This window comes from Gossypium hirsutum, chromosome A08 (genome assembly GCF_007990345.1).
Source record: "Gossypium hirsutum isolate 1008001.06 chromosome A08, Gossypium_hirsutum_v2.1, whole genome shotgun sequence".
NCBI classification, from domain to species: domain Eukaryota; kingdom Viridiplantae; phylum Streptophyta; class Magnoliopsida; order Malvales; family Malvaceae; genus Gossypium; species Gossypium hirsutum.
The window spans coordinates 95,263,798-95,335,886 of record NC_053431.1 but is presented as its reverse complement, the minus strand read 5'-3'; the positions used below and the strand labels follow the sequence as shown (position 1 = coordinate 95,335,886).

At 31.1% G+C, this 72,089-nt stretch overlaps 4 protein-coding genes across 5 annotated transcripts; 3 read left to right on the top strand and 1 right to left on the bottom strand.

Annotated features, from left to right (window-relative positions):
* Positions 1 to 13,062: 13,062 nt before the first annotated feature.
* LOC107926867 (transcription factor MYB78) lies at positions 13,063 to 14,208 on the top strand. The gene is made up of 3 exons (XM_016857805.2): positions 13,063 to 13,307; positions 13,403 to 13,532; positions 13,626 to 14,208. The coding sequence occupies exons 1-3, from the start codon at positions 13,178 to 13,180 to the stop codon at positions 14,125 to 14,127; spliced, it is 762 nt and encodes a 253-aa protein (XP_016713294.2). The 5' UTR covers positions 13,063 to 13,177; the 3' UTR covers positions 14,128 to 14,208.
* Positions 14,209 to 48,084: 33,876 nt separating this feature from the next.
* On the top strand, positions 48,085 to 50,148 carry LOC107926880 (Golgi apparatus membrane protein-like protein ECHIDNA). Of its 2 annotated transcripts, XM_016857818.2 has the most exons (6): positions 48,091 to 48,224; positions 48,349 to 48,405; positions 48,492 to 48,695; positions 48,788 to 48,847; positions 48,973 to 49,099; positions 49,840 to 50,148. In XM_016857818.2, the coding sequence occupies exons 1-6, from the start codon at positions 48,210 to 48,212 to the stop codon at positions 49,926 to 49,928; spliced, it is 552 nt and encodes a 183-aa protein (XP_016713307.1). In that variant the 5' UTR covers positions 48,091 to 48,209; the 3' UTR covers positions 49,929 to 50,148. The 2 variants fall into 2 exon arrangements, with proteins under 2 accessions (XP_040930516.1, XP_016713307.1); XM_041074582.1 differs by lacking the exon at positions 48,788 to 48,847 and having other exon boundaries at positions 48,085 to 48,224.
* Positions 50,149 to 51,154: 1,006 nt separating this feature from the next.
* Positions 51,155 to 52,544, top strand: LOC107926862 (transcription factor MYB78). The gene is made up of 3 exons (XM_016857801.2): positions 51,155 to 51,448; positions 51,545 to 51,674; positions 51,782 to 52,544. Exons 1-3 carry the CDS (start codon positions 51,289 to 51,291, stop codon positions 52,293 to 52,295), a joined length of 804 nt encoding a protein of 267 aa, XP_016713290.1. The 5' UTR covers positions 51,155 to 51,288; the 3' UTR covers positions 52,296 to 52,544.
* A 13,254-nt stretch (positions 52,545 to 65,798) lies between these two features.
* LOC121205041 (uncharacterized) lies at positions 65,799 to 66,351 on the bottom strand. Its single transcript, XM_041075969.1, has 3 exons — positions 66,328 to 66,351; positions 66,156 to 66,269; positions 65,799 to 66,065 (listed from the first exon to the last, which is right to left on the bottom strand). The coding sequence occupies exons 1-3, from the start codon at positions 66,349 to 66,351 to the stop codon at positions 65,799 to 65,801; spliced, it is 405 nt and encodes a 134-aa protein (XP_040931903.1).
* Positions 66,352 to 72,089: the final 5,738 nt, after the last annotated feature.

Here is a 72,089-nt window from a genome sequence, read left to right as displayed (position 1 = left end):
CTCTTGCATAGCAAACATCCACTTTTCTGAGTCTTCACAGCTAATCGCCTCAGAATAATTAAATGGCTCTTGATTCGCATCTATATCTTCAGCCACATTTAAAGCATAAGCAACTAGATCAGCCTCGGCATACTTCTTTGGAGGTTTAATTTCTCTTCTTGTTCTATTTTTGGCGATAGAGTATTGCGATGAAGAAGCAACTCCATTCTCAATTTTTGTACTGGCTTGAGGAGTTGATTCTGTATTAATCTGATGCTCCACCTGCTTTTGGTTTTCTTTATTGGAAGAGTCTTTAAGAGATAAGTTAGGTAGCATAGCAGTTTCATCAAAAACAACATCTCTGCTAATCACAACTTTTCTATTTTCAGGACACCATAACTTATAGCCTTTACACCAGCTTTATAACTAAGAAAAACGCATTTAATGGATCTCGGTTCCAATTTTTCATTATCAACATGAGCATACGCAGGACACCCAAAAATCTTTAAATCAGAATAATTAGCAGGATTACCAGACCATACCTCTTGTGGAGTCTTTTTCTCAATGGCAACGAATGGAGATTGGTTGATCAAAAAACATGCAGTAGAGGCTGCTTCTGCCCAAAATGACTTCGGTAAGTTGGCATTTGACAACATACATCGAACCTTCTCCATGATCGTTCTGTTCATTCGTTCTGCAACGCCGTTTTGCTGTGGAGTATGACGAACTGTCAAGTGTCTCATGATCCCTTCTGACTTGCACAATCTATTAAACTCATCAGAACAGAACTCTAAGCCATTGTCTGTACGGAGGTATTTTATCTGTTTTTCCATCTGTTTTTCAATCATAATTTTCTAAGACTTAAATTTGGAAAACACATCGCTTTTCTGCTTTAGGAAGAACGCCCAAACTTTTCTGGAAAAATCATCAATAAAGGTTAGCATATAATTAGCTCCACCTCTCGAAGGTACTCTAGATGGCCCCCACAGATCAGAATGAATATACTCCAATGTTTCCTTCGTGTTATGGATTCCTCTAGTGAATCGAACTCTCTTTTGCTTCCCAAAAACACAGTGCTCACAGAAATTCAGTTTGCAAATTCCTTGCCCATCAAGAAGTCCTCTTTTGCTCAATTCAGCCATTTCATTCTCACTCATATGCCCTAGGCGCATATGCCAAAGTTTAGTAATATCATCATCTAACAAGGAAGAGGAAGCGACAACTGCATCACCAGTAACAGTAGAACCCTGCAAAACATATAACTTGGCAATTTTTCTCTGCCCTTTTATCACAACAAGGGACCCTTTGAAAATCTTTAAAACCCCACTTTCAGCTGTGTATCTGTACCCTTTTGAATCAAGAGTACTTAACGAAATTAAATTTCTTTTCAATTCTGGAACATGCCGTACGTCGCTAAGTGTTTTGACAACTTCATCAAACATCTTAACTTTAATTGTTCCAATACCTGCGATTTTACACGAAGCATTATTTCCCATCAAAACAACACCTTCAGACACTGTTTCGTAAGTTGTAAACCAATCCCGATTGGGACTCATGTGGAAGGTGCAACCTGAATCAAATATCCACTCCTCACTTACTTTAGAATCATTGACAGAAGCGACTAGAAGTTCACCACCGCTGTAGTCTTCTACAACATCAGCTTCACCAGAATTTTCTGGTTGTTTTCCCTTTTGATTCGCAGCCTCTCTTTTAATCTTATTTTGTAGCTTATAACACTCAGATTTAATGTGCCCTTTCTTCTCGCAGAAGTTACAAGTTTTACTTCTATTTGAAGACTTCGATCTACCCTTAGATTTACCACGAGGATTCCGTTCCTGTGTCCTACCACGATCATTATCAGCATTTCGATCTTGTCTCTCACGAATAATGAGACCCTCTCCCTGAGAGTCGGGTTTAACCACAAGATGTTTCATCTTATCATACGAGGTTAAAGAATCATAAACCTCATCAACTGTGAGAGACTCGCGGCTATATAAAATCGTGTCTCTAAAGGTTGAATAAGACGGGGGCAACGAACAAAGTAGAATCAACCCTAAATCTTCCTTATCATACTGAACCTCCATGGCCTCCAAGTTTGAGAGAATTTCTTTAAACACTGTTAAGTGTTCGTGTACAGACGCACCTTCCTCCAAATGATGAGCATAAAGACACTGCTTCATATGCAACTTGCTTGTTAGAGTTTTCGACATACATATTTGTTCTAGCCTCTTCCATAATGCAGCGGCAGTCTTCTCTTTCATTACATCTTGCAAAATTTCGTTGGACAAATACAGATGTAATTGTGTTAACGCCTTTCGATCCTTACGCTTCTTCTCTTCATCTGTTAATATCGAAGGCATCTTATCTATCCCTAGCAGGGCATCCTCCAGATCCATCTGCGCAAGAACTGCTTACATCTTAATCTGCCACAATGCAAATCTGTTGTTGCGATCCAACAGTGGAATTTCATACTTCAAAGATGTCATTACTGTGATTGAGATGAACAACCCGAAAGCTCTAATACCAATTTGTGAAAAAAATAAAATAAAATAAAATAAATAAAAAATAAAATAACACACAAATTTTACGTGGAAACCCTTTCGGGGAAAAAACCACGAGCAGAGGAGAAGAAAATTCACTATGTCGAAAATTTGAATCAATACAAGAGGAATAGACTATGTCTATTTATAGGCTTGTAAAGCCATATTCTAGTAGGATTGAAACACCTTATCCTAATCAATATAAAATAGATGGAGTTTAATAAGGTTTAAAAAACCTTATTCTAAAATAAAATAAAAGAAGTCTAGTTCTATATGGATTTTACTTTTATTTTATTTTTCATCGTATTTTATTTAAATAAGAATTTGGGTCACTTAATTCTAACAATGAGTTTAGGAATTGAATCTATAGTGAAATAATGAACTTTATCCTAATGGTGTTAAGTGCAGAACACTTTGCAAGGAGAAGGTTCCAATAAAAATGTAGAAAATCTTGAAATTGGAAATTCAAGAGGCAAAATCCAGAAAGATGCCTCTGATTCTCTGGTGAGAGTTCATCTCTTTACTTTTCTTGTTAGTGTTTTTATGGACCATTTGCAATGTTGTAATAGTAGTGATCACTGCATGATGTGAAATAATAATTTTTGTTATAGCATTGTAGGTGTGGGGTTAGCATTTCATGGAATGTTGAGCAGGATTATTATGTATGTCAGATATGCAAACTTTTGGTATTTCGAAAATCAGTTAACAAATTACTTAAATACAAAAGGTACCACTTACCAATATTCCCTTACCGGTATACATAGTACCATTGTCTTTATTTCATTCTTAAAAGTACTATAATTCTTTTTCTTAATATTTTATAAGTATTCAATCTCATGATGTATTTAGAGAAAGGACAATAGATGATTTGAGGATATGCCAATGGTTGTCAAAAAGCCTAGAGTTTCTCTTAGAATATTCGGTCAGAGCATGCTTTTGTTTGATTTTATCCATGTTGTGGCTTTTTTCAAATGTTCCTTATCCTGACATTGTTTGTGCATTAGTTAATTTTTGTTTTTTCAAGCTAAAGGGTTCACTTACGTTCAATCCTGCAGGATAGGGGGGATGATTTAAATGTTATTTCGAGTGGTATAGAGTTCGTGAATGTTGATGGCAATGGATCAGTTAAAAAAGAGGTTTCTAATAATGATTACAGTAATGGTGAATTGATGGCCTGTAACATGAGTAATGTGAGTGTAGGACTATTTGTTTTATCATTTTTGGAATCTTTAGTAAACATGGATATCTTGTTGTTTTTGTGAGTTGTAGAATTCCTTAGAGGAGGAGGATGCCAACGAAAATGTTGAAAGCCTCAAGATTTCAGATGATGAACCAAAATCTATGGTCAAAAAGCAATGTTTGATCCAAGTCTAACAGTGGCTTTCAATGTATTTGATTGGAAAGGGGAAAGGATTGATCCTGCATTAGTGCAAAAACTGACTAATAGGAACAATATTTCATTGTGCATTGGGTGTTTACAACACATTCGGTTCAATGTTAAACATGAAGAACTGAAGGAAAAAGATGAGTTTCAGACTGGGATAGATGTTACAGGTACAATTAGGTTCCTCACTAGTTTTGAAGACATTTATAGGCTTTGGGTATGTATTTGTTTCAAGGTTCTTGGATGCTGATTTTTTAGAGAAAGAGAAATGGAGATATAAAGCTACTAACCAAAAAACAATTGAAATTTAGTCCAAGAACTTGTTAATTCTTTCATTTTTTGTATATAATTGTCAGGTATGAATTTTAGTCCAAAAATTATCATCTGGTATCAAAATTTGTAATATTAATTGTGGTTTGGAAGTTAATTTATTATTATTCAATCTTTGTTTTTTTTATTTTTTTATAATACAATTAAGAATCATCTAATATTTTACAAATCTCAAATGTATACTTATTTCATTTAAAATAGCTTTTATAAAATATTTTCAGAAAATTTGTCAAACACCAAAAAATATTTTACAAAGATCTATCCAAACACTAGAAAAGTAAGTCATTTTCCAGAAATTATTTTCCGGAAATCATTTTCAATTAAACAAACGGACCCTTAATTATTCTAATTGACAATGCAATCATTCTAAGCTATCAAATATTGGTCGACTATTTAACAAACATGAACAATTGTAATTAGAACAGAATATGCACAAATATTGAAGAACTAAGAAGGATTAAGCACAAATTAAGCCTCATGAATTTATTGATTCTAACTGTTGATAATCCTTTTACTAGGAAAAATGATTTAGAAATTCATAGAGAAAATAAAATGCAAAAATAAAATAGGACTAAGGTGGCTATCCCTAGGTCTAGGCAGTGGCGAAGCTAGAAGGCAGGCAGGTGCCCCGACCCCACTTAAAATGAAAAATTATTATTTAGCCCCTTTAAAATTGTTTAAAATTTTAAATTAGTAAAGGTAAAATTACACTTTGGCTCCCCTAAAATTTTAAAAATTCGATTTAAGCATTTTAAAATTATAAAGATATAGACTATAAAAAATTAAAATTTCATTCAGCCCCCAAAAAATTGTTCTAGCTTTGCTCCTGGGTCTAGGTATCTCCCAGTCTTAACCTAATGATGTCTATTTATGGGGAAAAAGATAATATAATGGGGAAAAAACACAAAAGTGCCATTAATATGAAGTAGAATTTTTCTAGATTTCTTGATAATTTTTGTGTCAAACTTTCAGGCCATTTTTAAGCACTTTGATGCTTTTTGGGCTTGAGTCATGAAATTAATTCAATTAAATCTTTTAATTTCTTTTGAATCAAAATATCATGAGCTTAAAATGGAATTTTGTATCTTAAGTTATGGTCAAAACATTAAAATTGTGTTGAAAGTCTAATTTGCAAAAATTTTACTAAAAAAATTTTGAAGCTCATTTTTCTATAATTATTCTTTAAACCAATAATAAATAAAATATAAGTATAAATAATATAACTCAAAGAAAAAAATATTACAAATAATTAAAAGATTACGTAGATATATTTTACCTCGAAAGTAATAAACTTCTCAAATTAACCAAATACTTCCCCTTTAACATGTATTGGATTCTAACAAATTGTTTTATAAATTTTAATATTACATTTAGTTTAATTTTGTTGCACTAATAAGTAGATAAAATTATCAAACAATTTATTGTCCCAATGACAAGAGCATTATGTTGTAGGCATAAAAGCTTGGATTCAATTCCAAGCAACTCGATTCTCTTCCTCCAATTATCAAAAAAAAATAAATAGATAAAATTTTCTAAAAAAAAAGTTAATATAACATAAAAGTTATTTATAGTGCTAGGTATTAAATTTTTTTAATAAAGTTAAATAAAAACATTAAATTGTCAACTTTATCCCTTAAACTGTAACTATTAGTAGTTTTTTCTTTCAAATCAGAAAATAATAATAATAATAATTAATATCTAATTCAATTACTAATTTTTATGTACTAAATGAGAGCACAATTTTTATTGTGAACTCGAACTAAAAGAATGTATTAAACTCCATCACTGTGCTTTAAAAAACTATTGTTTGGAAAGTTTTTCAGAGTCGTCGCTTATTCAAAGATACGGTCAGCTAAATGGATGCTCATGCTTTTTAGTTTCTTTAATATTAGTTGACTACCCTTCCAGATAGCCATCAAAACCCTTCCTTGTAAAATTTTTAGAAACTTTTTTTTTATGTATTTATATATATTAAATATTTATTTATAATTTGTAAATATTTTTTTAATTTTCTAATTTTTAAAAATAATTTTATTTTATTTTATAATTTTTATATAAATTAAGGTCAAATTAATAGAAAGTATAAAGTTAAAGACTAAATTTATTATTATACCAATTAAAACAAAAGTTTTCTATTAATTACGTAACTATTGAGTGAAAAGAATTTTGAAAATTTTAGTGACCAATTTATACAAATTTTTTAAAGGGAAAAACAAACCAATAAATGAGGCAAAGAAGGGAGAGGATAACAACGTAAAACATATAATTTTAGAATACTATATTCTTTTAATAGATTTTTACCTGTTGATTGGGTGTTGTATAATTTTTTTTTTTCAAGTTCAAGACTATCATATCACTGATAAAATATTTATCAATAAATAGTAATTCAGTTCAAATAATCCATGTTTAGACGTTAAAAGTTTTAAATTTAAGATAGAATGTAACGATACAAGGGGAAAAAAATAGTTTGGATAAGATTGAACTTTGTCTACTTTTTCAGGGCTAAAAAGCAATCGTGAGAACATTCTTGTCTAAATTAGAAAAAAAAAAATAATGCTTTTGATTATATGCTTGATCATTGGCACACTGTAACTTTCACCTTAACAAGATAAATTCTCTTCATTTTAGCCACGCAAGTATCTTTTGACCAAAAGGGAAGATACATATCTTTAGAGATACTGAGAAGCAGCTTGTAGTTGTGGAAGACCTTTCGTGAAAATTTAGTGTAGATTCCACATTCACTACATGTTAATAGTAGATAATGAGATACAATTTTCCATATCGCCTTAATTCATGCTTCTGTAGCCTACCCACAATCTAATGAGCAAGTGGGATTGGCAAACAAGAATATCTTAACAATCTTAAAAATGAAATTAGATAAAGCAAATGATTATGGGGAGAAGTGTCGGGGATCTTATGGCTATTAGAACCATAAAACCCCAAGCCACAAGACACATCATTCAGCTTGTTCTATGGTACATTGGTAGTAATACATCCAAAAATGGGCAAAAACACTTTACAAACAAAATATATCAATATCCACCAATAATAAGAGTTCTTTAAACAGCAATTTGGATTTATTCTAAGAAATACAATAGGGCGTTGTGGTAACTAACTTGGCACAGTTATATCAAGTCACAATATTACAATAAAAAAGTAAAATAAAGAAAATTTCAAGGAGATTTATTTTTATGGAGTAGTGGGGCAAGTAAGACTGCAGCCTGTAGGAAAACAGTAAAAGCTCTCACCTAAAGTGGAAAACCTATATGAAATATGTGTATGTTAATTAGGGGTCAAAAAAATCAATTCGATACGAAAAAATTAAAAAAAATTTAAATTTTGAGTTAATCGAATTGAGTCGTTTAAGTTATTCGAATTATTTGTGTCAACTCGAATAAAAAATTTCGAATTTTAAGTTTGAGTCGAGTTGAATTTTTACAATTCGAATAACTCGAATAATTTAAATAACATATTAGTATAAGTATCATTTGGTCCTTATCAATTTTGAAATTGAGCAAATTGCTCTTAACAAAAATTACAAAAAAATAAAAAAAATTAAAATTTTAAAATTGGTATTTTTAAAAAAATTATAATTTTTTTTAAAAAATCTAAAAATATATAAAAAAAAGTTGAAAATTTAAAAATTTTATAAAATAATAATTTTGGAATCTAAATAAGTGATTAATGATTCAAGTTTATCATACTAAAATATCTTATTATTATTATTATTATTATTATTATTATGCTTTAAAAAAGTTTTCAAATATATATAGTTTTAAATTTATGTGCTCTAACATGAAAATAGTTATATTGTAACAAGATTTTAATTTGACATTATTAACTTTTCTAATTTAACTCGAACAATTTCACTCGATTCGACCGAACGCTCACACTTAATTCAAGTAATTGAAAATCCAAAAAAAATAAAAATAAAACTACGTCATTTTGATAAATATTTACCTAGTAGCCTTACTTTCCTTCCCGAATTGCCCCACTTTCCCTTTTTCTTTACTCAAAATTTTTCTAAAAGTTTGCACTTCGTCTACTAGTTAAATAATTGGTCAATGTAAATGCAACATTAAGTATAAATAATAAGATTTGTTAACTCGACTCGACTTAACTCAAAATTTTTTGACTCGATTCGACTCGATTAAAAAAAATCAAATTGAGTTCAATTGGTAAAATAAGATTCGTCAACACGACTAACTCGAAATTTTTTTACTCGATTCGACTCGACTTGATCGAATACTCATCCCTAATGTTAATCATCTCAAGAAATATAGTCTTTAATAAACAAGAATTTTATTACGTACTTTTGTATTTCTAGTGATAAAAAAGGCAAATAATAATATTACAACTTCCCAATATCACAAAGAGTACTCAAAAATAAAAGCATAACAATAAAAAGTACTAAAATCTCAACAAGGTAACAATAAAAGGAGTTAGTTATCATTGACAAAAGCATTTGCGAGAGTAGAATTAGTAGCACCCACTACAAACAACATCAGCCATGACATTGACAACTCTAACATCTACAACCCCTTTACACCTTTTTAAATAGTGACGAACATCACAAATCCTCCATTGATGGATTCAGTAGATAAAAATTCTTAAGAATCAGACAAAGTAGTTCGAAAGGAATGTTGGAGAGGTTAAATGGCCCATATTTCAACTAAACCTTGTAGTAGGCCTAATTTTTATGATCAACATTGTTACTAGCAAGTTTTCATGAATTTCTCTTATTTCAATTCCTTCTAACTTTGCTATGTTAGCCTTCTTTGGTGCTAATTGGCCACAAAGAGTGGAAAAGTCCTTATCCTTGGACCACCTTATAGTGTCTAAATAATCCTTTACCTATACAAATATCACTCTCTAATTGTTGTTTTTGGCTCTTAAACCATCCTACACAATTTCCAACTCCCATCGTTGTATTTGCAAGGCCATTTCTAGATCTTGCTTTTCCTTAGGTAAGCTTCTAACATTCTTGTTAAATTCACTCAAATACATAAATATTAGTTAAAAATGGAAAATAAGAGTTACTCAAAATATTTAAACTAGCAAATTAGAAAAGAATACAAAGAGTATTTTCATCTATCATGTGTTGAGAATAGTCACTATCCAAATACCATATTCCATCCACAATTGAATTTAGAGAATAATGTGCTTCCAACATTTAGTCTCCTTCATCCACACTTGTTTTTGCTTTCTCACAACTAATGCCCCATGAGGAGTATGCACTTCCTTAGACATTGCGCACCTCCATCTTAAATTATGCAGCATTTTGAAGAAACAAAGTCTTATATAACCAAGAGCACCACAATAATGGAAAACCACTTTAGGGGAATAGACAATCTTCTTGGGCAATTTGAACAACATTGGCTTAGAGCTTTCACCTATTTCTTTCAAACTAAATGCTTTCACAAAGATTGTAGAACTTTTCACTATAGCTTTACCTTTACCAACAAAACCTAATCCTCATTTGCTTAGATCTCTCCTCTCAACTATTAGGATCTCATCAAGTGTTTTTTGTTGTTGGTATTAAACCTTTCAAGTGTAAGTTTCGTATCTACAAGTTCTTACTTTAACTTTACAACGATGTCAAGTTCCTCAACAATGAGTAGTTCTTTTTCTTCCACCTGTTTAACCAACTTTGCATTTTCATCCTTCAACTGATTATTTTCCTTAAGCAATTGAGTAATGATGTGAAATACTTGCCCCTATTTGTCTAACATCACTTTATATGTCTTCAAAACCGCCTAATCGAATCCAATATCTAAGACTCTCTAACACTCCTTACCCGATCCGATTGTCAAATTTGAGCTACTAGACCTCACATCTGTTGCCTGAGCAATTTCAGTTAAACAAACATAATTTTTCTATCAATACAACAATTTATTCTAAATATACGATTATTGAATCATTACATCATATCATATTTCAAACCGGGGTTTATACGAGCCTACGAAAGCTCTATTAATAACCTGAAACTATTTGAGGACTAAAATGTAATGTTTTTAAAAGCTTTCAAGCTGATGTTGCAACATCAATAGTTCAATGTCGCGAATTCCAGGACAATATACAAGTTTCCTTATTCAAGGACCTAATTGTAAAGTTTTTCCAAACTATACTAGATGGACATTGCGACCTTGGGTTTCGACGTCGAGACTTCAAAGGGTGGTGTCGCGATATCCAATGGGTAGTGTCACGACCTTGAAAGAAATAGCTAACTTTCCAGCCTAGGACCAATTTATAAAACTTTCAAATATTATAAAGTCGACGTCGCAACATCAAACAAGGGATGACGCAACGAGATAACCTAGTGTCGCAATATTCAAAATAGTCCACTAAGTTCCTATTTCCATACATTTTCAAGCTAACATAAGACTACAATGGTTGGTTATAAGGCCTCAACTTGACCATTTCCACACCTATAATAGATTAATATACAAACTCATTTCCAAAGCGATTCTAATTATTTTTTTATTATGTATCATTTATTAAATTGTTTGAACATTCAATTTTCGGTCTAATTGATTCAAATGTAATTCTAGTCCTAATATAATAAGAGGTTGTAAAGATTAGGGAATTTGTACTTTTTAATTAAGAAATATTATTCCGTGCACCATCAACACATGAGTCTCATATACCATCAATTGATAATAGCATGATATTTCATCATTGGATAAAATAAAAAATTAAAAAAAACTTATAAATAAGTACTAATAATTTTATTTAAACATAAATTAATTATTAACTAATTATAATTATTACAAATAAATAATAACCCTCGAATTAAGGATTTAGGGTCTCAAATTTATAGTTTAGTGTTACCAATATTTATTTATAATTAGTTATTATTTAACTATATTTAAATAAAATTATTAGTATTTATTTATAAGTCCTTTAATATTTTTATTCTATTCAATGACGAGTTATCATGTTATTAATCACTGGTTGTACATGAGATTTATGCTCTAACTGAAGATCAAATATTTTCTCTTTAATTAATTTATTTAGTCAAACATCAAGAAAAAATTAAAATATTTGTGTTAGAGGTCAAGATAAAAATATAAATTTTTGAATTAAAATTTAAAATTTAAAATTTCTAGTAAAAAGATTTAAATTGAATTATTTATTTTTAAAGAAGGACAACACAATTTATTGAGCCAACTTCTTCCCACGGTATGAGTGAATGAAAATGTTGTATTTAAAAGTAAATTTATAAATTATTTCAACAAATGATTACTAGTAGAGTGGCATGAGACTTCTATTTGAAATTGATAACGATTTTTCCAATAATATTTTTAGTTGTTTTATTTAAAATATTTTTTTATGTAAAAGTATTAAAAGATAAATTTATACTTATAATAATATTAATTATTCTTTAAAGTAAGAGTATTTTAATAATTTTACAACTAAATTGGTGACGAGTTGACTCCTAATATAACTTAATCAATCATTTTATATATAGTATAGATTAATTAAGAAACAATTTCAGTAGAATAAATAAAAATAACTTCAAAAATTCTAAATCAATTCGGCTTGAACTCAAATTTTGGTTTATTGGTCGGTGTTCACCTTCTTGGAGAACAATCTGAGTTCAAATCATTGTAAATCAAAAAAAAAAAAACTTCTTATCTAAGGACGTGTTTGACAAACCATAAAATTTTCAATTAAATGAAAATTATTGAAATCAAAATTTTTAACCAAATGTATTTGATAATAATTTTAATTTTTTACTTAATATAAATTTTTTAACAAAAAAAAGTGTTGAATAAGATAAGTAGGTAGATAACTATTTATCACTTAGTCTAAAAATATTAAGTTTATTTTATTTTATTAAACAATAAAATAAATTATCCATTTAAAAATAATTTAATAATTTAATAAGATTAAAATTAAAAATATATATATAATCTTTTAAAATCAAATTTTACTTCTATCAAACAATATAGTTATATTCAATACTTATATTTACTAATTTAGCAAACAATTTTTTAATAAAAATTGAACACTTAAAAAATTTAAGACTAAAAAATTAGTACTTAATTTTATGGCACTTATATTTTTAATTTATCAAACACATATTAAATATTTATTTTTAAAATTAATTTTTACTTAATTTAAGTATTAAACACATATAAAGAAAATTATTTGATATAGCGTCAGTAAAATTTTTTAGACTCCAAAAAAAAATTGATAATTTGACAAATATGTTATAAAATGTAATAAAAAATAAGATAATTATCTTACTCGCAACCCGGTTATATAAAATAAAAAACTTTACTACCCTACCCTTGATATAATATAAACTTGTTAGTGCAGTAATGCTTAGCCCGTGAAAAACGGATAGGATGAAGTGAAAATGAATTGAAATTTAAAGAAAAGAAAATGAAATTTGGAAGCTTTCCATTCAAGTTAGATTTAAATGTTTTATAATTAAATAAATTGGAAAATATGTGAGTGTAAATTCATCTAATCTAATTTTTGGATTAAGGTCAAATTGACCGATCCACTCTCTAATTTCATAATCCTCACATGTTGTAAACCGCAGCACAAACACATTGAAAACACTGCCCCACTAATAATAAACAAAGCCAACCCGTCATTATCCTTAACGAAACGTCTCTCCTCGTACATTCTACTCCTTCACCCTTAGTATTAAAATGTTCTTTTTCTGCCCAATTGTGCGTGTGAGAAAAGTCAAAAAGTCAAACTCAAGTCAAATAAAAATGAACCCACAAATGTGTCTTGCGCGTTCTAATTTTTCGTCTTTTTAATTTATTATGCTAAAAAAAAAGGATGCATTTTCCTCTATATAAATCCCCTCTATTCTTAATATCGTGTTGTAAGGTTAGATTGTTTACCCTCAGTTCTTCCCCACAGAAAGTAACCTATTTTCAGCTCACAAATCGAGGTTTACGAGAGCGGTTTCATATCTGAAATGACTCCACAAAGTAAAGAAGATATGGATGTAAGGAAAGGTCCATGGACTGAAGAAGAAGACTACATGCTCAAAACTTATGTCAATGTTCATGGTGAAGGTAGCTGGAACTCAGTTGCTCGCTTATCAGGTAATCCATATAAAGAAACCCAATATTTTCCAAGTTTTTAAGCATCTGTCTGCATACCATATATGATTTTTTTTTTATATACTCCAATGATATAGGATTGAAAAGAAGTGGAAAAAGCTGCAGATTAAGATGGCTGAACTACTTGAGACCAGAAGTGAAACGTGGGAACATAAGTCTCCAAGAGCAGCTTTTGATTCTTCAACTCCATTCTCGATGGGGCAACAGGTTTATTTTAATTTGAATCCCATTTTTTCTTCCATTAGTCCATAAATTTTGTGGATTGTTTGAGCTAACTGAGGTCTGGTTTTGATGGTGAAGATGGTCAAAAATTGCACAACAATTACCCGGGAGGACGGACAATGAGATAAAGAACTATTGGAGAACCAGGGTCCTAAAACAGGCAAAACAGCTTAAATGCGACGTTAACAGCCAAGAATTCAGGGACACCATGCGTTGCGTTTGGATTCCTCGTCTGATTGAACGGATCTGTGCTTCATCCGGATCCCCCTCGGCTCAACCCTCCACCGCCTATGAAAAGACGAGTCTCCTGCCCGCGTTATCAGGCACGTCATCAGACTCCCAGGACGCCGAACTCTCCTCCGTTTCAGACCTCACAGATTGTTACAACCCACCAAGCAATTCAAACAACCCGAATAGCTTACAGAACGGGAGGGGTTTATGGTCGGAAAATTTAGGCGGCACTTGGAATATAGAGGATGGGGTTGGGTTTCAAGCGACGGAGGGTGGAGAGTCGATGGAGAGTGTGTGGAACGAAGAGAATATTTGGTTCCTAAGACAGCAGCTTTATGATATGATATGAATTAGTTTACGTGTGAGGTATCAAGTTTTATATGTTGAACTAATCTGAAACAGTAGAATAAAATTCACCCTTCAAATTAAACTTATTGACCACTTAAATTTTCTTTTCTAAAAAGTAATGTTATAGATGTGGTAACCAAAGACTGATGCACAAATTTTAGTACCCTTAGACAGAGATTGTATTAATAATTGATGAAATTATATTTAACTTATTTTATCTACCACCCTTATGTCTTGTCTTTTGTAATCCAGTTTTGACTTATGAATATCACTGCCTTCAACGTACATGTTAATGATTTAAAATATTAAATTAGGATATCAGCCTGAAGTTAACTTAAGAAATTACATTAAGATGGTAAAAAGAATGAGATAATTATTTTTATTATTAAATGTTAAATATTAAAATTGAAATTAATTGCATTCTGTATACATACTAAATTACAGCTCCATAATTATTTAAATTATTCAATTTTGAATTACACTTTTATAAATATTTTAATAATATAAAATTAAGACTTAACGATGAATTAACCTTCAAAATTTGAGTATATTCATTCAATTAGTGACTAAAATTTCAAAATAAAGTTATCATTTAGGTTTTTTAATTATCAAAATAGTTATATACGTCAATCATGTTCAACAATTTAAATAGTATTACGTTACATTAATTATATAAATAAAAAAAATATTGTATACATGTATACATGCGGCACAAAATTATTATTGAAAGAAAATTTTAAGCTATTAGTTACAATTACTAAGCATATAAAAAAGTTAGCTTGTAAAATTAAGAGACTAGACTTACTTTATTTACAAAAATGCACTTTCAAACCCAAATTTCTAACAATTAGATTAAGTGCTAAAACTCTCTATACCTTAATTTATGCAAATCTCAAATATAAAATGATTTTTAGACTTACTAATATACGAACTGATTACAATCATAACCTTCACTAAAATAGCCTAAAAACCAACATTAACAATATCCTAATAAAATCTTGTATAATTTAAAAATATTCAAAACAAATCTTCAAATCCTTCAATCCAATCTCTTTAATTTAAAAGATTGGATACAATTTGCAATAATACAATGCTTCAAATGATGGTATCTTTAAAGCACAAAATCAAGGCAGAAAGGCAGAAGTGTTTTGTTTCAAAAAAAAAAATATTAATTTCAAATAACACAAATTATACAACCATACCACATCCAACTCTTTAGCGGTAATAAATATTTGTGATTGGTTATCAAAGGCCACAGAATTTGGTAACTTTTTGTATGTAAATTAACGCAACAAAGATCTATTCTGAGTACTGCCTTTTCTGCCAGTCTACCACAATTTTACCCAGAAAGATTTTATCTCAAGTAACTAAAATAAACAAAATACTTTTACAAGGAAAGTATCTAATTTCTTTAAAACATGCAAATTGCTATGTACTCATATTCGGTGGAAATTAAAAAAAAAAATTGAGAATAGGATAGACATAAAAATTAACTGCAGAATTTATGTTCTCCAATTTCGTCCTTTTTTTCCTTTTAACTTGTGAGTAATCTGTGAATTCCATGATAAAAGATTTTGTTGAAATTTGTTAAAGTGTAGAAAAATAATAAACATATTTAGCAGAATCTTAGATTCACTTGTAGAATTTTGTTTAAATAATTTTATAAATATATTTTTAATAAAAAATATTTTCATTCACCGGTTATTCTCTCCAATAAAATCTAGTAAGAATAATTATGTAATAATTAACAAAATTCTACACGAAACCAATAAATTCAATTAGAAATTTCTTTACCATTCCACCCACAAACATAATTACTCTTACTAGATTTTATTGGTTTCGTGTTGGATCTCTAAATAATGTTTGTAACACCCCGAGATTGAGGTTAGAAGAATTAAGGTTTGTTGGTTAGGATCAGTGGTTCAGATGAAACTTTAAGTTAGCTTTGCGTTTTAAGAATAGAGTTAGTTTGTTGGTTTGGTGGTAAGGTGTTTATTAGTTTATCCTCTAGTTTTGTGTTTGAATTTTTGCGTGAACAATCGGTCCTTTTTTTTATTTTTCTATTATGGATAGCTAGGTGGTTGAATTTAATTGAAATTGGATTTAGGAGTATCTGATGGGGAGTAAGTGAGGTTAAGAAGGAATTCTATTTTAGAAAGAAAAAAATCCCAAATTCTTTCACGTTAGTTTTCCCATTTTCTTTTTACGTCACTTTTGTTTTGCAAGTTCGGTTTTAACTCTTTGGTTTTTGGGTATTCTCTTTTCCCCAACGTCCTCAATTTCTTCCTGCTTGTTCTTCAATTTTTTTTTCTTTCCTCTTTTTTTTTCAATATCATTGTCGGTTGTTGTCTCTTTGAAGGTTCGTTTACTTCGACACATCATCGTTCAAATCGTTTTGAGTAGGAGAAGCATTGGTTTTGTGATGGCTCTTTGATCAACTCTTAGTGCTTTAGAAATGCGTTTCAGGTGTGTGTTCTTACCTATATGTAATTAGAGGTCAATTTGGTGTTGAATTCCATGATTTACAACCGATTTTGGAGTGATTTTGAGCCACACGGCCGTGTGACCTCTGCTTAGGGATTTATTAGTGCATATTAAAATTACGTGATTTCAGTTCTGTCGTTCATATAAATGAGTATGAGATGTGGTTTGATAAATTTGCAATATGAAATGGTTGGATGTGATAGTTGGAAAATCCTGCACTATCTATTATGATATTTTGTAATTGGATTGGAGAATGTTTAATTTGATATTATATATATATGTAAGTATATGTTTTGTGAGAATTTTGCATATGCATTGTGGTTGGCATTGACAATGAAGAGAAGGAAGTTTGATTCGATAGTTTCACTGTATTACTATATTTTAGCGATAAAACTACAATAATAAAAGTGGCATATGACCATATTAAGGTGTGTTCAATTGGATGGGTTCATCATAACCCAATTATTGGTCTGTAGAGGTTGGAAAGGGTTCAGTATACCCTTATTGGGGGTGTGTGTGTGAGATTTAAGGAGATGGTGTGTAGAGGTTGGATATGTGGGGTTTTGAGACATACTGCATTGGAATATGATATTTGCATATTTGTTAGTGTAATGTACGGTTATGCTTTATTCTGTTATGAAATTTGAATATGATCTAAATTTTGTCTCTGTAAGTTTAAGTTATGTGTATTCTGTAAGAGTATGCCCAAAGATCAATCATGAAATGGTTGTAATAACATACTTGGTTTACCATGTTTATTAATATAAGGCGTTTCCATTATTATTTCAGTTTCTTTTCTGTGTGTATAAATAAACTGTTTTATAATAATGTCCTGAGAAAAATATGATTGTTCTTAAAAGATCCTTAGTCAAGTATTATTGTTGACTAGGACAACAATAATGCATTAAGACTAACATGTAGTTGATTGATGATAAAGAGTTGTCATTGATATGGAGTGTCAAAATCAATGCATGAATATGTGTGTTAGAGAACAACATATTGGACTGACCCGCTATGAGTATGTTTCTTGGATTATTATGCAATTGTCACAACATTACTCATAGTGATTAATATGTACATGTATGTTTCTTGGATTATTATGCAATTGTCACAACATTACTCATAGTGATTAATATGTACATGATCCTCAGACTTGAGATCATCACTATCCCAACATCGTGAGTTGTATATTTTGATACAGTTAAATGTACACCGTAACTGGTTGTTCTATAAAGGCTGATGTTGGATATACCACAATCTATGTAGAGGGATATGGTTGATCAATATAGAATAAGTCCCTCCTACATAATGGGAGTAATATCTTAGGCCACTTGATTGAGTGAGACTAGAAATGCATGGCCATGCTCAAATAAGTTGATATGAGATGTCATACTTATTTGTATATCATAGTCTACTCAAGATATCAAGAAACATGAGATGGACTATGCAAGTGTGACTATTTCATGACTTGTGTTCATTCCAGAGATAAAGGACTTAAGGATTAATGCATGAAAGGTAAATCACAAAAGGTTATGTCGAATCATGACTTCTTGTAACTTGGGTAGCAATAATGCATTGCTAGATGCCACTCATTGTATGTAACATTAGAATCATTCTAGTATTACTGCTAACGTTACAAGAGCCTACAGGGTCACACCATATGGTTGAGATGATCGGAATAAAACATAGTTCGTATTGTGTTTGGTTGTCACATGAATTAAATTAATTATAGAATTAATTTAATTGGGCAATCAAATATCGAACATATTATATGTACAAGGATGTTGTACACATAATGAGAACAGAATTCTATTAATATATGAATTTGGTTTGTATATAAATATAAATAAATATAGTTTACCGAAATCTTTGTTATAATTAATGTAATTATAATTTTCGGTTAAAACATTATTATATTTATTTATTTTAAAATTTTGTGAATTAAGATTCGTTATAAATATACCAATTAAAAAGGGGAGTTATATATAAATAAAACCCAAAAACCTAGCTTGAGTGGTCTAGCAGCCGTCAAGCAAAGAAATCTCTAAAACAGTTTTGGGGACTTCTTCCGTTCATTGTCAATTGGGTGGATTACGTAGAGGTCGACATTTGAAAAAGTTGCGACTTAGTTCGATAATGGTTCTGAATTCTCGTTGTCGAGGCGTCGCTTTCTACTCAGATTGAAGTTTCGATAATTTCGAAACCATTATCATAATTTTTTTTCGATTCGTTCCTCACACATGGATTCATGGTTTGGATTGTCGGAATTTTATTTTTCCGCTGCGCCTTGAGGGCACCGACATTCCAGCATATTCTGCATATGACATTTGTACGGCTTTATTTAATTACATTTGTTTAGACTCACACTAAGTTTTTGTAGCTCATTCCCTTTAGTTTTCCCTTTTCAAGCAATCTATGAGGTTAGGCATGGACTTGGGGAACCGTTGGTTTCGGAGTTAATTACTTTGGTTTGATTTAATAAATTCTTTCTAAGTTTTATATAAATTATTTTTATTGGATTTGTAAGTAAGTTTATATGGACTGTGGCATGGGATTGATTTTGGACTTCTGCTAAGTTTGGGTTTTAGTTTCGACTTAAACTACGATTTCCATGCATGGTTTTTAGCTAATCAATCTGCTACCGTTTTTATGGTTTTAGTTTGGAAGTAAATGGTAGATTTTCCGTCATAAGAGTACACATATCTATAATACACATAATATGTTGCCTCATTAAAAACCCTACAAGGAAAACCCAATAGGACAAAACCTCAGTTAAAGGGGAAAGAGAACAGCACGTATTTACTCCCCCTCATGAAAACATCACATACTTTCTCATATTTTATGTATTCAATCTTAAATACTAATCTTTCAAATGACTATTTGAATGTATTTGCTAAGAATTTATATCACCTATCTTTTGAAAGTCATGATTGAGGAAAATTTTTTTAGGAAATATATTTTGATCTCTTCAGGAGTTTCAACAATAATCATAGCAAACTTCAATCATGATTCTTCTTTGACAATACAAGTAGGTATTTTGGATCATTTTATAATCCTCCTTCAACTATTATTTACCACAAATATTCAAATTATTTCAATTCATATAAATAAATAATTTCCTGAGAATTTCAGTATGCTTTTACCATCCTAAATCCTTCAAGGATTTTAATATAAACTGTACTATATATTGATTCATAAAAGGTTGTAACAACAACTATTAGATGCCAGTTAAATCTTTTATAAATTGTCAAAATAATATATCTCAAAAGAATATTATATCTTTTCATAATCAATGCTAGGATTTAGCGAAAAACTTCATATTTTTATTTCACTTTTGCAAAACTACTTTATTTTCACATTTACTAGCTTTATACCTTTAGATATTTGGACTACTGATCCAAAAAATCCACGATTTTAATTGTACTTGAGTTGCATCTTTCTATTTTGATCAATTTATTCCATATCTATATTTCTTAATAGATTTATTCAAGATCTCCTTTTATTTCATTATTTCAATAATAATATTGTATGCAAAATCATTGTCAAGCACTTTTATTATTTGGTTCCACATTTTCTCGAATTGGCATAACTTATCGAGATCTCTTATTTTTATTATTTTAAAACTCAGTTTCAAGTACCTGAATCTCTTCTAGAGTTTTACTTATTAGTTATACCTTGGGTCTCTTCTGGAGCACCCACCTCCACTATATAATTATTTAGAAGAATTTTCATCTTTGGACCGATCAATCTATTATTTATTTTAATAGATTGTCCTACTGGACTTTGATTCAAATTAAAATATTAACTTGATTATTCTCATTAAGTTTGTAAATACATCTGACAGTTAACTTGTAATGAGTTATCATTGTTGAACTTCTGGTTCAAATTACTCTCCCTTTAACTCATTACAAGTTACTATTTCTTTCCCCTGATGTTAGGAAAACTATCGAATCAAAATTGCAATCACAAATTAATTCTCCAATACATTCAAAACATCTAATAATACAAAGAAACTTGTAATTAATATATATTCCCAACTTTATATGTGATTCACCCATCTTTATGTGTTGTGGTGAAACAATAAGAACATATACGTATATACAATCATTCAAAGATGAGAAAAATTTAGCTCTTGATCAAAAACCAATTGTAATGGGGAGTATTTATAACTTATTGACTTGATGCGTATAACAAGTAAATCAACATAATCTCATATTGAAATAGGAAGTTTAGTTCTCATAAGTAATGGTTTAGACATTAATCAGAGGCATTCGATTCAATAATTTCTCTAAACCATTATGCTCATAAATAACTAACTTTTACAAAAGTTTTTCAAACTCTATCAATAAAAGACTGAGATATAAACTCATCAGTATTAGCAAGATGAATTGTCTTAATTGCATGATCTGAAATTAATTATTTAAACAACCAATCTTGCAAATAACAGGTTGCAAGTTGATAACACATATGTGATTATTTTGTACATGCATTGTAACACCCCTTACCCGTATTCAATGCCGGAATAGGGTTACAGGGTATTACCGGACTTACAACTTAAACAACCATCCAATTTGAATAAAAAATCATCAACCAAATGTAATTCCAATCAAAGACAATAAAAGACAATCACATTATCCCTAATACAAGCCTTCGAGGCCCTAAACATTATCCCTAATTCAAGCCTTCGAGGCCCTAAACATACTTTGGAAGTGGTTCGGGACTAAACCAATAGCTCAAGAAATTTTTATGAAACTTATAAAATTTTCTAAACTGCAGGGGTCACATGTTCGTATGCCCCAGCTGTGTATCTCACACGGCCAAAGACACGCCCATGTCTCAGGCTGTGCGAACATTCGAAATGGGATCACATGGCCATGTCCCAGCCCGTGTCTAACCCTGTGTAAATCTCTAACTACCTCACACGACCAAACCACACTCCCGTGTGTCTAGCCCATGTACTACTCGAAATGGCCACACACGCCCGAGTGCTAGGCCGTGCGAAAATTGGAGGGTATACTGACTTGTACCAGACGACCATTCACATACTCGTGTGTTAGCCCGTGTGGAGCATACTTACTTGGTTTCTAAATCCACACCAGGGGACACACAATGCAACATAACCGTGTGTCACACACGACTGAGACGTACGCCCGTGTCACTGCCCGTGTAGACAAAAAAAGGTTATTTACCAAGCCAATTTACCACCCAAATTTGCATGTACCTACACAACCCAAATGGTACAAATTCATAGCATAATGAACATCTAACATAACCACAATCAAGGCTAAATCATACTATTTCCAATACTAGCAACCAACATGCTTATAAACTCATGTTTTACTTATTCAACACATACCAAAAACACATATACAAATTAACTAACTAACCTTTCCCAAACATACATCATTTTGCACTAATTCATAAGCACAATTCATATGTAATATCAACCATTTATAACCATATTATCTATCACAAGCAATTATGAACTCATCAATAAATAGTATTAACACATGTATATATATATACATCATCTTAGACAAAATAAGCCAACTCTAATGGCTAAACACAAAACCAAACTTAATATCTACAAGCCAACACAAATGGCCAAAATACATATACCAAAAAGACCAAGTCTTTATACATGCCATGTACTTAAAATACCAAATTTCATACGTACCAAGTGATAGGTGGATAGTGTGAAGCGATCTGCAACAATCCCTGAATCCAAGCTAGCTTGATAACACTATAAAACACGGGAAAATAAACAAAGTAAGTTATAATGCTTAGTAAGCTCGTATAAAATAAACTCAATTCAATCTCAAGATTATAATTCAACAATTTGATTATATCAACATTTAGCATACATTAGCTAACAAACCTTTCGTATACACAATTATGATATTAATCACGTTCTTCACAAGTTTCTTCGAACCAAAGCTTATATATGCCATGTACGTACCTGTACCATTTCATATCATTCTCATACTCAACCACATTTTCGTTTACCCATTGAACCATTCAGAATAGAAGTCGGATACTCAAGAGTCTGGCACACTAAGTACCTATACCATGGCCCGAAGCCAAATCAAGGTAGCTTATATCCGAAATACTGATATCATGGCCCGAAGCCAAATCAGCCGATATTCATGGCCTGAATCCAAATCGGTATAACTCGCACCCGAAGTGCTAATATCATGGCCTAAAGCCAACTCAATGTATCCCCTAATGACATGTCACTAGTATCCTAAACTATTCCTAAGGTTTAACCGAGATTTTGAATGTCAAATCGTCGTCGAATCACTATCGATCATATCCATAGTCTCGTATTCATAATTTATGCAATAAAAAAGTATATGAAACACATTTTTATTAAAACTTATAATATACGAACTTACTTCGGGCTCAAAAACGATGAAATTGGTCGATTAATCGAGTACTTTGTCTTTTCCCCGATCTAATTCCAAATTCCGCTTTTCTTGATCTATATAATATCAAATTCAGCTCATTTAATTATCCCTCTATTCAATTGAGTCCCAAAAACTCTTTAAATAACATTTACACTTTTGCCCCTAATATTTTGACATTTTTACAATTTAATCCTTATTTCACAAAAACACAAATTCATGCAGTTTAATCACAACCCATACTAGCCAAATTACTATTATACCCTTAGAAGCCCATATTTTTCATTTATTTCACATTTTAACCACTAAATTTACACATTTCACAATTTAGCCCCTAATTTGTATTTTCACTAAAAATCACTTAACAAAACTTGTATATCTATCAACAAGCATTCATAATTTATCAAGAAACTCAAAAATACATGCTCATTCATCAATGAAAACATTCAAAATCTTTAACATTTTTGCAAATTAGTCCCTATACTAGCTAGACCTAGTTGCAACGATCACAAAAACATAGAAATCATTAAAAATGGGACGAAATTCACTTACATGCAAGCATGAGAATGAGCCGAATGCTTCAAGATATGTTAATGGCTTCCTTAGGTATATTTTCGATGAATGAATGATAATGGAAGATGATAGGAACTATTGTTTTATTTTAATTAATCTTTATTTACTAATTTACTATATTAACCTTTGTTATAAATCATTAAATTCACCTAACACATGTCCAATAATGTCCAATAACATTATAAATGGACTAAATACAACATAAGAACCTTAATTGTAAGGTTCTATAGCTATTTAACACCCTTAGCTAATAGAATACAAGTTTTACACTTTACGTGATTTAGTCCTTTTTATCAATTTGACCATTCAAACAACAAAATTTCTTAATGAAATTTTCACACCAACATAATATCATACTATAGACATTATAATAATAAAATAATTATTTTGACTTCAGATTTATGGTCCCGAAACCACTATTCTGATTTGACTAAAAACGAGTTGTTACATGCATCTACCAAAATCATATAATATCAAAACCATCCACATGGTGGATGAAATAAACCATTTTCATTTTAGAAGTGTAAGAAATTAAATCTCAACTTTAGCTAGTGAGTTTCTAACAATCAATTTCATTGAGAACAAGCAACAAATGAGAGTTCTTTAAATTAAAGAATCTTTTGGTTTTTTAATGAATGTCTATATGAATTCTCAATTAATTTTCGCATCATATATGATCCAAGATGATCTAACTGGTCATGCCAAGTAGTAAATGAATTTGTATCAATAAACTTTTGGTTTACTTTTAACATGTGTTTCAATTGTACTAAATTGTAACAAATTGATAATTTTACTATCATTCCTTTTACTTTGTATCCACATATAAATACTATTGTGACATTTACTACTGGAAATGTCTAAATCAATGTGAAGTCTATAATTTCATAAGTCAATAAATATAATTTCCAAATAATTATATGCAATATTCGCTTAAGGGAATATGTCACAATCTTTAAATATAAGACATTTGATCTAGTGGTATGATTCTTGCTTTGGATGCGGGAAGTTCTAAGTTTGATTTAAAATACTTTTAAAATCCTTTTAACAAGAGTTTTGCATAATCAGTTAACTACCAAGAATAACTACCTAGGTCATGTATAGAAACAAAACTATACTAAATATATCAATAAACATCAAATCTCAAATATAAAAATATGACACAATGAAAAACTAGCATTTTTTTTCATAACCATCATCATAAACATGCATGAAATTTAATTCAAAATCCAAACATTCAAGCTCATAGAACTTTTCATTTACAATTGCTCATGTCATTTCTTTAAATAATTAACAAATGGCATAATATAAAACGTATGAACTACTACCTTTAACAATTCTTTGAACTAAATCAAATCTAAATAACCATAAAATTCGTTGATTTGTTAACATAAATTTGCATACTAGATATATTTTAATCAAATATATAATTTAATTATAAAACCTACTATAGCGATATAAATAAATTAGTTAATATTCATTTTTATGAATAAATAAGATGCTTAAAACAATATGTAACACATGTAATCAAAGCTTAAAAAGAAGACCATCTCAAAATATTTAAATCATATATCAAGTTGATTTAATATTTAAAGACATACCTTTTTTTTGTTCTACATTGAGTCTTGACGATAAAAAGTAAGCAAATTAAACTTCAGTAGTAGACTTTGAATCCAATCAAAATCTATTAACAGCAAACTTTGAAAGTGAATCTTATTTTTCAAGTGCACAATAGGTACACAACCAATGACTCTTCATAAATAAATTCACTCTCTTCTTAAAAAGTTCTTGGAAATCATTGTTCTTTTCTTGCTTTCTTCATTTTTCCACTTCTGGTGGTGAGAAAATTTATTACGACAATCTCCCATGACTATTATTATAATCCAACTTACTACATCCACGTTAAAGATTATGTTTTTCGAATTTATTACATATTGTTACATTCTCTTGAAAGAATGATTAGGTTTTGTTGTTAAAAGTTTTTTTTAATCATAAGTAAATTATTTTTCATGATATTGCTACTATAGGAGCACACTTGAATCATGAAAAGTTGAATAAGTTTTCTCTTGCAAGGTTCTTATCAGAAATATTTTTTCACGTAATTTTAATTGAGAACTTATTCTGAATACTGTAGAGTTACACTCACAATTTTTAAAAACTTGCAACTTCAGGTGTATCTAACCATAATGAGCTTTAGATAGATTTACAATATTCTATTGCTCATAAGTAGATCTTTCACAGTCAAATATTTTGCTTTCAACCCCTTAACAGGGATGATGATAAAAGAAGATCACAAAGATAGTCATGATCAATTCAATTTATAACAAGAGTAATAAATATAAATCAATAACCCAATCTTCTTTTGTTTGATTTATATGAAATATAATTTTTCTCCATTGACAATCCAAATATGATATCCATTATAATGAATATCTTTTAAAACTAATGCATTAACCATCACAAATTTTGTGCTTTTTAGATATTTGATATATTAGCTCTTTTGGAGCTTTCAACTAATTTTGTACTATCAAATATTGAAATAATATTTGTTTGTTTCAATACCAAATAAGATAAATACTTTCTATATGTAATGATAGAATTCATTACTACATTCTTATATCATTCCTCAAAGAATATTAACAAAAACAAAAACAAAATTTTTAGGAATAAGCCACAAATATGGCCAATAATCTTTAATAACAATAATTTAATCATAAAAAAATTTAATCATCTAAATATCATACATATTATAATTTAATTAAGGAATCTTAGTTTAAAAGAAACCTTAAAGTAATAATATTTTTCATAAAATAATTTTACCAAAAATCAATTAACAAAGGATAAAAACATACTACGTAAGGATTATATAAATTTCTTTGCATATTGATTACTCATAATGCGCATGCATCAATTGAAGACTGAAATAACAGTAGCTCTAGAAGGCAATTGACAACAGCTTGAGTAGCAAATTTGAGTGATCGGCTATTACCTTGGTTGTTGTTTGAAAGGGGTAAGGCTTGATGAAAGGGAAATTTTTTTGTGACTTGCAGGGAAAAACAATTAAAAGAGAATTGTACTGATAATGTATTATAAAATAAATAGACAAAGTGTAAAAAACAAAAAAAAAAATATGGGAAGCAATAGATAATTGTTTTATTTATCAATGGGGATATTTACAAATCTTCCCAAAAGTCTCTATTTATAGGCATATAAAGTATAAATGAAGTACAGATCTACCTCTAATGACTATTAAAATTTAAAATATATCAAAACTTATTCTGATATTGATAGATATCCACTTAATAAGATATTCATAACACTAACAAAATAACTTTAAAATAAATTATTTGTATGCTTGCTTCAAAACCCTAAAATAGAAATCAATCTATTGCCTAATTCCTAATCCCATCTATTAAAAAAAAACCTTTTCCTTCCTTTCTCTACTCTCCTTTCTTTTGGCTTTCTTTCCCTTTAATATTCTCTACTAACTTTTTTGTTTCTTTTTTACCTTTCTTCTCATTCTCTTCTTCTCTACTGCTTTTTTTTAACTGGTTATCTCCCTATTTCTCTCTATACCACCGAACCAAAGGAGAACCATGGTTATAAGGTCTCCCAAACCATAAATTTGCTCTCCCTCTCCCTTTTCGTGATTGTAAAGTCTCTTTACGTCGAGCTAGCACGCCTTGCACCACTGCACCAATGAGACCTCTGGCTGACATCGGTGTCGCCTATCAAAGAGGCATGATTGGTGCCTATCGAAGAGGCTCCACTTGTTTGACCTTCATGAGTTATACTAAACCCATATTTTACCCGCGGGTATATACTAAATCTGTTGCCATTTTGGTGCCGCCAATCGACAAGGCACCACCAATATAATTTTTTTTTGTTTAATTGATTTCCGTCACCATCAGAAAAATGGGTGGTGCTGCCTTTGCACCACCTTCCACCCCCTAAACAACCCATTCTCATAATTAATCGGGGTGGGATACCATTTTTGAATTTCTTATTTTATTTTATAATATTTGGGTGAAAAAGCCTAATCTATTAGAAACATTAATTGAAAATATAAAAAACTTAAAACAAAATGAAATAAAAAAAATATAACTATGAGAGAGAGGAATCGAACTTGAGACTTAAAGACAAAACTACTAACATTTAATCATCTAACCAAATAAACTAATTATATTAAAATAGACAGAAAATATAACTTTTCCCACTCTCTCTTTAAAAACAATTTATATTTAAAAATTTTCAAAAAAAATCAACCTATTTAACCAATAAACTTTTATTTTTTACACATATAACTAGTTTAGCGAATTTATCAATCAAACCTTTTAATAATTATTTTCTTTAAGTGGTGACAGGAATACGACACCACCTTTACTATAGCATTCATGCTATTCTCGTATTTAATTTCAAAGCCATACCATTTCCGAAATTAAATCCTTTCCAAATAAATATATTTGCTCAGTACTGTCCTTTTTGCCATTTTACTGAAAAGGATTTTACCCAAGTAATTAAAATAAAGCTAAACTATCCACTTACTTAACTTTTACAAATTTTCATTTTAGGCTTTACAATATAGGCACCATTATTATATACTTTTATCATTTTAGTTATTTGTGTTAATTTTCATTACATAGACTTATTTTGATCACTCAACTTTAGTAAGTTTTCATTTTGGGTTTTCATTTTCTTTTTTAAAATTAATTTTTATTTTTTTATAAAAAAATCTAAATTTTTAGAAGGAATTGAGTTATTCGGCCCTGAGATGGAACCCAAGTTTTTCACCCGTAACTCCATCCCATTAGAAACTCATATTTTTCCTATAAAACCCTAGATAATTCTTGTAAACCCTGGGTTATTCCTTTTACTGTAAAAACTAAAATTAATTTCAAAAAAGAAAAAAAAAAGAAAAGAGATTAAAAAGATATAATAGTTTTTCATTGCAAAGATCCAAGACTTCCCTATAAAACCTAGGTAATTTCCTGTAAAATCTTAGGCTTTTCCCTTTAATAGAAAAAAAACTAAAATTAACTATAAAAAATAAAAAGGAAATAAAAAAAGATAAATTAGTTTTCTGTGTGAAAACTCAAGTTTTTCCCTTTCCTCTTTTGAGAAAAAACTAAAATTAATTCTAAAAATAAAAAGCTAGAGCAAATTTAAAAGATAAAATAATTTTTTTCACCCAGATTTTCCTTTGTAAAAATCCAAGTTTTTCCCTTTAATAGAAAAACTAAAATTAATTCTTAAAAAAAAGGAAATTAAAAAAAAATGTGTGACCAAAATGAAACTTACTAAAGTTGGGTGACTAAACGAGTTTATGTAACGGAAAATTAATGGCGAGTGACTAAAATGATAAAAATATGTAACGATAGTGTACATATTGCAAACATTTAATTTCCAGTGCCCAATGAAAATTTATGAAAATTGGGTGACCAACTATGAATTTACCCTTAAAATAAACAAATACTTTTCATTTGAGTGAACCTACCAAGCAAGTTCCTCTATTATAATGACCGGAATAAATTAGCCCCTCTACTATTAAATAGATCAATTTAGTTTTTACACTATTAAAAAGAATCATAAAGTCCAAATTTCAACAAAGTTAACATTTATTGTTTAAGAAATGTCATTTACTAGTCAATAGAGTTTTATTTTAAAATTTTTTTATGATTTTATCGATGAAATATTTGGAGTTGAAATATAAATAAAAATAAAAATTTTCATGTCATTTTTAAAACAATAAATATTAGCTTTGTTACAATTTAATTTTATTTAAATTTTTTTAATAGTACATGAGTTGAATTGATTCATTTAATAATAGAGAGGTTATCTAATTTTTTTTCTCGAAATAAAAAGAATTATGTCAACAGAATTAATAATAAATTTGTTGAAACAAAATCTTGAATTATATAATTTTAGGTTCAATACCTCAATAACTTTTACCCCATCTCCTCCTTACCTTCTCAATAATAAAAAAAAAAGTACGTGGGAATTGAAACCTTGTGAAAGGAAGAAATTTTTGTAATGCTTCTTCTATGTTTAATAAGTGTTTCCGTGATGAGCCCAAATCTGAAGTTTTTTTTCGTACAAGATTCTTCTCCACATAGTTGGGTCAAAGAGAATAAAATCTCACAAAGATTATATTTTAATTATTTTCTATTGCGACAGTAATTGCCTTATGTGGGTCGTGTGTATCATCTGGAAGGAACTTCTTGTGCTGCCACCGTATCACAAACCAAAAAAACCTTTACAACATCAGATGCCCAAAAACATAAGAACCTAAACCCATTCTCCACCAAGTCATTTCACAACCGCAGATATTAAGGAATTTCATGTACTACTCTCTGCTTTGTTGTCACTATTTTATTTCTTAACTTCACATATTCTGATATCCACTCAATGTAATCCCACTTCCCCCCTTTTTGACTAAAATAGTTATGTATTAGTATTTGAGTTAATCAACTTGATCAGTCTTATTTTACCATGCTAACTTAATTTGAATTTTTTTTAACAAAATCGAGTGGAATTGTTCGAGATCAATTAAAAAATTAAACATGACAAATTAAAATCTTAATACAATATAACTAATTCAATGTTAGAGCACATATATTTGAAATCATATATATTTGAAAACTTTTTCAAAGTAAAATAAGAGAAAAAATAAAATATTTTTGTATGATAAACTTAAATAGTTAATTTACTTATTTACGTCCAAAAATTATTATTTTAAATTCTTTTCAAATATATTCTTTAGAATTTTTATAATCTTTTAAAAATATAAAGTTTGAAATTTTTATAATATTTTGAACTCTAAAAATTATTTTAATTTTTTTGAAAATTATTTTAAATTTTTTTGTAATTTTAATTGAGAAACTAATTTGCTTACTTTCAAAATTGACAGAGACAAAAAGGTATTTACACCAATATGTTATTTGAGTCATTTGAATTGTAAAATTCAACTCGACTCGAACTCAAAACTCAAATTACATATTTGCGTTGACTCGAAAAAATTGAATAACTTAATTTAATTAACTCAAAATTCATTTTTTTAAAATTTTCGAGTCAAATTGAATTTAATCACTCCTAAAAATAGTTAACTTTAATTAAATCAATTGCTACAATTAGATAATGTCAATTTCAATTATTATATTCATCAAGCATTAGGTGTCATGGACACTTCCCATAGGATTTGCAATAATGTAAGTTTAAGCGTTTAGATGATAAAAGTGTAATTATATCTTTTAATTTCTTTGATGATGGTATAAATTGTAATCATACAATTACATAATTAAAAATAAAAATAAAAACAAGTTCGAAAGCTATTATGCTAATACTCTGCGTAAATCCTTCATTCTTAGCTTTTTATAAGTATGTTTCGACATCACAAAATAACTGGAAAAAAATATAATTATTAGAGTAGTAATTACAAAAAATTTTACATGGCTAACATAATGTAATTGGATTGTAATTCTTTATGTTATGTTTGGTATTATAAATTGTAATTGCAAAATTACATAATTTTAAATTCTAAAAAAGAATATTAATGATTATGATAACTCTTTTATTTAGAGTTGTTTTAGTATAATTTTTTACAATATTTTAGGAGATAATTTTAGTATTTAGATTAGTTCTTGGTGCATTTGATAGTTTTTTGGATTAATTGTATTTTATTTGAATTTTGTTTGATTTTTATCATTTTTAGATTTTGTTAGGGTTTACTTCTTATTTTCCTTTTTATATTGTAGGTTTCAAATGAAGAGTAAAAGATTGGGAGCCTAGGTTTCAGATGAAGAGTAAAAGATTGGGAGCCTAGCATAAAAAGTAGTGAAGAGAAATCTTTCGCTCCACTGGATTTAATCTAGTTGAGTGGAGCAGGCTTTTTAATTTAGAAATTGACAGCAAGCAGTCCACTCCACTGTAATTTTTGCGTCTGATAGAACAACGCAATTAAAACCCTAAAAATAATAAATGACATGATTTAAGAATAAAAAAAAGGAGGAAAAGAGGAATAAATCAAATTGGAGGCTAAGGAACAATTCTCACACACGAAGGGAAACTTCAAGCTTGCAAAGACAAGAAGAAAAAGAGATTTGAAGCACTCAGCATTAGTTCGATAATTATTTCTCTCTAGGTTATTTCTTTTACTTCTTATCAATGCAAGTTTGTTTTAAATCTTTCTTGTGTGGTTTTCTCAAATCATTATGAACTAAATTATATTTTCTTGGAACAATGATAGATCATATTTGTTAGTTAATTAATTATTTTATCTTCAATTGTTGTGATTTGTGTTAATTATTTATTTAGTCTTGTGCTTATGTAATATGTTTTCCTGATTACCAAGACGTATTAATTTGATAATCTTAATTTGTCTTGGAAGAGAAAAATAAGGTTAAGATCTTAACTAAATAGATTACAATTAACTTTAATAGCGTTGATGAGCAAGTTAATTTGCGGCTAGGATAGGAATATATCTAGTCTCTACTCAACCCAATAGGTTTTGTAGTGTCATTGTCCAACTTGCCAAGCATAGAATTATAACTAGTGAGGAAAGGGGATTAACTTAGTTAGGTACTAGAAGGGTCTAGTTAATGTTATTAAATACTAGATTAGTAATTACATAGGTTGAACAATTGAACAAGAGAAAATTGATTAACCAAAATAGGTGAAGTTAGAGTTCCAAAATCTTAAAATTGATTGAGAAACTTATAGATTTTCATTGTTTTAGTTCAGCAGAATTTCATAATCTCCTTAGTTTATTTTTAGTAGTAATTGTAATTTATTTTCTTGATCTGAATTAAACAAAAATTGAATAGTTGGTACTTAACAAGTTAAAATTTATTTCTTAGGAGAAAGGTATCTTCTTATTACTTCATTAGATGATTTGACACATGCATTTTTTTTGAACTTTCATTCATAAAATTATAAAAAAAATATAAACAACCAAAAAAACCTAAAACCAAATGATCAAATATAATACGTCAATCCAAAAACAATACATTACTAATAAAGTTAATATGAAAAATAAGCATCCCATGCATTTTTTTTCTTCTAATTACTCTAGTATTCCATACTTGTTAGGTTATTGTAACACCCCTTACCTATGTCAGATGACGGGACAGGGTACGAGGCATTACCGGACTTAAACATAAACATTCATAAAAAATCGGGTCATAAAATTTTATCCAATTTAAAACTATTCATACATATACATATTGTCCTTTATACGAGCCTACGAGGCCCAAAACATACATTGGGGGTGGTTCAGGACTAAATCGAGAACTTTCAGAACTTTTACAACACTTAGAAAAATTTTCATACTTTGGAGAGTCACACGTCCGTGTGGGTAGGCCGTGTGATCAACACGCCCATGTGGCTTGGGACACGCACGTGCCTTCAGCCTATGTAACTCTCTGTTTATGACGTCATGTTCAAAATAAGGTCACACGGCCAAGGCACATGCCCATGTGGGCAAACCATGTGTCACACACGGCCTAGACACACACCAGTGTGTCTACCCGTGTGGACAAATACAAGGCTATTTTTTTAGCCATTTTGCCACCGTCACTTGTACACATTCACACAACATCACATGACACAATTCATGGCAGATAAATGCCTTCAAAACAACTACCATCAAGCAATAACATATCATTTTCACACCATCATTTAGTATGCATTATAACATCATGCCTTACCAATTCACTTCATGCTAAATTCACATTCAGAAGGTACTAACATATGAATAAACTCATATATCAAGCAAATATAAACCATATCACAAAACATTGGCATATGCACATGCATAATTATATGGGCTTACAACCAATTAGCCAATATAAGCCAATTTGCTTGGCTACAAATTACATCCAACCTTTAGCCATCACAAGCTAATACATTTAGCCAAATCATAATGACTCATACACCAAATAACCAAGTCCCTATACATGCCATAAACTCAAAGGGGTTTGCATTCACTTATACCCAACATGATAGCTTGATAGTGTGATAGTATCTCCGGTGATCTCCAACTCGAGCTAGCATACACCTCTATAAACTATGGGAAAAGAAGTGGAGTAAACTACAAAGCTTAGTAAGTTAGCATGTAAATAATAAGCAACGTTAATCATACAATATCATACACATAACATAATGTAAAATTTATCACAATATCATCAAGTATCATAGAGATTTTGGAACAATTACGGATAATTGTGATATTTACTGTTCATGACAAAACTATCCACTTGAGTCAAAGTCACTAAATTATTTATATCTTGAGCTACAGAATTCTAAATTAAGATCTGCTTGATTTTTCCAAAACTAGACTCAAATATATTTCTACCATAAAATTTCCAGAATTTATGGATTAGCCAATAAGTACAGTTAACTCTTCAAATTCATCCCTATCCTACTATTTGACAGTTTCGACCTTTCTTCATTAAAAATTAATTCTCTTAGTACGGGATTTGAATGATGTTCCTGTTTGTTTCTCTTAAAAATAGACTTATTAAGAATTTATACATATAAATTTAAACCCCCAAGTATTTTTATACAATTTTTAATGGTTTTCCAAAGTCAGAACAGGGGAACCCGAAATCCTTCTAACCTTGTCTCATAAAATTTACAATATGTCATAATTTACAATCCCATTGCTTACACCATTTCTTCTGTGGAAAACTAGACTCAATAAAACTTAATTTCATATTTTATTCAACCTCTAATTCGATTCCACAATTTTTGGTAATTTTTCAATCTTATACTACAGCTGCTGTCTAAAACTGTTTTAATGCTAACTATACTCTTTCATAATCATTTTTAAATAGGCATTTATGCCGATCCATTTCTCCTTTCATATTCATTAGGCCACAAGATAAAGGGATAAACATATCATGTCTGAATTTAATTTGGCCTAAAAGCCTCACACATGATCATCAATCAAATTTACCACATATTTATACATCACAAGTATAGACCTATAATCACAAGGTCGTCACAAAACCATTCTCAGAGGTATGACTTACTCATTTACATTCTTACCAAATGTCCAATATACATCGAGTTCATTACACATGAATTTTTCGTACATACCTGTACCCTTTCAACATGATCATACATTTTCACATCTTTGATATAATCCTTGAATTACCCGTAAAACCACTTGGAATACTAAAGGATACTTGGGGAAACTCATACACATAGTAAGATGCCAATGCCATATCCCAGATATGGTCTTACATGGGATGTCATATTGATGCCAATGCCATGTCCCAGACATGGTCTTACATAGGATCTCATATCGATGCCAATGTCATGTCCCAGCCATGGTCTTACATGGGATCTCATATAACCCTAATGTCATGACATTTGTATCCTAGCTATTCCTAAGGTTCAACCGGGATTTCGAAGTATCAATTCTTCGTCGAAACGTCATCGAGTCATCATTAATCAAATCCATAAAAACAAATATAAATTTCATACAATATTAAAGCATTATATACATAACAATATAATGTTGAATTATTTACACACGAACTTACCTCGATACCAAAAATGGTGAAAAAGACCTAACCGTTTAATACCCGTTTTTCCCTCATTCTAGGCCCGAATATTGCTTTTTTTGATCTATAACAACACATTTAGCTCACTTATTGGTAACATTATTCATTTTGACCCAAAAATCATATTATGGAAAAATTACATTTTTACCCTAAACTTTATCATATTTACACTTTTGCCCCTAGGCTCATAAAATGAAATGTATTCAATTTCTTTACTACCCATGCATAGTCGAACCTCTTTTATACTTATAGCAGCCCACATTTTCATTAAATCACACTTTTATGACATTTTTTTATAACTTTTACAAATTAGTCCTTTTAGGCATTTTTACCGAAAATCACTTAGTAAAAGTCATTTCTCTAACCATAAACATGCATTTTCTACCATTAAACACAAAAATACACACATATTCATCATAGGTCAAAACCCTAGATTTTAACCATATCTCAATTAGTGGTAGAAATAGATAGATATTGTTACGATGATTTCAAAAACATGAAAATCATTAAAAACGGGGCTAGAACGGACTTACAATCGAGCTTGGAAGCTTGAAAAACCCTAGTCATGGTTTCCCCTTGTGAAATTCGGCCATGGGGTTGAATATGGATAAAAATTGACTTTTAATTTTGTTTTTAATTCATTTTAATTACTAAATGACCAAAATGCTCTTAAATTAAAAATATTCTATTTCACCTATTTCATGCCCATTATTGTCCAAAAAATTATCCAATGGTCTAATTACCATTTAAGGACCTTTAATTTAAAAATTCATAACAATTGGGCACCTCTAGCATATAGAACTCAACTTTTGCACTTTTTATAATTTAGTCCTTTTGACTAAATTGAGTGCCCAAACGTCAAAATTTTTGAATGAAATTTTTACAAAATAATTCCATAAAAATGTATACCATAAAAATATAATAAAAACATATTTTTCTATGTCGGATTTTTGGTTCCGAAACCACTATTCCAACTAGACCCAAAATGAGGTTGTTACAATTATTCACTTTCTAAGATTAAACATATAATTCTTGTTATCATTAATTGGTCCTTGAAAAATATAAATAAATATTTTTGAAGGGGTACAAGTACAATCATATTGAATGACTGATAAGTATAAATAATGAATAATAGATATTATTTAGTTTAATTAATATTAATTATTATAAATAATTTATAATAAATACTATGTAATTTAGCAAAATATTTAGTAGACTAGAATATATGGGAAAATATCTCTCGTTAATAAAAATTTTAGATTACTGAAACTAGATTAGTAAAATAACATATTTTAAAATTTACCAAAAAATAACATATTTTAAAAATAAAAATAATCCTAAAATTAAAATACAATTGTTATTGTCTAAAAATATTTTATTAAACTTAAATTATTTACAAGTGTACTTGGAAAATCATACAGTAATTGGTTGTAAATACCCATGTAATTATATCAACTCTCACTTGCAGATGTCGAATCCACCAAAATTAATATTCTTATACCTAAAAAGTAAATAAATAGCAATATAGGGAGTAGGGTCGACCCCACAGACACTGGGATATCTAAAATTGTCATTTCAATTTAACTAGGTTGCTAGCTATGCAACTGTCGTGCCCATTACGTGTAACGATTTGTTCAAAAGTAAAAAAGAATATTTAAATATGATAAAAGTAAAAATAATAGATATAATTGAAATCAAAATAACAATAAAATAAACAAAAAAATTTAAATTGAATAAATCAAGGTGATGAAATTCTAGTTTTAGGCTCAAATTTTACTCTAATTTCGAACCAATCCTTGATAACAAGTCTTCTCCTTCAACCGATAAGTTAGTTTAGTGTTCGAGGACACCTCAGACCACCAACCTTTTCGTGTATAAATTAATTACGAGAATGCTCAACAACTAAACCTTATCGAACAAACAACCACGAAACACGTGTCCACAATTTAGCTCTCTAGTAGTCCTGTGAACTAGAAAGGTCCAACTCGAACCAACAACCTCAATCACGTGGATCGTTTAGATCTGATTGTTATTTCCCTTCACAGGTCCAAATAAATACTTAATTGACATGCCAATGTGTTTTTTGGTAGACCGAATATGACAAACAATCGATTCGATACTTCCAACTATACACCCAGCTCTTTTTAACTTGGTGTCAATACAACTTTGTGAGACGACGGTGTCTATCTCTTAAACTGAAGAAACAATAAATATCGAAATGAAAGTTTTTAAATGCTATTTTGGATCTCAGGACTCTCCCGGATTGACTATTGAATTGACTATCAACCTAAATCTAGTGTTAGAATAGCAACAATGAAGAAGAAAGACTTGATTTCTGATTCAAGAACTTGATGAACAAATGAACACACATTGGCTATTTAATGTAGCCATGTTTATATAAATGAACTGTAACACCCCAAAAATTGGGTTAGAAGAAATTAGGTTTTGAAACCAAGTATGGTCATTCTCCGATTTTGAGTTTAGATTTTAAAAATTTTTGACAAGAAAATTGATACGGTTTAGTGGTTAAGTGTTCTGTGTATGTGTGTGAGGTTCTAGGTTCGAACCCTGTTTGTAACACCCCAAACCCAGCCTAGACGTTATGGCCGAATCTGGCACATGGAATAAAATTTGAAATCGAATTTATCAAGTTAAAACCATTTCCGTTTGTTAGCTCTTATTTATCTTTCATTAATTTCAAAACTATTTTCTCGTTAATTTAATTCGTTAAAACATATTCTATAGCGGAAGCTTTTAAAACCGTGATGTTTAAAGAAAATTATTTGTGTTTTAGGAAAAACGTTGTATTTAATAAAACCAAGTTTTCGTTGCAGTTCTAAAGTTTATGAAAATAGTAAAAATCCAAAACAAAGGCAAACAGTCCAAAAATCTCAAATTACATCAAAATACCCACACACAAAAAAAAGAAATAAATACCATAACTGAAATTAAAACAATTCAATAATCATGTGGTCACCGTTGAGCCCTCCGCCGCACCAATCCGTCTAAGTTTGGGGATTACTTGTACAGATAAACAAGAAACTTGTACAGATAAACAAGAAGGGGTAAGTTTACGTAAACTCAGTGTGTAATCCCCACAGAAAACAAACATACAGTCAAATGCAGTCTGGGCCTAATCCCATTACAGATTCAGATATAATTTAAGCCTTAGCCCATTCAGATGCAGTCTCAGATATGAATTAGGGCCTTAGCCCTTCTCAGATACAGTATACATTCAATAACAGAAATCAGTATCCTACCCACCAACCTTTACACATCATCTCTGACCATTCCTTACACATCATGTGGGTTTTAAAACACTCACCCAGCCCTACACACTAAGTTGTATCGAATGCGGTACATATCAGTAGTATTGCAGCTGAGCTGCCATATAATAGGCATAAAAGCCTTTCAGTACACCTCTAATAATCAATCATCCCGCCCCAATGCAGATGCAACTAAACATGCTCAATCCGGATATACAGAAGTACATGCTTACATGTTATTATTCAGTTATCAGTCATACATACAGATTAGTAATCATGCATAAATTTAACATGCTCAATCACACAATTTAGGGTCTAAATAGCGCTTACCGACTCTATAGTATGTTCACAATTGACTTGGGCGACCCGGGCAACCCTAATAAACATTTTAGTTAAATTGGCCCACACGCCTATGTGGTTTACCCGTGTGGGCCAACAAGCCTAGATGCCCCGTGTGGATCACATGGGTTGGCCTAAATTTCACATGCTCGTGTGGACTACCCGTGTGGGCCCACACACCCAGTTCAGTTCAGCCCGTGTGGCCCACACGGCCTCACTTCAGCCACCACTTGGTCTTGTACTGCACACGACCATGTCTTCATCAACCACACGACCGTGTTGTTACACACAGCCTACCACAGGGCCGTGTGGCATCAATAGTAAGGTTTTTAACTTTTACCGAAAACTCGTTTTCTTGTATTTCAAGTACATACCTGGTACGATTTTGATGCTACTACAACTACAAACACTCCAGAACCTAAAAATCAGTATACCGACCCTCAAAATCAAACCTATTTCACATTTGAATCGAAATTACAAAACCGATAACGACATCAATCCACCTTCAACACCTACCCCTAATACCCTTAAACGATTTGATCACATTTCCGCACAATGAGAGCCCCTTACATCCTAGTTTGTTGCTACCAAAATAGCAAATAAGATTCCAACCGGAAAGAATCAAAAATTCATGAATGAATTAAAAAGAACCCCTATTCGCAGAATAATCTATGCTTACTTACCGAAACACAAGCAACTGAAAAACCAAAATACTGGAGTGGGACAAAAGAATAGACAATAACAGAAGGAAGAGAAAAAGAGGGAGAAAAGCATAAACGTCAGAATTTTGAGGAGAAAAGAGAAAGAATCGAAATTTTGGAAAAAATAAAATAAAAATCTGATAACATCCCCCCAAATCCCTTAATTATCTCCACTACTCACAATTCATGTTTGATCGAAACTCACTCAGTCAAACGAGCAAAAATAAACTCTCACGCTCGCGCAGAGATTTGAACACAAGACCTTCAGTAATCTGACACTCAACTTAACCACCAGACCAGTAGGTCCATTTGATATGGTTTAGTAAATAATTTAATATAAGCTTACTGAACAAAGATAGGGCTTAATTTGAAAAATAACAAAATTTGCCAAAGCCAGGGCTTGAACTTGGGACCTCACACACACACCCAGAACACATAACCATTACAGCAGATATATAGTTGTGTCACTTTTAAACAGAAACAAAAAAAAAGAATTTTGGGGCGTTACACTATTCTTTGAAATTTTATTATTTTTATCAAACTCTTATTATTGATCTTCTGGCATAAGTTTTAATTCTTATCAATTAATGAGAAGAATGAGCTTGCTGGTTCAATGGTTAAGCGCTTGTATGTCATTTGGTCTTGTGTTCAAGTCTCTGTGTACGCAATAGGGAAATATTTTGCACCATTTCGTAATTTAGCTATTTTGTTTGATTTTAAAGAAAACAAGTTAATTAACTTCTAAAAAGGATATTCAAAAGTTTCTCTTCTCCTTCTATTTTTCTTTTTGTCTTTGCTCCTCACCGTTCAATATTATTTTTTTCGTTCTTTCTTTTACTCCGTTATTCTATTGTTGAATCCTTCTGTATTTGTTATGTCAAGTTCCTTTATACGATTAAGCTTCAATCAAATTGTAAATGCCCTTTGTCAAGTTTATTTGTTTGAGTTTGATATTAGTCGAAGTTACGTTTAGTTCTTTTAGTTTGGAATGGATACTGCATTATGTAAGTCTTTCTCAGGTGAAGTTCTCAAGAGTAATGTTCTTTCAACGTTCTAAGTTTGTATTTTTTATTTCATGCGAGGGCAAGCGTTAATTTTCATTTGAGACTTCTTATCAAAGTTTTTCAACCTCATTTTGGGTTTGAATGCTAGTTTTAAGTATTATTTTAAATAAGTTGTTTGATCTGTTGTTGTAATATCGTTTTAGGGGACAAGAGGTCATCCTGGTTGTTTCTGTATCAAATATGTATTAGGTGCATATCGAAAACCTCAATTTATGCGAATTTCGATCGCTGAAAAACGTGTCTTCGAAGCCACACAACCAAAGACATGGGCGTGTGCACAGGCCGTATGAGCCACATGACCGTGTAGGTGGCCGTGTAACTCACTATTTATTGAATTGGAGCCACATGGGTAAGGCATACAGGCGTGTGTCCAAGTTGTGTGTAGCCATGTTAGTGCAGGGTTTATACGGGCATGTGTCTAGGCCGTGTAACTCATTGTTTGTGATTTAGAACCACATGGCCAGGGACATGGGTGTGTGTCCGGGCTGTGTGGCATATAAATAAGGTCTGAATCTTGTTTTTAAGGTCGTGCATGCTCCTCAACACTAGCACTGACCTCCACAATGTATTTATGATCTGAATCTGATTGTATGAGGACTATCTGATAGTCTGACAATGAACTTTTTATGATCCATACATATGTCTGCTATGTTTGAATCTAAGTGAATAAGATTTATCAAAACGTAATGTGCTATTGTTTGATATGTGCGAATTATCCAATAGGATCTGTATTCTGTTAAGTTTGTTGGTATGCCTCTACACTACTCTGTTGACGAGGAATGTACGACATATGAACATGTTAGACTGATTGATACTAATTCTAATTTATAACCATACATATGACTTCATAACAAATTTGATATGGTCTGTTGAGGTTTGACAAGACTGTTTTACAACACATGGACCCCCGTATTTACTGATTCTGTTACTGAGAGATAGCATGACTTACATACTCATTACTCTGATTCTACATATACATGTCATGGCACATTGAACGAGACTTGGGTTGATGTGAAAGGAGGAAGTTTCTGTCAGTTTAATGATCTACATTATCTATTGGTTTATCTACAATTCTGTTCTGACAGTTTGATTGTACTATAGTGGCTTGACCACATGTATCCGATCTGGCAGTTTTAACTGTAAAATACTGGTGGCACCACCCACATATATCTGTTGGTGTGAATTGGTTGAATGAGTTTTTGGGGAACTCTATTTTGGTGTGTAACAGAGTTTAGGTAGGATATTTTTTGATAAATCTACATTTTGATCTATTTGAAAAATACAGCATCTGCATAACGCACATTATTGTTTAGTTCTGTTTTGCTATGCTCTGTTCGATTCAGTTCTACTTGATTCGTTATGTTCTGTTTCGTTCTGTTTTGTTCAGTTTGGTTGTACTATTGTTGTGGAAACCTTTATGATATTCTAAACCTATTCTGTACTAGTTATAAAATTGTCTTAAGTTCCTTGTGTGACTTTGATGTATATATCAAGATTTGTTATTTGTATCTGAGTTTGGTTATGTGATGCTTAGTAGCTCACCCTTGTCTTACCTTATTCTGTTCAAGTGGACATCTGACTTAGGATCGGATGGTGTTCGGGAGCTCAGATTGTCTTGCACTGTAATAACTGTGCTTTGATCCTTTCGATTTGTAAATGGTCTTTGGACTTTGCCTTGTTTTCCTTTTGATAATCTCATCCGTATCGGTTAATTTTCTAACACGAAATTATAAAATCACCTAAAATGAAAAAAGTAAATTTCTGGTTTTCAAAGTTAGAATTTCAAAAAGAAATCGGTTTTCAATGTGTTGGTGTAACTCATCCAAGTTCAGCTTAAACTTTCAGGCCGGGTTTGGGGTGTTACATGAACACATATTGGCTATTTAATGTAGCCATGTTTACATACCAAAAATACCAGAAATAACAATTTATTCTAACAACTAGATAACTACCTTAACCAAATAACTTCAATTGTTTAATATTTATAACATTCCTCGTGCTTGGTGACTCTTTTCTCTACCATTAATTTCATGACTACTGCTAACAACCTTAAGCTGACTTCTAAATTTTGTGAACAATACTGCTGATAATGACTCAAAGAGTATATTTGCAATTTGTTCTTAGCTAGAAACATGACCAACTTGAAGTGAACCAATTACAACTCTTTCCCTGAAAAATAATAGATCCAATTCTACATGTTTAAATTTGGAATGCAAAACAGAATTCCCTACAATTGCAATAGTTGTTGAACTATCATACCATACTAAAGCTTTGCTTATAACTAGTACATACAGACAGCAAATACTGTAGCCAAATTATTTCAACTGTGACATGTGCTAGGCTTCTATATTCAGCCTCAGCAGTAGATCTCAAAACAACTTGTTGTTTTCTTGAACTCCATGAAATTGGATTTCCTCCAAAAAACATACAATACCCTAAAGTAGACCTTTGATCATCAACATTTGTACCTTAATTTGCATATGAATATCTTTTAAGCAAAAGTTTTGAAGCTTAAGTGAAACACAACCCATGACCCAATGTATCCTGTAATTAGTGTAAGATCTTCTTAACAGCTTTAAAATGAGGGCCCAATAATTTGTGCGTGTTCCAACACACTTTATTCACAAAAAATGCAATGTCTGGCCTTGTTATCACAACATATTACAATGCACCTACTATACTCCTGCACAAGTACTCATCTTTAGTAAGAGTTCCTACTTGAGCTGACAAATTACATATAGTCACCATAGGTGTATGAGATCCTTGTAACTTGTCCATGGATGGCCTTCGAAGCAAATCAAGAATATATTTCCTCTGATTGAAAAATGGACCATTTAGAGTATAAGTAACCTCAATGCCCAAAAAGTAACTTAACCTTCCTAAGTCCTTTAAAGAAAACTAAATGTCTAGCTCCTTAACAAACCAATTTATTCCATGTGAGTCATTTCCACTAACAATAATGTCATCCACGTACACCAAAACATAAAGAAGTGTAGAGCCTTCTCGTCAAATAAAAAGAGAAGTATCAGACTTTGAAACCTCAAACTTAATAGCTGCAAGATAGTCTTTTAACTTATGAAACCAAACTCGAGGAGCTTACTTAAGGCTATATAAAGCCTTTTTTAACCTACACACCAATTGCTTTCTATCACTTCCTTGCTGTTCAAAGCCTGGTGGTTACACCATGTAAATCTCTTCATGTGGATCACCATTTAGAAACGCATTATTGAGATCCACTTGTCTAAGGGACCACTCCATCGAGACTGCAAGGGCAAGAACCACCCTAATTGTTGTTGGTTTAACCATAAGATTGAAAGTCTCTTGAAAATCAATACATGTTTCTTACAAATAACCTTTAACCACCAATCTGCCCTTTTATCTAGCCACCGAGCCATCAACATTCATTTTTAGTTTAAAGATCCACTTACAATCAGTTCCCTACGACTTTCAGGTAAATATATCAGTTCCCAAGTTTGGTTTTTGATCGATGCTTCATACTCCCTCTTTGTAGATTTTGTCCAAGCAACACTCTTAAAAGCTTCTTCAATGGACATTAGTTCCCTTTCAGTTAAGACTAATGAGAATACCTTAGGCTTGAATATTCCACTCTTCAATTTAGTTTGCATGAGATGTAAATTCAAAGAATTATACAGAGGTGGCATCTGCCTCTCAAAACCTCCAAGTGTAGTAGAGTCATTATTACTAGTACAGTCTCTTTCTTAATTCTTTCAAGCTGACCTTCAATGTGAGAGTCTGACACAATCTCCCTTGCCGAAGACACAATCTCCCTTGCCGAAGGATAGCTTGCTATAGAAGAAACTTGTGCTAGACTTGCCAAAGAAGAATCCCTAGTTAAAGTTGACAACGAACTTGATGAGAACATAGTATTCCTTGGCTTAGAAGTCACAACCTCAAGCACATAAGGCTATTAACGAGATTACTGTATAGAGTCCAGATTAGACTTTGATTGAAAATCACAACTAAAAGGAAACTTATACACATCAAATACAACATGTTGAGAGACAAACACTCGTCATTCAGTATCAAGACACTTTTACCCTTTTTTATTTATTCCAAGTCTAATGAAAACACATTACTTTGATAGAAACTAAAGCTTACGCTAATTGAAAGGTCTCAAGTAAGGAAAACAAGTACATCCAAACATTGTAAGTTGTTAATAATCAAGTTTGGCTCTATAAAGTTTCTCATATGAAGTAGAACCTTGAAAAACCATAGTAGGTAATCTATTCACCAAATGAATAACATGAGAGAAAGTATGTGACCAAAAATCCAAAGGCATAAAAGCCTGAGCCAGAAGAATGAGTCTCATGTCAACTACAGGTCTGTGTTTCCTTCCAGCTACCCCATTTTGCTCAAAAGTATGTCGACATGTGATTCTATGTTGAATGACAAATCAAGGGAGCTCCTTCAAGAAAGAACAATATTCGACTCCCCAATCACTTTGAAAAGTTTTGATAGAACACCAACAAACTTCTAGAAATAGAAGAAACAACTTGAAACTACAGAATTAGTCTTGAGAAAATACAACTAGGTATATTAACTATACATGTCAACAAACGAAACATGATAAAGAAAACCATCTAGTTGTGTTTATGCTAATCCCCAAACATCTGATACTACAAATTCAAAGGGAAAAGAATACATTGTTTGTGAAGAATCAAATGGTAACTTATGAGCTTTAACTAGTTGACAAGCTGAACAAACATGAGACAACTTATTATAACTAAAAATAACATTACAATCACGCAAAATACGACTAAGAGTGCTAATTCAAGGGTCATCGAGTCTTTAATGCCACAACTTAACAGGATTTTTTAGCTAAGCATTGCACACCACCTTCGATGTGACATACGTGTCCCAACAGTCACACCAGCAACTACATTGGAAGCTGTACGAGAAAAATCAAATCTATAGAGTCTATCAAGCATGCGACCCACTAATAGAGTTTTCCCTGTCTGAATATCTTCCACAAAATGAATGAAAGGATGAAACTCAAAGTAAACTCCATTATATCTTGCAAAATGACCTACTGATAGCAAATTCTTACAAACAGTTGGTACATGAAACACATTTCGGAGTTACAAGACCCTAGGACCAACCAGTAGAGTAGAAGACCCTATGTTAGTAATAGATACTGACTCACCATTGCCCATAGACACTCTACTTGTACCTGTATAAGATGACGCATTCATAAGAGTAGTCATGTCAAAAGTAATATAATTAGTTTCTCCTGAGTCAGAATACTAGGCTTGATCCATATTAGTAGAAGAAGAGCATCCAAGACTAACTGGATTTGACTGAGATTGAGTTTGGGAAGATAAAACAGTCAACTCACATCAATGTGACATAGACGAGCAATGAGGAACTTGAGTAGCACACCTTTGTCCATCAAAGTGATGATAGTTGATCAACATCGAAGAACTTTGATCAACACTGGAAAAATTCTCATCAAACCTGTAGTAACAAGTCTAAACCACATGACCAACCTTGCAACACAACTGACATTGAGGTCGAGAACAATACCAACCACAACCATTACCACGATGTCCTTGCTTGAACTCCTGAGTATTAACTCCTGGAGTAATCAATTTGTTTTGTTTGATGCTCCACATGTTTTTGGTGAGATGCCAAATTAGCCTGCATAAGAACCTCAGCAAGTAATGCTAACTGTCTTGATTCACAATCAGGAAGCATTTCAGTCAATAGATTAAGTAACATCAAAGTTATTGACGCAAATACATGAATAGATTCGTAATCCATAGAAACTCATGCCAAAATTATGCTTACTTGCTCTTGATCTGTCACCATAATATCGATTGCAATCAAATTATCACACATACTTGTCACCTTAAACAAGTATTCTTTAACAATCAGATTGCCTTTCTTTAAAGAATATAACGAATGATGCATACTGGAAATCTTAATGCTTGACTTCCCACCAAACCTTCTTTCAATAGTCATCCAAACTTCAAAACTAGTACTAGCCTTTGTGATATACACCAAAACATCATCTGAAGCTAAAAATTTATCCTTCTTCTTATGAACAAGAAATGCTAGATTTTCAACTAATCGACCTTCATTGCCAACTACAAATTGTAAAGGAACATTAATTGTGCCTAAAACATATCCCTTAAGATCATAACCTTCAAGAATCAAAAGAATTTGATGTTCCCACAGAAAAAAAAATTTCACCAAGTTTTATCATGTCATGCTTTGAAAAATATTGAACCTACTACAACAATAAAGAAGAAAGACTTGATTTTTGATTCAAGAACTTGATGAACAAATGAACACACATTGGCTATTTGATGTAGCCATGCTTACATACCATAAATAACAATTTAGTCTAACAACTAGATAACTACCTTAACCAACTATCTTCATATGTTTCATTCACATCAAGATAGTAAATTTATATTATATGTACTTAATCCTATTTGAATTCTTTACTTATATCTAATATTAAAGATAAAATAATAAAATCCTAAAAAATCAAAAAATTATTCTAAAGATAAAATACTAAAAAATCAAAATATTGTTCTAATGAAAAATTAGAAGTATGTTTTTTTACAAATAAATCTTAAAATAAAAGTTTTCAAAATAAATCATTATCTATCAATTTATTTTTATCCAAAACTTTTACGACAACCAAATTGAATTTTTAGGTTTGCTTTTGCACTGATCGAAAATTAAATAATAAACCCAAAATTAGTAGCATCTCATTTAAGAATTTATCAAAATTAAGCACAATAAATATGTTAATTGGGCACATTATTACTTACCATACCAACCTACTCCTAAAAATTGTATAATGTAATTAGGGTGCTCCAATTGCACTTAATTTTGTGAGATCCACTAATTATAATGATTACTCAAACATGTCGTACATGTGTAATTATAAAAAATACACTCAATCTCAAATTATTAGGTGACTTTTAGAATGCTACTTATAAAAATTGGTGAGAAGTATTTGAAGTGCACCAATTACACTAATTGTATCATACAAATATTTACAAATAATAGAACCCAAATTCAATTATAAAACTCAAATCGAAAATTCAATAAAATAAATATGGACCGAAATATCAATATGACAAAATAACATAAATATCGACCAAACTCACAAATACTAAAATTTTTAACTTAACATCTATTATTATTAAACCCCAAGATCTCAACCACAAAATAATTAAGTTATTTGCCGAAAGAAAAATAAGCCCCAAATTATAAGTTAAACTGTTATGATTATGATTCGATTTATACCTGAACTGAACTCTGTATAATTTAATGCAAAGCTGATTAGTAAAAGCCCCATCCCTACGGAATATAGGCAGGCCTGCATTTATCTGGTGTCAAAAAGTTAGACCCAATTTAGAACCAAATTCGCTATCTAAATCGCTACTCGACTCAGTCCAATGAACAACGTGACTGTCTCAAACCCCCATGCCCCCCCACCCCCAAAAAATAAAATAAAAATAAGGTCCATTTTGTTGAAAAATAAACAACGTTTCGTGCGAGAACGAGGGAAATTTTATAGGAGCGAAATGAGCCAAAGCACAGACCCACCCCCCTTCCCTACAAACTTGTTCTATCACAATCTCTGAATTCGTCTTTAATCCATACAAAAGAAAAGGACTATTATAGTTTACATTTGAATATTCATCTCATTCATGGATCTAAGCCAGGTAAAATTCCCCCCTAAACCCAAACTTATAAAGACTTTCATGCCATCTAATTTCTCAGATCATAACATTTTAGATTCGGGTTTCTTGTTATTTACGTATATGTTTTTCATCTATTACATCACAGCCCGAAGAAGAAAACTATGCCAATCCCAAAACATGCTTCTTTCACGTCCTCTTCAAGGTGATTGCTGTGATAATTTTGTGCTGTTTTTGAGAATTGCATGATTTCATTTCCCCCTGGTTGATGTATAGTGTCTTTTCGGACAGGCCTCGGCTTTGGCATTTTACATGCTTTCAACGCTGTTTGCGGATAGTTTTGTTATCATCTTTGTGATCACCGTCGTGCTTGCTGCACTTGATTTTTGGGTGGTCAAGAATGTTAGCGGCCGTATATTGGTAGGGCTTAGGTGGTGGAATGAAATAAATGAGCAAGGTGAGAGCATATGGAGATTTGAGTGCCTTGACCACGAGGTTTGTCCTTTACATTTTGGTTACCCCTATCTCTTCATTTGCAAATTCCATTGTTTGACATTATTTTTTACCCCCTCCCCCCCCCCATGCAGTCCTTAGCTCGTATTAACCAAAAGGATTCTTGGTTATTTTGGTGGACATTGTATCTTAATGTAAGTAATTATTGCGACAATGGATTGGAAGTGACTTGCTGATGAATTTGCAACGCTTTCACTCTAATATGCTTTCAAGTTTTAACATTTAATACTTTCTCTTGTCCTTTTTTTTTTCTATTCAGGCAATTGCTTGGACCATCTTTGGGATATTTTCATTGGTAAGACTTGAAGTTGATTATCTCCTAGTTGTGGGAGTTTGTTTGAGCCTTGCCATTGCCAACATCATCGGATTCACCAAATGTCGTAAAGGTATGAGATTCCGCCGTTTCAGATTTATAGTAATCCTTGTAGAACGATAAATCGTGTAGAAAAACAAGCTAAAGGGTGATAGTTTTAGATCACACACCGTGGCAGTCCATGTCATTAGCTTGGTTTAGGTGGATTTTGAAAGGCTCTTGAAGCCTATCTAGTCAGTTTTTTGTTAATGAAATAACCTACAACATGCCATCCAACCATTTGTGTTATTGTTTGATTTGATCATTACAAACCAAGGAGAGGAGCGCACAGGTGACCCAAGACTCGAACCCAGGTCTATGATGCCAAAGAACAACAACTTTTCCACTCTAACTGTGGCTTCATCGGCCCGTTCAAACTTTAGATCTTATACTACACAGGCTTGGAGCAAACTTGTAAATAGAAATGCAAGCCTAAAACAGAGAAAATGATACTAAGATCACCTTAAACCATGGGTTTGGTTAAAGTTGGATTTTATTGGCTTATTTGTTCATTTGGATTGAAGGTGAGCTGATTTTTTTTTTATACAAAATGGGATCGGAAGGAAGAAGGGTTTTCAAATATAGTTATCGAACCTTAGACTTCATGCTAATTAACTTGAAATCCACACAAATTTACCTTTGAGTGGATTGGTGGGATCTTTAATCCCTTAACCTTAATCTAACCTGAACCTGTGAAGCCAATTCTCAGATACAGTTTATATCATTTCTATTATCTTACAAGATTTTCTTTTTTCCTCTTTATAATAAATTCAGATGCCAAGAACAAGATTCAGGCGTTTGCCTCTAGGACCATTGCTTCTCGTTTTTCATCTACACTACAGTCAGCATTTAGCTTGGTGTAAGTTGTCTGAGCTGCAAACAGATTTTATCAAAATTTTATTGCCCAGCTTTCTTTAACTTCTAGGTACTGAAAAACAATGAATTCATTATGTAATTTTGTTTTTAATCGTAGAATGAAAAAAAGAAAAGAAAAGGAATTAGAAATATGTATTCTCCTAAACTTATTGTAATAAATTTTGTAACGAAAATCAGAATAACAGATACATGTAGTTGAAAGAGAAATTTGATTGACTTGGTGGGGATTATATCTTTTAATCACACCAAACTTCCTCACTACATTGATTGCTAAATTGGGTTTCTTCACATAATTCTATATTCTAAACCAAAACAATTTCTGTCAGCACACCATTTGCAGAAAAAGAATGAAAATTACATCAATGAGTCACAATCTGCAACAGCTACCAAATTGACTTTCCTCTGCTCACCAAACTCTCTTTCTTTTTCTTGAATCTAAAACCTAACAACACAATTAAAAATATGTCCCTTGACTCTTAAAAAATTTTCTAAAAATACCTCTAAATTGTTGACGAGTGAGAATCACCCCTTGACATGTAGTGGAAATTCATAACTAGTTAAAAATAAGAGTGCATGAAAAGTAGTTTGAATTGATGATGGTTAAATATTGAAGGGCAACCAGAATACCACATAATTCAAATGGTATCCTGATTGCGCATGAATCTAAGGTCATGCGTTTAAACATAATAAAATCTTAAAATGGGTTTTATCTTATCAGCGCCATATGCTCTTTTAACTGTTGATGAAATGGTAGTTTAAAACCCCACAAGAAAGAGAAGATCTACTTCTAGTTTTAGACACAAAGGAGGAGGAGAAATAGCATTACATGGTCGGTCACAAATAGTAAAAATTTTGATCCAAGCATTGACTATTTTCATCATCTTCACATGTTGCAACCACAGCAGAACACGTTGAAAATATTGGATCTATGTAATAATAAAACAACACACAACTTGTCCTCGTTTTGAAAAAAAAGAAACTAACCTTTTTATCCTCGTAGAATAGTGTTTGGTCTTCATAGTTCATATTCAAACATTTTGTCCAATTGTGCGTGTACGAGACCAATACATAAGACATGGAAAAGTCAGACAGTCAAAACCCAAATAGAAAATTCACAAATGGGTCGTTGCTATTTCTACTTTTTCATCACACACACATGCCCCTGTTTTCTCTTCTTCATCAAAAAAAAAAATCATTGTTTACTTTTTGGTAGTCAGTCCAAACTCCCCCTATATAAATGAATCCCCTTTGCTCGAATCAACCCAAAGTCACGAATCAAATCCCTCTCTATCCTTTTTGGTTTCTTCATCGGAAAAAAAACAAAGCCCGTTTCTTTTCAGCTCAGAAATGGATGTTTACGAGACTGGTTTCATATCTGAAACCCCACAAAGTGAAGAAGATATGGACGTAAAGAAAGGTCCATGGACTGAAGAAGAAGACTTCACGCTTAAAGCTTATGTTAATATCCATGGCGAAGGTCGCTGGAACTCAGTTGCTCGCTTATCAGGTATAAAACCCAAGAATTTTAAGCCTTCTATGCATCTCTTCTGCACATGATTTCTTTTTTGTGATACTGAAAACGAAACGAAATGAATTGGTCCAGGATTGAAAAGAACCGGCAAAAGCTGTAGATTAAGATGGCTGAACTATTTGAGACCGGAAGTGAGACGTGGGAACATTAGTCTCCAAGAACAGCTATTGATTCTTCAACTCCATTCTCGATGGGGCAACAGGTTTGTGTTTTTTACTTAAAAACCTCAATTTTGCTTTCATCATTCCTTAAATTTTCATATATGAATGGGTTTTTTGTGCTAACTTGGATCTGGTTTTGATCATGAAGATGGTCTAAAATTGCACAACATTTGCCTGGAAGGACAGACAATGAGATAAAGAACTATTGGAGAACCAGAGTCCAAAAACAGGCGAAACAGCTTAAATGCGACGTTAACAGCAAGCAATTCAGGGACGCCATGCGGTACGTTTGGATCCCTCGTCTGGTCGAACAAATCTGCGCTTCATCTGGATCCCACTCGGCTCAACAATCCTCCTCCACCACCACTACCTACGCAGATACGATCGGTTCGGTCCGAGTTGACCCGAGTCTCTTGCCCGAGTTATCAGGCACTTCATCAGATTCCCTGGACGCCCAAGTCTCTTCCGTTTCAGACCTGACAAATTCAAAATACCCGAATAGCTTACAAAACGGGTCGGGTTCAGGAAATACAATAGCGGGAACATGGGGTGGGGTTGAAATTGAGGCGACGGACGGTGGAGATTCGATGGAGAGTGTGTGGAACGAAGAGAATATTTGGTTCCTAAGACAGCAGCTTTATGATGACGATGATTTGAATTAGCTTACGTGACGTATAATATTAAAGTTTTATATATCTTAAAACATTTTCGCCATTAATTTGCTACTTATAGATCTAACAGTGAACACCACAAAATTTGAAGTAATGTAAATGAATCACCCAACAATATCTGGTTGATAGAGATTTATAGCATTACAATATGCTTCTATACCATTTCAATTGCTCAATTTTGTTCTTTCATTTTCCTTGTTAGAGCATTCAACCTAATGGAAAATGTTGCTTTTTCTTTTAGTAGAAAAGATGGTAATATTCGAAGCAAAATTAGGACCATGTCTTTTTGATACAATATTAGGGATAGAGGATGGTAATAATGCTGTTTGAATCCATATGAAACGGATATTTGACAAAAATTTTAATCACCGCTCTGATGTATTTTGATATATGATTATTTATATTCTTGAATCATACATAAATTTAATAATTACATTTTAGTTTTAATTTAATAAAAGTTAAAGTTGATTTAAATTATTAATATTTGTACGAGACGAGTTGTTATACACCAATATAAGTTGGTATTAATCAAAACAGACCAAATCATAGAATAATCAAAGCAAACCAAAATTTTAACAAATGAAATTAGCCAGCTCTCTCTATAATAGTCATTTGTTATAATAGTATTTCGCTATAATAGTAAACTTTTAAGTAGAATCGGTTTTTATACTTTATTTTAACTTTCTATAACAGTTTTTCACATCTATAACAAAATATTGTAAAAAATGTTAAGTAAAATTATAGTTATTTCATAAAAGTAAATCTATTAATTATAATTTATTAAATAAAAATACTTTTTATTAAAATATTATTTTGATAAAATGATTTAAATTTCAATTGAAAGAAAATCTATTAATCAATTTTTATTAAATAAAAATAATCTTAGATGAGTGAAATTAAAATATCAATTTAATAAACTATTAAATTCGCTAATTAAATATATTGCTATGAATTCGAAATATCATAAATTTATGAATCGATTACTTGAATTTAATAACGCATGATAAATTAATTGATTTGATAATTTATTATATTGATTGAACTTATTAAATTTATGTACATAAAAAGAATATAAAATAAAATATACATCTTTTAATTTTGTTGATTGATAAAAAAAATGGGACTGGTTATAAGAGAAATTACCATTTAAAATCCAATGGATTAATGAGTGGTAAGTAGGTTGGTATGAAAACTCCCCACTTGGGGGCTTCAAAGTCTTTTTATTCTTTTCCAAGCAAAGAATTAGCCCTCGTGACGACTTGGAAATTTTAGATAAGGCAAAAACAAAAGGAGAACAAATTCGAATGATTTGTTTAAAATTTGAGGGAAATTAAATTAATTAATTCTGCTGCATGACTAAAGCACTAACCGCCGCAACCGTTGAAAGTTTAAACCAAAGCTGGGTGCAAAAGTCTAACCACCCCATCACGTACCAAGTCAACTCCATAAACAAAATAAAACATTTTGTCAGCAACCGAACTGCAAAGGTCATCAAAAATGAAAATATTCTTTATCAATTATCCCACGAGTCTCCTCCATTGAAAATTGTAAACCTAAAGCTTTTTTTTCTTTTTTTTTTTTTATTTCTCAAAAGAAAAAACACGCACACATGCAACAGTAGTTCATTTTAAAACAAATTTAATATACAATTAAAATAAAATAATTATTGAATATTAGATATTAATATAGTTATTATGGTGTTCATCATTACCAACCCGCTACCCTACCCAGTTACCCAATTGAGTCTCGACCTGTAGCCTATGTGGTTCGCACCTTGAGTTCACACGTGAGGTGTTCGCGTCCTTTCATGAGCTCACATGATATAGGTTCACGCCACCATGCAGACGAACCCACACTTAGGGAACACGTATTAATCCCAGAGTAGGGTACGTGTTGGCATACATGGGGACCTACTTACAACATTACATCCATGACTAATAACCGTATCATATAAATAGAGATTTTAACCCTTTTTGAGACACAAAAACACTAAACAATTTAATGCGGTAAGCGTGGACAGAGTTCCAATCTTCAGATAATCAGAAAACCAAGATGACTCACCCTAACGAGAATCTCCTCAGCAACTTTCCATCGGACCAAGTAGAAGGTTCTGACACTGGCAATCAACCCCGTGAAATAGACCTTTTTTCTAGTTGGTTTGCTAATTGACCAAAAAATCTGAGCAACTCAGGCCAGTCAGGTGCATCCAATTTTTTCAATCTCAATCCTCCCTCTTGCCAGGGACCATGTTTTTTTCTAATTAGGGGGCATCGTTGCTTCTCTCTTATCAAAGGGCATTGTCTTAGCAACTATTTGGTTTGTAGGAGCAACTGAGGATGATGAAGGAATAGATGACTCAACAGAGTACCAGGTTTGAACAACAACAATTATATCAACAGGAGCTACTAAGACAGAAAGAAGAACTGAGAAGAAAGATGCAGTTTGACCAATCTGATCTTCAAGATCATGTCACATCTATCAAGGAGGAGGCTGTCGGAGCACATGCAAAGCCATGGCAAAATAAGATGGATGCTTTTACATAGAAATGTTCGATCATTGCACCCTGATTTACAAGACAATAATTGGTTGTTTTGTTCAAACAACCTTTGTCCCCAATAGTGGCAATTGTGAGCCTACCATCGGAGTTTAAAATGGTGAAAGAGATGTTTGAAGGTAAGAGGGATCCCAGAGTACATCTCATACAGTATAATGATTATATGAATGTGATAGGAGCTTCATATGCGGTGAAGTGTAAAGCTTTCTCGACAATTCTCAGGGGAAGCGCGAAAGATTGGTATTTATCTTTGCCGCATGGCTTCATTCAAAACTTCTCGCAGTTGAGATAAATATTTTGGGAAGATTTTGAGCCCATAAGAAATAATGATATATCACATTCACAATAAAATATAAATAAAAATATTATATGTAAAAAATATCATTTTTATTTATTTAATAATGATTATTGATAGCGCACAAAAATATTTATTTTTAAATTTATTGAACACATATTTAATCTTTAAATATATTAATTTATTTTTTTATTTAAGTATTAATATATAAAAATATGAAAAGACATAATACCAACTAATAATTTATTAGAAAGGGTATATTAATTTTTTGGCTAAAAAACCGTCAAATTTTTTTCAAAAAAATAATTAAGTCACTGCTTTTTTTTTTTGCTCTTATTTGAGTACTTGAACTTTTAAAATGCATCAAAAAAGCCCTCAAATCTTTTCATAAAAAAAATTAAGTTCCTACTTTTTTTGCGCTCAATTAGATACTTAAACTTTCAAAATGCATCAAAAATATCCTAAAACTTTTTCAAGAAAAGCAATTAAGCCTATGCTTTTATTAAAAATTATAAAAAATTAAAATCAATAAAAGCTATAAATATTATTAAATTTTAATAAAATATTAAAATATTAAAAATTATAAAAAATATATATATAAAATTCTTAAAAAATAAAAAATGTAAAATTTTATAAAAATCGTAAAAAATTATAAAATACATAGAAATATAAAAAATTATAAAAATTATTATACCAAAAGAAGAATTTTATAATTTTTCTATAACTTTTATTGATTTTTTATCATTTTTTGCCACATGTCACACTATGTTGTGACACGTGATGATTTTAATTGAAAAAAACTAGGGTTGTTAATTTTTTATGATTTTTTATAAATTTTTTTTATTTTTTACAATTTTTATAAAAAAATCTAATTTTTAATAAATTTTAAATTTTTATTAAAATTTAATAATTTTTCTAAAATTTATTCTTTTTATTATTTATAATTTTTTTCTAATTTTTAATAAGAGCGGTGGCTTAATTGTTTTTTGAAAATATTTGAGGGTCTTTTTGATGCATTTTGAAAGTTTAAGTACCCAATTGAGTGAAAAAAAAGGAGCAAGGGCTTAATTGCTTTTTTTAAAAAAGTTTGAAGGTTTTTTTGATGCATTTTGAAAGTTCAAATGCTCAATTGAGTAAAAAAAAAAAGCTTAACTACTACTTCTTTTTTAACTTTGAGAGCTTTTTACATCATTAAGCTAAACTTTTTCAACTAAATTAATATCCAATTAAACAAAAAACATTATAATAAATATAAATTAGATTAAAGTAGATTATAGCACGCGAGACTTTCGAATTATATTTTTTTAATCTTGATTTTTAACTTTTTGGTCCTATTTTTTCACATAAGCTATTCATCCGATATAATTTATAGTATAAAAGTTGATAGTGTTTAAAAAAAATTAATATATTATTTAGTATTTGAGTTTAACATTTTTTCTAATATAGTTGATGTATTATTTGTTGTCCAATTTGGTACTTATATTTGACAAAAGTTATATAATTTGGTACCTAAAGATAACAATGTAAATTATTTAGTATTTAATTTAAGTTTTAGAGTTGATTTGATGAAATTAATTGATAATAGTATTAGGTTTAAATTTTTTATAATTTTGTTAATAGAATAAATTTAGTGTTCATTGTGAATTTGTTTAATTTTACGTTTAATTTTTCAAATACAATTTTGATGGATGTGATTTGATATGGGATTTAGAGTTAATATTAACAATTAGTTTTAATCAAATTAACATTAAAGCCCAAATTAAACATTAAAAAATTAACACCATTATTTTTAAATTCTAAAATATATATTTCTTATTAAATAAAAAAATAATCACACATATACCATATTAAAAAAAATTCACAATTAAATATCAAGTTATATATAAAAAAAAGAGTAATACGGCCAACCAATAAAAACATGCGACGTGTTTAACTTTTTCTCATATGCGGCCATTGATTATCAATTTGGTTAATTAATTGCTAACCCACGTTGATCGACAGTTGGCTACTTTTATATAATTTTTTAAAAATTTTAGAATTTTTCATTTTATGACATTGGAGCCTAATTATATATATAATAGTTTATATAAATACAAATTTATATTATATGTTTAATAGAAAGGGCTTCATAAGAAAAATATATTGCAATTTAAAAGTAATATATATATAAAGAATACTTTAATTATTATTATTATTTAGGGATTAGAGATTTAATATTGTAGTAATACTGTAGCGTAAGACAAAAAGTAAGCTAAACGCATTGCACTCTACTCACCGCCCATCTAAATCCATCCTTATTCTACAAAATCTATTAGAATGCTACAATTTAGGAATTATTTAAATATATTAAAAATTGTTGAGTAAATAAATGGTAAAAAAAATAGCTTAGAATACACAACTAAATATTCTTACATTAATATATGTAAATATTCAAGTTAAAGATTACAATATATTTCATTAAAAAAAGTTGTAGCATAAAAAAGAGACAAATTGGAACATAAAGTAAGAAAATAAAAAGAAGCATATATTGATATTTTTCTTGCTCATCAAGACATAGATAGCCGTTAAGGAAGAAAAGGTGTAAGATCAATATAATTTTATTTGAATTACTCATGTCATATAACATATAATTTTATCTCTGTACATTTAATTTGGTTAATATTTTAAATAATTTGGCATGTCAAAAAGATCAATATAAGTAAATATTATATTTTGAGACGAAGCAGCCGATGGTCTCGAGTCTACCAAGTAAACGTTTGAGTGGAGTTAACAATTGAATTTGTTGGCAAAAAGCTTGTTTTCTTATTCTCCCACAAAGGATGATGTCACCGCTTATGTTAGCATTGATGATGCTATTGTCTTAATTACTGGTGTATACTTTATTCATGAATTATAAATTAAATATTATAAAAATTATATTTGTAGTTATTAAACTATTCTAAATTATGTTTGTCTTAATCACAATCATTTTGAAAGTTACCAAACTATTAACAAAAGTCGTCAAAAAGTAAAACTATAAAAAAGGTTGAATTTTTATTAACAGTTTAGTTGTATTACAATTAGAGAGAACATGTTTGAAATGCTCTCTCGAGTTGATTTTGCTATGGAAGCGAATTCCACGGCTTCGAATTGTGGTGTCGAAAGGGTTACGAAGAAAATCAGATGACAACCGGAGTTAACTATAGAGGTGCCTGACCCGACAATGGATGGAAACGAGTAGACCGTGCAAGAGGAGATCGTAGCAAAGGATTCGTATAAGGTTAGGTTGATGGCAGATTCATCGAATCCAAATGGGAGTGTTGGTATGGAAGAATATTTCAAGTTACAGGATAAAGATGTGATGACAGAAACTGTGAATGGAATTCCTTCTATCACATTTTCGGACCATGTCCATAAGTTCATTGAAAAGAAAATGGCTCTATCAATTGTGATCAAATTACTGGGTAGGAAAATAGCTTTCAACACTTTATTAAACAAGGTGTCTATTCTATGGAATATTAAGGGTTGATTTTAGTTAATGGATCTGTTCTATGGAATATTAGGGGCTGATTTCAGTTAATGGATCTGTAAAATTACTTTTACCTTGTCCGGTTCCAGGAGAAAGATGACTTTGATATGGTGGTGTTAGGTGTCCCTTGGGTGGTGTTTGATCATTACTTGTCGGTGAGAACCTGGGCAGCCAGTTTTCGACAACCAACAGTGATATGAAAACTTAGGTAGTTTGGATCTGATTATTGGGGTTGTCTGAATGATATTACTCTGATTTTTTGCTAAGGGCCATCCGAAGTATGATCGGATCGGTTTATAGGATCAATGCTCGGACTGATGCGACAGTCAAAGGGAGATTAGCGAGATTGGCTGTTAGTGTGGATCTGAAAAAATTCTTGGTTTCAAAGGTTAGAATCAATGGAAGAATCCAAATAGTTGAGTATGAAGGATTACCTAATATTTGTTTATCGTGTGGACTTTTTGGACATACCTCGTTGTTATGCACTGAAAACAAATCGCTTGTGGTAGAGGAAGCAACTATTGCTGGCAAATCCGGGGTTGATAATTCAGGTCTCCAATCTCAAGTGGAGGAAGAGGCATTTGGCCCTTAGATGATGATTGAGCGACAGTAAATGAGGAAATCGCATGATCCATCGGAAGGAAGAACTATTAGTGGTAACAACCGTTTCATAATATAATTAACACCCATTCATTAAATGAATTTCATACATTCATCTTTTCTCACATGTTTGCTTAATAACCTTTTTTCCATTCATTTGCAAATACCAAATTTTCCATTTCATAATATAATTAACACCCATCAGTTTATATTAATACCTTTCCATTAGCCTTTACTTATCCTTTGAACCATATAGAATTATGTCAGATACTCGGGAATGCTTACACATAGTATGCATTTTCATGTAATCGTATCATTTTTAATAATGCTCACATGAGCTGTGGAGAATCTATAACAAATGCAAGACCTTAGCCATTGGTAGGACATCTAGGATTAACATCCAAAACCATATAATTCCTAATGACATGTCATTTGTATCCTAAGAATTCTTAAGGTTCAAATGGGATTATTAAACCATCAAGTATTCAAGCTATCGTAATATTGTCAAGTCAAATTATATCTAACATATTGTTAACTAATAATCAATCCAAAGAATAATTAATAAGTATTTAAATCATATGAACTTACCTCAATCACCATGATTGTTACAACTAAGTCGAAACTAATCTGAGATTTTCGCTTTTCCTTGATTCAAGTCCGTTTGATCCTTTTCTTGATCTAAATAGTAATTTAACTCAATTAAGTATTTCAAATAGTAAAAAAAATCATTAATTCTAGTTCATAACTCATTTCAATGTGAAATGAAATCACCCCTAATATTTTAACTTTTATACAATTTAGTCCTTAAGCCAAACTTGCAAATTCACCATTTTTCTAGCAAAAACATACTAGCCAGTTTTAATAGGGGTCCTAAACAGCCCATAATTATCAAAATTTCTCATCAACTTCAAGGAATTTTACACTTTTAACAAATTAACCCTGAACCCTAAATCCATCAAGAATCACTTAACAAAATAAGTTTATTTAACAACCAAGTTTAATAATCTATCAATTTAACCTAAAACACATCCAAATTCATCCATGGGAAGTCCCTTATCCTTTAAAAATTTTTCAAATTAACCATTGGACAAACTAAACTATGCTAAAACAAGCTCAAAAACATAAAAATCACTAAAAACAGGGTTCAAACACATACCATGCAACTGAATAACCCTAGCCAAAATTCAAGCTCCTTCTTTAATGGTATTTTTGGTTGAAAAAAATTAAAAGGAAGAAGATGATAACATTTTAGTGATTTATTATAAGTTTATTTAATTAATTATAATTTTACCCATAGTTTAAAAGATTATAAAATAACCAAATCATGTCCATCATTGTCCACCATGAAAATAAATGGCATAGTTACCAACTAGATCCATTAACTTATATTTTAAAAGCCACTGAATCCATTTAACTAATAGAAACTAACTTTTGCATCTTTTACAGTTTAGCCTTTTTACCTAATTAACTATATAAACCTCAAAATTGCATAACAAAAATTTAATAGACCCTAATATAACCTTATAGACATTAAATAAATATTAAAATACTAACTCACTTATTAGAATCGTGGTTTCAAAACCATTATTTTTGACACCACTGAAAACAGGCTGTTACATAGAAGCATTTCAAACAACATTGTTATTGCTCAGGAAGTGGTACATTCTTTGAGGAATTTTAAAGGTAGAAAATCTGGGATGATCCTTAAAATTAATCTTGAGAAGTCATATAATAGAATTCATTGGGATTTCTTGAGGGATACACTTTTAGAAGCAAGGTTGTCATCCATGTTAATCACAATAATTATAAATTGTGTGGCTTCAACTACGTTTCAGGTTCTTTGAAATGGTATGATCATGGATGAATTCAGGCCTTCCAGGGGGTTATGACAAGGAGATCCCCTATGTTCTCACTTATTTGTCTTATGTATGGAGAGGTTAGGACACTTAATTCATGAATCAGTGAATAACATGAGGTAGAGACCTCTGTTTCTAGTTAAAAGTGGTCCAACTTTATCACAATTATTTTTTGTGGATAACTTAAAGCTTTTTGGGGAAGCGGACTCGAAGTAATCTGAAGTTATAAATGATATTTTGAATACCTTCTGTCACTTCTCGATATAAAAAGTGAATAAGAACAAATTTTAGGTATTTTTATTGCATAATGTTCTAGAAACAATTGTGTCGGATATTTGTAGGAATGTGGGTTTTGAACGTGTGAACGATTTGGGGATGTACCTTGGTCTTTTGATTATTCATAAGAGAGTCAGAGTTGGCACTTTTAAGTTTTTGGTGAATAATGTTCGTGGTAGACTCAATGGGTGGGAGGCTAATAAAATTTCATTGGCGGGCAGAATTACGTTAGCTATATCCATGTTGCTATCTATCTCTAATTATTTTATGTTTATAGTTCGTATTCCTATAACTATGTGTGGTGATATTGAAAAGCTGGCTCATAATTTTGTTTGGGGATCCTTTTTTGATACTAGGAAACTGACCCTTGTTAAATGGAATGGCTATTGTCATCCGGTTGAGGTTGGAGGTTCGGTTATATGATGTTTAGCTATTTAGAACAAGCTATTCTTTTTGAAACTCGATTTTCTTTTATTAACAAAGATTGATGACTTATAGGTCAAGATTGTAAGGAGTAAATACAAGATTTGTTGGGTACTAACGAATTCTATCAATAGGAGTATTTGTTCCTATATATGGAGGTCTTTAATGTGAGTTTGGCAAGATGTGGTGAAAAATGTTTATTGGACTATTAAGGTTGGAGCCTTGATGAATTTTTTGAATGACAACTGGATTTATCAACTGGGCCCTTTAAAGAATTTCTATATGGAATCTGAGCAACCAAATGACACTTTTGCCAATATGACTTAGTGGATGAGTTAGGAAGTTGGGATTGGAACCGTCTTCGAAGCCTTCTACCTGGCCCAAATTTGATACAAATAGCTTTGGTTTTTCCCTTTCTCAGGAAGTTGGAGATGATCGTTTATCGTGGAGATGGGCGACTAGAAATGCATTTTCCATGATAGAAAGCTATAGAGGTATGTACCAATTTGATTCGAACGATAACTCTAATGTCTGGAAGTTATTTTGGAAAGCTAAGGTCCCTCAACGAGTTAGAGTGTTCATTTGGTTATTGTGGAAGAACAAACTATTAACTAATGAGGAGAGAGTTAGAAGACATATGGCTTGTGAGGGCCAATATCAGTGTTGCAATATTTCCCTTGAGACCAAGTTACATGTAGTTAGAGATTGTAAATTTCCATGGGTAGTCTGGAGTTCAATTTTACCAACTCAAAAGCAGGTACTATTCTTCTCCTTACCTATTGATGAATGGGTTGTTTGGAACATGCAAAATGTAGGGAATTGTGGTAATCACAAAATTGACTGGCAAATGTTATTTCATATAGTTTATTGGTTATTATGGAAAAGCATAAATATGTTTGTGCTTTTTAGTTGTCACATTTCTGTTCAGGATGTGGTAGATACAAGTATCAGTTGGATGATAAGCTATTATCCAACCTCAAAGGCTATGCTACATTCGAGTTCTATAGCTATTGATCCCAAATGGTCAGCTCCGAAGAGTGGATGGGTTAAGATTAATATTGATGGTACAGTTTCACTTAGCTGTTATTCGTCTGCAATTGGAGGAGTCATTAGAGATATTGATGGTAATTGGTTATGTGGTTACTCGATGTCATTAGGGAAAGACGAAGTGTTTAGAATTGAAGCGAGGTTCATGTTAGAAGGGCTTCAAGTTGCTTGGGACGAGAGTGATCGACAGTTTGAACTTGAGTCTGATAATGTGTTGTTAGTGGAATTAATCATAGTCAATAATTCTATTGATAATCTTATTATAGAATTACGGGCCATTCATAAGCTAACTCAGATGAATTAGAAAGTTCGTATCCGTCACATTTCCATAGCTCACAATGATGTTGTAGACTTCATGACCAAGCATGCTACTACATGATTCATAAATATCTAGGTGTTCTTCGAACCTCCTCAAGCTGTGCGAGGTTTAGTTCAAAAATATATTAAAGATTTTTTTTATATTTTATGCTTGCTATTGTAATTACTTAATACTATTTATTTACCAAAAATTAAAGTTATCAAAATGTAATTAAAACTATCTTTTTAAGTTATCAAATTTTGTTCCATGTTGAAGTCTCAAATTTGGAGATTTTTGGATTTAATTAAGTTAATTAGTTTAAGTAAGCTTGTCGAGTTTAATGCTTGTAGTAATTAATGTTATTAGAATTGTAGTAAATTTAATAAAAAAATATCAAAGTTTTGATCAAATATTTTTAAAATTATTTCATATGTTACTAAAATATATAAAATAATATCAGAAGTGTTTTAGAAATTTTGACTATTTTGTTTCACATAATGTTCAAACAATATTTAGAACAACAATTTTGGTGCAGTCAAAGTTTTTGGTATTGACATGTCTGAATTTTTAATTACATGGCTTTTGATTTAATCTTACTAAGAAGCAATGAGGAGGTATGGATGTTTAAGATGGGAATAATGAGATTATCATTCATTCGAATGATCTGGAGAAGAAATATAGAAGTTTGAGATGATTGAATATATCTTTGGCCCTATTTGGTAGTTGGTTGATAGCTGATAGTTGATTGCTGATTGTAGTGGCTAGTTTGACCAATTGATTCTATTAACTGTTTATTTAAAAGCATTTGGTAAAACTTAGCTAAAAGCTGATATGTGTAAAATGATAAATAAGGGCATGTCACATTTTATTGTTAAGTATTTATTTGTTTATAATACTTCAATCTTTATTGGATGAAATTATTGAAATAAAACACTATTACCAATGAATTAAAACATCCATTATGGAAATTAATTAGTGAATATTTTTGAAATTTTAAATAAACAAATTTATTATGTAACACCCCAAACCCGACCTAGACATTATGGCCGAATCTGGTGATGTCACATAGAATAGGTTTGAAAGCGAAGTTGTCTCGTAACATCATTTCAGTTAACTAACTCACATGCCTTACCTCTATTTTAGAAAACATTGCTTTACTAGTTTATTTTCCAAAAATCTGATTTACAGCGGAAGCTTTAATCGTTTTGGTTTGGAATCACAGTCGTGTTTTTAAGAAAAACCATTGTTTGCGTATAAACCGTCATTTTTAATAAAACATTTTAGTAAAGTAATTAAATAGTCAAAATAATCCAAAAATAACCAGTTAAAACCAAACAGTCTAGAGAGTCCTCAAAATTACAACTCTCAAATGGAATCCAAAATAAAAATAAACCATATAATAATTTAAGGCAGTTTAACAGAAGAGTGGTCACTGCTAAGTCTTTACCGCACCGATCCGCCTAAGACTGAGGATTACCTGACAGAAAAACAAACAGATGTGAGGTTACGAAAACTCAGTGTGTAACCCAACAGAATTACGCATGCAAGCATACAATAATAATACACATAACTAGAAACATATACAGATACGGACTCATGTCCTTTTCAGACACAATAACAGAATTAGATACAAATACAGATACGCAAAATCCTACCCCCATCCTCTATAGACCATCTCCGACCATTCCATCACACCATGTGGGGTTAAAAACACCCACCCATCCCTACACACCACGTCGTGTCATTAAGACACATATCAGATAATATATTCAGTCGAGCTGCTAGAATAAAGTCATTTAACGCCGGTTAGAATACTTCCTCCTCATATACATGTCCCACCCCAGAACAGATACAGAACATACATACAGAATTAACAGATATATCATGCTTATATAAACAGATAGCAATATACATGGCATAGACATGCTCAAAACAGTACTTCAGTTTAACAGAACACATAGTTTTAGGACCCTATGGTAGGTTCACAGTAGATTAGAATGACCCGTGCGACCCTACGAAAAATTTCAATATAATAGGCCCACATCCCCAAATTGGCCTTGCTCGTGTGGTCCATACAGCCTGGCCCTATCACCCACACGCCCGTGTGAAATGCCCGTGTGGGCCCATACGCTCAACTTGACCTAGCCCATGTTGCCCACACGGCCACAATCGAGCCACTACACAACTGTGTCTTGTGCACGATCATGCTTTCATCTATCACACAGCCTTGTCCTCACCATGTCCTACCACACGGGCAACCACACGCCCATGCGGCATCGACAGTGGCCATTTTTAACATTAACACTCACGCAAAGATTCGAACACAGGACTTCTAACACACTAACTCCCTTATCACTCGAACCAGCAGGCTCATTCTTATATGGTTTCACAGACAATTAAAAATAAGCCCACTGAACAGAGATAAGTCTCAGATCCAAAAATAACAAAAATTGCTAAAGGTAAGGCTTGAATTTGGGACCTCTTATACATACCCAAAACATTTAACCACTGAAGTAGATACAGATATTTGTGTCAAATACTTACAATAACAAAAATAAAAACGTTAAGGCATTACAACTCTGCCCCCTAAAAGAAATTTCAACCTCGAAATTTACCTGATCAAAATAGATGAGGATACTACTGACGTATCGAGTTCTCAGGTTCCCACATGGCCTCCTCAGTGCCATAATTCCACCACAGTACCTTCACTAAGAGAATGGAGTTCCTCCTCAGAACCTTAATATCGTGATCCAGAATCTGAATCGTCTCCTTCTTAAAGGTTAAGTCCTGTCTAACCTTGATCTCCTCAATAGAGACAATGTGAGAGGGGTCAGACTGATACCGCCTCAACATCAAGACTTGAAACACATCATGGATACGGTCCAACTCTGGAGGTAGCTCTAACTAATAAGCGATCGGTCTCACACACTTTAAAATCTGATATGGCCTAATGAACCTAGGGCTCAACTTACCCTTATGACCGAACCTTAGAACCTTCTTCCACGGAGAGACCTTAAGAAACATTAAGTCCCCCACAGAATACTCAATATCACGTCTCTTCAGATCTGCATAAGATTTCTGTCTATCACAAGCCACCTTCAGACGATCCTGAATCAGTCTAATCTTATCTCAAGTCTCAAAAACCAACTCAAGACTCAATACTCGCCGTTTCACCTGACTCAGTGGCCATTTTTAGCTTTTTCAAAACCTCGATTTCTGCATTTCGGGTACACACCTAGTAATGATTCGACGTGAAACCACTCCTGAGCCTTCCAAAACCTATAAATGAGTAACCAACAGCTCTTAGTTCCCTAATACGAGCCTAACGCGATTAGCCCTAATTTATAAAAATCGACTTACCACTTACCACGAATAAGAAAACGAGCACAACCTAATCAAGCCGCTGAAGTGAATAATGATACTTCACCACCTTCTCTTGAGCCACAGAATTTAATGATTACCCCCAACATTGATTATCCACACAAAGCACAAAACACAAAACCAACCTTAGCAAAAACCAAAACTAACTTACCAACCCGATTGAGGAATCCAAAGCGTAAAAGCAACAATTTATCAGAAAAACGATAGTAACAAGCAGAAGAAATCAAAAATTTAAAGTGACAACAAAGGAGGAAAGAAAAACGTCAGGGAGCAAAAGAATTGATGTCAGGAAATTTGGGGAATTTTCTTTTAGAAGAGAGAGAAAGAAAAATAAAAGAAAAAGATAATATAATCCCTTATTTTACTCTCCACTAACCCCTTAACATATCAGATAATATAATCCAACTCTATCAAGACTCTATTAGGAAACCGAGCAAAAAGATTAGCATTAACGCTCACGCAAAGATTCGAACACAAGACCTCTAACACACTAACTCCCTTACCACTTGAACCAGCAGGCTCATTCTAATATTGTTTCACGGACAATTGAAAATAAGTCCACTGAACAGAGATAAGGGTTAGATAAAAAATAACAAAAAATTGCTAAAAGAAAGGCTTGAACTTGGGACCTCACACACACACCCAAAACACTTAACCATTGAAGCAAATAGAAATATTTGTGTTAAATACTTACAATAAAAAAAATAAGAACGTCAGGGCATTACATATTAAGTTCCTTATTTACAAATATTAACCTTGTGGAAATTGATAAATATTAATAGTGTATCAATATAATTGTAAATTATATTCTTAGTGATAATTATGTCATGTTCTTAGTATGTAAATTAGTGATAATTACGTCACACTCTGAATAAATTTGTCAAGGAGCATATTTCAATTCATATAAAGTTGCATAAAAAATCATTTTACACAAGTAAATTGAAAATGATTAAGAGTACATAAATATTCAAGAAATAAATACATATATCATTCTACATATATCATTAGGTTTGAGAGCATATGATAAAGGGAGTAATTTTTTAGTAAGCATGGTCAAGTATGTCATTCCACATATCTCATTCACAATCAGCTGTGAAAAAAGTTATTCAAATCTGCGTTTTTTGTTTTGGAGGTTTTAACCCAAGAAATGCTTGTAAACCTCCATTCACCAAACATTACAATTAGAGGGTTTGATTACCCAATCCTTCATTTGTGTCCAAATTAACTAAAAAAAAATCCAAAACTCTGTTTACCAAACATCCCATTTTTTTATATTTATCTTTTAAAGTGTATTTGGAGTTATTTTTAAAACTAGATAATGAAGTGATTAATCATTCAAGATAATTTATGAAGAGAATGTTAGCATTCAAACAAATGCTAAATGCTTATAAAATCATTTGAATGATGTTAGTTCTCATCATCTCACTACATTTATCCAAGACAATTATGTTTATTTAGTTGTTAAGTGTTTAATATTTTATTATGGAATTTACGGTGGATATTTATTGTGTTGTCAAGAGAAAGAGTTGGAGAAGGGTGCTCCAAGTAAAGGAAAATAAAAATTTGTAGAACGAAGGAAGAGAAATGAGTCTTCTGTTATTTTTTGTGTATTTTATTTACTTTCTATTATTATATTTTAAAATAAATACTAAAATGGCATGAAATAATTGTTATTAATATGTTTTAGTTAAGGGTAAACTACACACATGTCACTCAATTATAAAATATTTTCTTTTTTAAATCACTCAACTATTAAATTTTTTAATTTGGTTATTAAATTATTTTTCCTTTTCTTTTTTGACCACCCAATTATCATTATTTTAATTTGTTCACTCAATTAATCGAAATTTTTTTATCTATTTTTGTTAAGTCTCGTTAACATGGTAGTTAAAAAACTATTATAATAACAAATTTAACCCTCTACTTTTATATATTATATCGATTTAGTCATAATTTTAAAAAATTAACCATCAAAATTTACAAATGATCTAAATTTTCCATCTCCTCCTTACCTTTCTCTAAAAAAAAAACCTTTCTTTTCTTTATTTTTTTTTCGATTTGAACCTAAATTTTGCCAAAAAGCACCAAACAAGACAAAATATTTCAGATTTTTTAAAATTTTATTTTTTGGTTTAGGATAGTTTGATGCAATAGGATTTCGGGTTTATATAAAGGGTAAAGGGTAAAAGGTAAGGTGTTTTTGACACCTTTAATGATTGATTTAGGGTAAAGCTTCGTTAAGTTTCTAAAAAATATTGTTGATTTCCTTTTTCTTTATCGAAGTTATTATTTTGATCATCATCAACCTTTCCAATTATGTTATATTCCAAGTTTTTAAATTTGTTAAAAATCATGGATCTGGTGAAGATTTTGAGTTAAAAAACAATTTGGGTAGAGATTTGAACTTGGATTAATGGGTTTCAAAATGATGATCAGTAACAATAACAACGGTCTCTATGAAAAGTGTAATAATAATAAATTGTTTCTTGCATTTGAAAGAGTAGGAAAATTGAGCAAATGGGTCTCTGATACTCATTGACTCATCTTCAAATCCTAACTTCAAGAGAAAAAGATGAAAATTGAATAATATCTCACTAAGTAGGCATAAAAAATCACACATGTTTGGTAAGAATATATGTGCTAATATTTAACGATGAATTAAGTTCAAATAGAAAGAAGAAAGGATGTTTCTTTTTCTTCTTCTTCTTCTTCTTTTGTGTGTGTGGAGAGAGGTGAAGGAGGATGCGGAGGTGGAGGCAACATGGTAGTGGAGGTGAGGAAAGCGAAAGAGGAAGGTAAATTTTGAGAATCAAATTGAGATCATTTGTAAATTTTGAGGGTTGATTTTTTAAAATTATGACTAAATCGATATAATATGTAAAATTTGAGGGATAAATTTATTATTATGCCAATTTTTAATTGCTATGTTAACGAGATTGAATGAAATGGACCTAAAAAAATAATCTCAATTAATTAGGTGACCAAATTAAAAAATTGATAGTTGGGTAACTATAAAAGAAAACGAACAATAGTTACGTGAACAAATTAAAAAATGACAGTTGGATGATAAAAAAGAAAATGAGAAATAATTGAGTGACATGTGGTGTAGTTTACCCTTTAATTAATTATTTTTATAATAACATGGATAGAGAGGAGTCGCAAACCATTAATCAATGTTAAAGTGTATATGGTAGATTAATATTGAATTTTAATCTTGTTTTAACAAAAATGTGACATATGAGATTTGTATGAAAAAATTAATAAAAATTTCAAAAAGTTAGCATGAAATATATATGGATTATTATGTGGGTTGTCATCTTTAAAAATTTAACATTTTAGCCAATATTTCTGTTAAAAAAAGTAAATTGACTCTTTTAAAATGTTGATGGTCAGATTCAACTCTTTTTAAAAGATTGAGGATCAAATTTTGCTAAAAGAGAGAGAGTGAGCCAAATTAACAAAAAAAATATATAAATGTTAAGAGTCAAATTTATTATTATACCTTTACAAAATTAATAAATTATCATTCAATTAGCAAATATATGGTTTTTCACTGCAACAATTTGGTGCTTCAGTGGCATTTCTTGCGACGTTTTTACAAAAAACGCCATGAGGTTTAGAATTTGGCAATGCTTGTAGTATAAATGCCATTATATAAAATAATTAATGGTGCTTTTTAAATAAATGTCACATATGTTCTCTATATTTTGCGTTCATTCTTTTACAAACTCCACTAATTTGGAAATAAATGCCCTACTTATTTAATTTTTTAAATAATTTTAATTTCATATATTACTTTATTTTTATTTAATAGCATTTTTATTGCGAATGTCGCAAATAGTGCAAGAATTGGTGACAATTTTATCATGAAACGCTGTAAACATGCTTTTTCAATGGCATTCATTATGGAAATCACATGAAATGTCACATTCAACAAGGCGTCCCTCATTCCCCAAATTATTTCAAAGCCTTTCAACACCAGTTTTTAAAGGCACATAGTTTCTCACTCTCATTCCTTATATTGGATCTCTCATTTGCTTCTCTTTGTTAAATTCACTCGTAATTTTCAAATGTTTTAATTTTGACTTTAGATTTCTTTGTTAAGGTTTTGACTAGTAGTTGAGCATAATAGTGTTGTTGGTATTGGTAATTATAAATTTTTTTTTTCTCAATTGCATTTTCCCAATTCTAAACCTTAGATTTTATTGTCAAAGAAGGAAAAAAGTAAATGTTGTTGGAATCTTTCATATTCGTCTTTCGTTTATGACTCCACTAGATTGAACCGTAATTCCAATATCAAATTGTTTGATGAATGATTTGTTTGTTAGCATTGACCAAATTTATTAAATTGGAATGTAATTGAGGAAATGGTGATCGAATTTCCAATGGATCATTGAAACGAGAAAACCAACGACAATAAAGAGGATGAACGATTAACAATGGAGAATCGAGCAATATTTGGTGACGAAAGGCCTTCGAGTCCTAACAGTAGTGGGTATGCTGGGGAGAAAGGGAGTAACAGTGCCATGACCATGCTGAAGATCGATGGAGCGAGTGAGATTGATGGTGATAAGATTAAAAGGAAGTAAGGAACGATGGTTCCCTTGAAGGATTTTTCGATGCTCAAGCCTCGACTTGGGTACCATGTAAACGCCATGTAGATGAGGTGTAAGTATAAACCTTTTTCTCTGGTAAGTTGGTTCTTTGGGTTTGGCATGAGTAAACTGTTGTAAGTTTAGTGATTTGCATGAAAAAATTAAACTTGTTGATGGTTTATGATTTGTTAACTACAAAGGATAAAATATATTATTTAATCGATATATAGGGATTTATTAAGACAATTTGTTAACAGACACATCAAGAGGTGTTGCGCTAACTAGATGATTTGATAGGAATCACATCCTTCATAAAGGTTACTAAGATACTATGTGTTGTTTTATTACAATAACTGCAAGGACCCGAATTTAGTCGGTGTCGAAAAATATGGTTTTGGAACCCAATTCCGTGAACCGAGTCAATGTGATAATAATCGGAGGACTTATGGAGTTAGTATGAAAATATATTAAAGATCAAATAAGAAATTAAATTGAGTAAATAGTTAATTTAGTGTAATTATTAAGTTGTAAAAGTCTAATTGCTATTGAGTTTGTTAGGGTAAACAACGTACAAGTAAAATAACGAAGAAATTGAAAAGATCGAATATAAATATTTTACGTGGAAAAACCCCTCCGAAGAGGATAAAAAAAACCATAGGCAAAGATAATTTCACTAAAAAGGCAAAAACGAAGAGTACAAAAGATGGAGGTAAAACTAAACCTCAAAACCCGAAATAAGAACCCCTAAAACGTGAACATAAATTTCTCTAAAAGCTTGTAAAAGTTAGTACCTAAATGTGTAAAGGGTTATACCTAAATGTGTAATGGGTTATCTTTCTAGGATGGAAAAAGGGCCTATTTATAGGTTAAAATTGTAGGTCAAATAATATTAAAATACCTACACTAATCAGAGTTTAAGTTGGAAACTAATATTAAAATAACCTACACTAAT

Coding starts and splice junctions, on each gene's coding strand:
- LOC107926867 (XM_016857805.2), top strand. CDS start 13,178: ATGACTCCACAAAGTAAAGAAGATATGGATGTAAGGAAAGGTCCATGG. Junction 13,308..13,402: donor CTCAGTTGCTCGCTTATCAG/GTAATCCATATA, acceptor CCAATGATATAG/GATTGAAAAGAAGTGGAAAA. Junction 13,533..13,625: donor CATTCTCGATGGGGCAACAG/GTTTATTTTAAT, acceptor TTGATGGTGAAG/ATGGTCAAAAATTGCACAAC.
- LOC107926880 (XM_016857818.2), top strand. Junction 48,406..48,491: donor TCTTTCACGTCCTCTTCAAG/GTGATTGCTGTG, acceptor CTTTTCGGACAG/GCCTCGGCTTTGGCATTTTA. Junction 48,696..48,787: donor TTGAGTGCCTTGACCACGAG/GTTTGTCCTTTA, acceptor CCCCCCATGCAG/TCCTTAGCTCGTATTAACCA.
- LOC107926862 (XM_016857801.2), top strand. CDS start 51,289: ATGGATGTTTACGAGACTGGTTTCATATCTGAAACCCCACAAAGTGAA. Junction 51,449..51,544: donor CTCAGTTGCTCGCTTATCAG/GTATAAAACCCA, acceptor GAATTGGTCCAG/GATTGAAAAGAACCGGCAAA. Junction 51,675..51,781: donor CATTCTCGATGGGGCAACAG/GTTTGTGTTTTT, acceptor TTGATCATGAAG/ATGGTCTAAAATTGCACAAC.
- LOC121205041 (XM_041075969.1), bottom strand. CDS start 66,351: ATGGCCACTGAGTCAGGTGAAACG. Junction 66,270..66,327: donor CCACTGAGTCAGGTGAAACG/GCGAGTATTGAG, acceptor AGACTGATTCAG/GATCGTCTGAAGGTGGCTTG. Junction 66,066..66,155: donor AGGTCTCTCCGTGGAAGAAG/GTTCTAAGGTTC, acceptor ATCGCTTATTAG/TTAGAGCTACCTCCAGAGTT.